Below are 69,955 nucleotides of genomic sequence, written 5' to 3'. Positions count from 1 at the left end.
CCACGCACTCGGAAGGCCGCAAGTGCCAGCGACGCCGTGTTACGCTACCTAATAAGTTCTTCTATGTCTGGAATTGCGTTCTCAGCTTTTGACAAAGTCCATGTGCAGCATGTATGTGTACATTTTGTCTGAACTTTTTGACAAATGGGGTCTATTCTATTCCAGAAGAAAGTGTCCCTGTACTGCTAAATCCAACAATAATGTTTATTTTACAGATATATACAGATATATTTAATACACACATAATTATATTATATGCCTTCAAAATCATACTTTCTGTTCTACAAAACAATCTTTGATCTCAGTGCACTTTTTTGATCCGGTGTAGAAAGCGGCTAAATGCACGACAATGTCCACTTTGACCAGAGTCCTTTGCACAGCTTTTGTTTGAAGCGCTATAAGCAATTTCTTCCTCATCTTTAAATCACTGCCCCTGTAGTCCTTCTTTTCTTTTTTGGGAAGAATTGATGGTCACATGGTGCTAAGTCTGGAGAATAAAGGAAATCATGTTCAAGGATTTCCCATTGCTAGTTGAGACCGGTGACTTTTCGAGCAGTGTGTCATGATAAAAGACAATACCTTGCTCAAGCAAACCCAGCCGCTTTTTTATGATTATGTGGTCTCAGCTTTGTTTTAAGAACCATCTTGTAATCTAATAGTCATTATTGACTGTTGTGCGAACGAAAACCGGCCAATTTAAAACCACACCCTTATGATCAAAAAAAAAAGAAAAAAGTATGAATATTTAATATGCATCACTTTCAAAGGATCTTGCATGCTCACTTTTGAGCTTTCTGAAGTGGTGGTGATCCTGAGTTTCTCCATTCAGCTGATTGTCTTTTCAGTTCTTGATCCCATGAATACACCCATGTTTCATCACCTGTTTTGGTTCTTTAATATATATAAAAAGTGTCCCTTTTTTTCCGTACCATGAGGGTTAAACCACGTGTGCAGCGCTCTCGATCTTCCTTTTGCTCATCAGTCAGCAGATGAGGAACTTATTTTGCAAAAATCTTTGCTTTCTTAACGATCTTCCATGAGAATTTTATGAAGTTTTTTTTTGTTTTTTTTGCACACAGCTTCTTCTGATCTCTTTCTTTCTCCTTTTTTTTTCCTCCCCCGTCTTCTTTAACAGAAACTTGAACCTGCGAAACATATCTCTCAGAAAAAGGCTGTCCAGAGTGCTTTTCAAGATTAACTCGCCCGTCTGTCATCTTTCTCACCCCGTTTGTTACTGTTTGAATACTGAACAGCAAATGTTACCCAGTGTCCTAAGAAGACCATCATGCATTTCTTTTAGTGAGTCCTCTAACATACGTGTGAGTTTGATGACAACGCAAACATTATATTTTGAAAAAGAGCCTTTCACCGTTGCAATTGCCATGACGTGAGTAAAGCGAAAAAAGTATATTAATAAACAAAGCATCTTGATGACAATTTATGGGTGGCGTAGAGATGAAAAATTGTTGCAGAGATTGTACACATGTTGAAATAATGTGACATAAAATTTCTCATTATTTGCGTAAAAAGTGAATGAAGTTATTATGTCAGGGAAAGTTTCTCCTGGGATAGACCTCGTACAGTTATTCCAAGTGGTTCAAGGGTGTTATGATTGGTCTTATGGGCTTATCAATTCTTTTCTGTTGCTCCTGTTTTGCTTTTTTTCAACACCAGAAATATTGGTCAGTACAGAGGATTTTTCGAAAATATTCATGAATTTGTGTGCTACATACATAGGTAGGACCTAGAGCCCACTTGAAAAAAACTATTTAGTGAGATTATTTTTTTTCAAAGGACGATAATCATAATGATTTGTGCATGATATGCCCGAGTTTGTTATTTTGAGAATACCGTCAATCATGTGTGCCATTCATAAAAATGCTGGAAATTCAATGGGGAATACAAACTGGTATCTTCTTAGACCCCCTGCAAAGAGAGGAAAAGGGGTGAACCAGCCTTTTTATTATTACTGTCGCTTGATAAAGATCAGGGAGTTATAACCGACTTCTCATCTTTCTCTTATGCCGTTATCGCTATCACTGCTACTGCTTCCAAGACTTGATTTTCCAGTGTCAGAGAGTGTTACTGCTTTGTTCTTCCACTACAATTTCTTTCAATGAACAAGGAGCTTCATCTAGTGATACACATGTACATTTTTTTGCTATTTTGTGAAGCCCACCAATAAGAAAGTAGCATAACTCGATGGCAGCTTGAAAAAAGCCCATTAAAGCGTCTCAAGTAAAAGAGCCGATCAATTTGTATTGCATAATTTTAAATGCTTTCAAACTTTTAAAGTAGGATTGGATAAAGATGGAAAGTGAAATGTACATTTCAGAGCAATGATGCTATTGTAAAGATTACTCGACACCTTTACCATCTGCTGGGCTAATTGATCAATTGCATTGTTCAAAAAGTTTTAAAATGTTCGTATTTTTTAGTTTTGTATCAATCACAATAGGACAGTCCTCATGGTAAATCTAAATCTGAAAACTATCTTCAGGGTTGGTTTTTTTTTCCAAATTGTTTCAGGAAACCGTGAAATTGTTGGATGGGGCCACAATGGTAATGCTTCATACTGGGACAGGAGTGAATTTCCTGCTCCTGCCATTCGTTTCAAGGAGGACACCCCAGATGTTTTGCAGCTCAGAGAAAAGGAGAAGGGAGACTGGAAGAGTTTGTCTTTAGATGAAAAGAAGCAATGTAAGTTAAATGATGGTTGTTTTTGTGTCTGACATATAGCATTAAAAGTTTGCAGCAAAGTAATCTCGGATGAAAGTCTGTGTCTTAAAGGCCATCTTTAGGTGAAAGGGGTTAATGACTGATTTTTATACTTTCTCAATTAATCTGTAGGACTAATTCTTTTTCAGGGGTGTTTTGAAAAATGGTGTTGCCACAAACTACTAGGAGTACATTTGAATTTTTTTGTTTGTGTCTTATGTTTCTTAAGTAGCATTAAAAAATATACTTTTATAATGTTCTTATTCGGATATCTGTTTGTCAGTTATTTTCTATTCATTTTCAAGTTGGTTGGGTTTTTTTTAAAGATTGTCTGAGACTGAGTGATGTAATAGAAGTGTACTTTATAACTCTTTCAAGATAAGGAGTTAAAAGTGACCTTAGTTGACTTTGTTCTGATAGGGGGATTTGTGAGTGAGATGTAGATCTTAAGCTACCTTACACCGGGTTCATAGTAGGGCCTTCAGTGGTGGTTGTTAGGGGAAGGAAAGGATGTTGCACGTGATGCAAATGATGAGTGGCTATGCAGTGTTTCAAAACTAGATGAATGGTTTAGCGCATCTGTTCAGCTGGTATTTACAAATCGGCCTACACTGTAATAGTGCTTTAAAAAAATATTTAATGTAGAGGTACATTTATGATCTTGTCTGTACAACTACTTGACATAGAACTGTCAAAGTTGAGGACACTATAAAGGAAGATACAGATCTCTTTACCCTCTTGAAGTTGGAAATATCCAGCTGCTTGTAGTTTACAATACCTGATAAGAAAAGAAAGTGTTTCCTACACCAAAAATATCAGTACATCCTGTTCTGGGCTCCTCTCCCCATTACTCTTACCTCCTTTTACTGTTCTCCTGGATCCTTGTAACTGCTGTCCCGCGCACTCATTTGACAATGTGCAAAACATAAATTCACGTGAATAAAATTTCGCTTCAGTGTACAGAGCCAGCTTCTGTCAGACATATGCTGAGATGAATGCTCCCACTGGTGAGTGGAAAGCAATGGTAGCAGCCATCTTGTTCGGTCTCACAGCTACAGGCTGGGTGATGTTCTTCATGAAGAAAGTTGGTAAGTCACAACTGCTGTTTGAGATATATTACTTGCAATAAAAAGAAAGTACCACTTTTTTTTGATTGAGCAAAAATCTAGTCTTCTGAGTCTGCGCTTTTCCTTTCACGTGAGTAATACAGTGGAACGCGGATTCAACGAAAGGAGACATCTCGTGTTTTTTTAATGAATTAGAATTAATAAAAATAAATGGCACATAAAGTGCGCACAAATGAACGAACTTGGATCCAACTAGGTTCATTTAACTGGTATGGGGTCACGCATTTTTCTCCTCCAATGAACCTTGTCTACTCTATTCCAAGAGACCATCAGTTGCACGTGCAACTGGACAATGAAATACTAACCTAGACATCTAGACCTACGTGGTGAATTGTGTGCTGGTCTGTGGAAACAAACATTGCCATATGCCATGCCCTACATTGTAAAGCATCTTATTGCTCACATTGCTATTACTCAAATTTAACAAAATTGATGGTCAGGCCCCTTGACTTGGTTAACTCACTTCAGACGGTTCACAAAACAGTTGCGTGACCCCCGCCGCGACGGTTCCCTCAAGCCCTGCGTGATCAACTTTGGAATATTTTTTTCCGCTCTACAAATCACGCACGGATTTCGTGACCTGCCTCGTGCCCTTGTTTGGCCAGGCCTGAGCTACTTAGACTTCGTTTCGTATCTCTGGGGCCGGTAGTTTTTACGTTATTGAAGGTGAAGGACAGTCACCCCAACTGGGTAGAACTGACCGGAACTCGCGCTATGTTTTTACCTATACAACTGATAGTAATCCGACAGTTGCGTCGTAGTAACAGTCGAAGAAATCGCATGAACAAGAATCACATAATTTCGCCGTTTTCAATACTTCTGTACGTCTTACTAGTTCTAGTGTCTCAAAATTATTATGGTGTGTCTTATAGTTAGGATCCTGGATATGTACCCGAACACGGCCAGAGTCGTAGTTTTAGGACTAGATCTAGCACAAGTACTGGTGTGCTACGAAATCACAATGTCGTGCCATACATCTGTCCCATGTAATTCAGTGTATGGGTCTGAATCAGCGCACAGACCAGCTTTTATATTTTCACCAAACACTCACTCATGCATACAAATCAAAACAGAACACTTTGAACTTTTATTTTTGTTGTTGTGAATTTCATTCAATCTGTCTCATCTCTGGAAATTTTTCGGAAAATCAAATTCATGCCAATTTAAAAAAAAAAAATTATACAAATTAAAGTATTAGACTAAGACAACTTTAGTTTTTTGTATTAGATTAAGCTTGAATGTTACTTTACTCTGTCAAAAAATAATTACAATAGGGTAATTCTGAGAGTTGTGGTGGTTTATTGATATACTCCCAAAAACGCCAGTCTTCAACGCTTGTGACTGGTGAAAGGGCCCAGTAGTGAGTTAAATCCGAGTTCTGCTGTAGTAAGTACTCTAAAAAGCAGGTCATGTTATAAAAACAAAATTTTGGTGCTTAGTGTTCATAGCAACAACGTTACAAAATACAAAACTGGCATTTCTTTTCCGACAATGTGATGGATTTATGTCTATTATTTGTTTGTTTTAATGAAGATTAGGTCTGTCTTTATGAAAAGCCCCAATAATATTTGATCATTGTAACCCAAGAAAGATGGTAGGAAAGAAGGAAGCTAGCTAACTTTAGATTGACTTTCATCTGAATTTGAAATTTGTGATGTAGATCTAGATTCTAGATCAATTTTTTTAGATAGATCTAGAACCAGAAAGTATCTTGCAGAGCAGATCTCATTTCTCATTAGTAGAGTATCTATAGGTTTTGATTAACTTGCAGTGACAGATAGTAAAAAGTACAAGAATGACAGCTGAGAAGAGCATTGTAGGCCTATGAAAAACATGAAAAGTGAGTCTCATTTGGTAGGTAACTGAATACAGGAAGGTGTTCGAGACTAGGACTAGTGATTTGAAACAGTGCCATCTTTATTCCCATCTAAATCTAAAAGTATCTAAGCTAAAATCTATAGACCCTGAATTCGACAGCTAAACTTGTCTACTATTACTGCTTTTAAGAAAGCAAAACAAAATTGGGCACGTGTTGCATAAGTAATTTTCCTTCCTCTTCAAAGTATTCAGACTCAGACCTTTGAAAATGACATAATGACTGCCGGGAAACAGAAGAAGTAGATTAAAGAAAATGAGGAACATGGGGTTGCCGCAGTGATTTATGTTCTGCTGTTTTTTTTTCCCCTTTGCCAGTGTACCCACCTCCTCCCAGCACGATCACTCGTGAGTGGCAGGAGGCATCTCTACAGAGGATGCTTGACCAAGGCCAGGGAGCCATCCAGGGCGTCTCAGCCAAATGGGACTACGACAAGTTGGAATGGAAAAACTAGACAGACAATAAAGCCGCTTTTTTCTTTTACAGCTCTGTTTTGCATGATGAGTCAATGGTGATATGCACACGTTCCTTAAGTGTTTGTTTTTGTTGGTCCACTTGTCTTGCCGTGTTTGGGTTTTGAATAAGATGTGTAAGTTAATGTGTACGTCCAGAGTTCCCTTGTCTGAGTCCACCGCCATGATCCATGGCAGAAGGTGCTTTGAATTTGGTATGGGTATGACAGAGTGATCAAATTTTTGTTTTTCTGTGTCAATTTTTAAATTCAGGTAACTGTTGTTTTTTTTTAACATATCATATTCTTTGGCCTCAACGTAGGGACTCCCTATTGCTAAGTAACTAGCATATATTGTCCCACATGCAGCGCAGCTCAGTGTTTTCTTATCTTGTTCTGTAGACTTTTACTTAAGTAGTGTAGGGCTGTTCAAATTGCACTTGGACTGTTCAAATTGCTCTTAGGTGACACACTTGAAGGATGAAAAGAATTGGTTGGGATTGGTTTTTCAAAGGTGTTAAGGTGCATTTCGAAGAATGATGGCCATATCTCACCAGCTCTTGTAATGTTCATCTCACCATGATTTCACCAAATACGAGGTGTTAATTTATTGAGACTGTGGTATTCAGTGACTTGAATAAATTTGTGTTACCACTTAAACGACCCAGAGCTGCTGTTGAGCCTTATTATTTCATTTTGTCGCTATTGTGACTTGTTGGGGGAGTGGAGAGGCAATTGAAAGGAATTCTTTCTGAATGTTTCTCTTTCATAATTTTTTTTGGGTCTGGAAGCCCGCTTTACTCCTCTTTTGGATGCAAGACTTTAAAAAGTTATCAAACCAATCTCACGTGCATGCTGATGCGTTCCTTTTGACTCAGGCTTTGCCCATGTGAGGAAAAGATATTTTTTAATGTGGTCTAATTATCATCATCCGGTGCCTTGCCGCCTGGCGTAGGCGATTATGGACCTCCACTTCACTCTGTCTTGCGTTTCAGCAATGGTGTTTGTTGTTGTTGCTGCTCCTAGCCATGTTGTCATCTTGTCCAGTATCTTTTCCCTCTGTCTGCCTCTGCCTCTCTTTCTATTTTTAGGTCATGGGGTCATCATAAGATGGGTGGAATGTTTTAGTGTATTGGTGTTATGAAAATTAAAGAGAAGCTCATCAATATATTTACATATATACAGTAGAACATGATTATAGTGGCACCCACTACACCAGAACCCCTGGGTTTTTTTTCCTGTGTAAACTCCGTTACCTGTGCTCAGGTTTAGTGGGACAAGGAAAGGCCAAACTGGGATGCAGCGGGAGAGATGGAGCAAGCTTTAGCTGGGGGTTAAGGGGTTTGGGGGGCTGTAGACGCGCTACGTGAGCCACTCCAAAAATGATGTGCCGTAGCTTAGACGCTCAGTATGAGTATGAGAGCGCATAGGCCGTAGCCTTAGACTAGACCAAAAAGTTAAAGAAGAGGAGAGCTTGTGTGTGATTCCTGATTAATTGAATTGCGATCGTTGGTGCTCTTTGGCATATGCACGCTTCGGCATCACCAGTTCTACAAAGACAAGGAAATTATATAAATTTTTCGATAATTTCCCCTTTGCTTTCCTGTAGCGGGAAGTGGCCTACAGCCTACAGCCTACAGCCTACAGCCTACAGCCTACAGCGGGATTTTTCTTCTGAAACCAAAAGTCCCGCTATAGCCGTGTTCTACTGTATAGTTTTTTATGGCAATGGCAATTTTGTGCTGCTGAAGAATTGACTAGCAGGAGAATAAAGAAGTAGGCTATTACTATTACTATTATTTATAGCTGAGGCACCTTTCATCTACCTATGTCAGAGGGCCAAGTACATGCTGACCAGAAGAATAGACATGATTTTGTTATGGCCCAGTTCAATTTATTAAGTTAAAAGAACAGAGGAGAAGGTTCTTTCCTTTACTCGAATTACATGAAGAATATTAGTTTCTATCACTCCAACTCCAAGCATATATATATATAAGTAAATTCAGTGGTATTGGGGAACCTTATATGTTCTCAGTTCAGTTTTTGTTATAAAATCCTGAAAACATGAAATCAGTAACTATACGTTTTCTATAAAAAAACCAATAGCTTGGCAAGACAGTCGTATTTATTGGGTGGGGGTCTGAATACCTTGAGCGATGTGGTTATTTATGCTTTGAAGGGTGAAAATAAGTAACTAGGTACATTGCGTCTTTATTATATTAACACAATTTTTATCAAAGCTGGCTGCTTTGACTGTACCCATCGTGGCCGACCTTGACTAAGAGTAAGAAGGATACAACATCCCAGCAAAAAAGACAGATACTCGATAAAATCTTTTCCTTTCGCGGATCGAATTTGCATCTTCTGTGAAGAAAAAACGCCAATGATATGCTCAAACTGGTCTGAGATCAATTCTCTTATAAATTGACTTATTGTATTGCTTCATTGATGTTGTCTGTGCTGCTGGTGGTGGCCACATTGGAGTGTGGACACATGTAAGACAGGAAACAAAAGCTGATTGGAGTACAATACTTACGACTCGTATGGAGTTTTCTATTGCTTTTCCTTATTAAGATATTGCGCAACGAAATTGGTTCATTCTTTTTTAATCACCCTGTATATTACAACTGTACTACCAACTGATATAAACTTGAAAGTCAGTATTAAGATGTCTGTGGGTACAGTCAAAGAGGTTATATTTAGAACTAGAGTTTGTGGCAGTGACGTCCCTCACGTAAACGAATTGGGGCTGCGTGTGCACTCTGGGATGCTGAACTTCAAGGGCACGACATTCGCAGTTCAACTGACGGGCGAGTACTTTTCAACCTCATGTGGAGGCGTCTCGGTAGTCTTATTAGAAATCTACAAGTTTGAACTGAAATGTGGGGGCAGGGTGGTGTTGTGATATACTACAGCTCATGGGGACTCAGATTGTTCATGAAAATGGGCACGTCGACCAAGCCGACAAGGGTAAGAAGACCCCCATGTGTGACATGTGTGACATCAGTGGTGGGACCTCTAGTGTTATAAATAACCTCTTAGGGGTACAAAGAAACAAAAACTGGTCATTGCATTGATAAATTACAAACAAGAAGTAACTCAGAAACCTTTCAAAGCTCAAGTTCCACAGAGTCAACAGTTTGTTGCTATTTACCTGACCAGCAATTACGAGAGTATGCTCTGGCTTAACAACATTAACTGTCACAGACTCTTCTTTTATTAAATGTTCATATCCTTCATATTTACAATACAACGTGAACATTCAGTCTGAGTCTGATTGTGTGCAGCAAGTCTGAAACTTTCCACATTTTCATAGACAACACAAAACTGCATGGACAAAGAAATTGCACAGATTTTGATGATTGGGAAGATATAACTATTGTGAGAATGTAATATCTTACGAGTACCACTTCAAGGTGTCATAGCTGTGTGGGACTTCAAATAAAAAACAGTAAATTACTCACACATCCACTATCTGTTAATAAACAGACAAGTCCTCTCATAATAAAATGATTTGTATACAAAAATATCTCACAAATAATGCAAGGAAAAAATCAAAATTACTACGTCATAAGTTGACCAACCATATTGCTGTTCTACACTGTCCTAATTTAGGAAGGATATATATATTGATAGCTAAAGGTTCCCTGGTGACAATGCCCTAAATTTATCAGTACCTTGGACTTGGAACAAGGTTAACAATACAAAACTTTAAGTATTATAAGATGACATAAGATTGAATCATTTTCATAAAAACATAGTCAGCAGTCAGAAAAAATACTCAAAATGAACAGAAGGAGATGCAAAATATTCTCGAGCTTTTTTGTTAATGTTGTATCTTGTCTAGCAAATAATTCAAAGCTTCACAGAGGGCTGGCAATCCTTGCAACACTGTAACAAATCAAAATTTGCCAGAAGCAAATTACTGAGTCAGTTTCAATGACTGAAATTTTGTACCCAGGCTTTAAAAAATCTGCAAGAATATTTTAATACACAGGCAAAAGTGCAGAGACATAGTTTTATAATCAGACAAGCAAATACAAAAACTAACACTCATATATATGAGCTATAGCAAAAAATTTCACGCTACCGAACACATGCCAGCTTGGTTACCTTTTCATTATGGGACATCTTTCACCTTGACCATGCAGAAAGCACATGATTCAAAAATTTTATTCCTGGTTAAAATCCTGTCATCAAAAGCAAAGAAATAATGGGAACAGTAAGAATTTGTGACAACTCACTGAACTCATTATTATTAAGTCAAAATGAACGCAGGACCGATCAGATCCCAAAACCTGAAAGCAAAAAGTAGGGATCTAGACAATTTTTAACAATCTGATGTAGATATGTAGTACACACACACACACACACCCAATCTCAATTTGTTAGACATTTTCTGTAATCTGCATGGGCATGAAATCGGCAGTGATGATAGAACAAGGAAGAGGTAAATAAAACACAGTTATGTGAGTTATTTTTTGCTGTAAGCACAACAAAAAACTGCCATTGCAATTTTCTCATTTTTCACTCCTACTTTTCTCTGAGCAAATCACCTCCATTTATTCTATAGGCCATTTTCCAACAGAGGGTTCAGTGTCTTGAACCCTACACACTGAAGATACAAGACGGTGCCATTGTCCCACTTTGCCTCAAGAGTTATCCACTTTTAAAAAGTAAATTCATACCTACTGATTGTGCTCCTAGATAAAGATAAAGGAACAACATACAACCATACTGTCATTTAGCCAAGTATCAAACTCCAGAAAGGCAGGGTCATCAGTTTTTTAGAAAAGTGCATGCATTTCAAGATAAAACAAAGAACCATCATTACAGTGCATACACTCACTAATTAGTAATTACAATCAAATCTAAGAAACAGGACACTCTTAAAAGGGAAAAAACAAAATTTTGAACAATGTTTCCTTTGTTTTGAGAAAATGAATTCTAAGGTGATGATCTTGCAAACATTGATGGACAGTTGACAACAACATTACCACAGCTCTGTGTTTTATTCCTAGTTTTGCACCATGTTTTTTTTTTCTATATATATATATACATATATATATATATATATATATATATTCCTATAAATGACTATATCATTGTAACTCCATATTCTAGCAAAGGGAAATCAGAAAAAAAAAGCATTTAAGCCTTCACTGATTTGTTCCAACAACAAAAAAATCCCTGTGTACAGAGACAGACATGTACTACATTATTGAAAACAAATTAAAATAATTTAGCTATGGTGGTAATATGTATTCAGAATAACCAGCAAATTATACATCTTAATGTTCAGTATAACTGATTTTGCCTGAAACAGCAGCTTTCTCTAATTCATTGCTATCCCTTCTCTTATGTAAGTGGCATGAAAGCACAACCTGTAGATGTACAGACTTTACAACTGTGCTATAAGAAAAAGCAACTTCCTAGAGAAAAAGATATAATTAACCACATAAAAGGAAGTGACATATACTCTCTAAATAAATCATACAAACAAGGCCTAACCACGCCTTGAAAGTGACAATGGACTTGAAGGCAGCACATCACGTTGGAATGACATGATACAACTTCTCACAGTGATCACTAAAACATTTCACAGACAAATGTAGATACAAACATAAATCTACATGACAAATGCATAAATACTGGCAAATTCAATTAAAATTTGAAAGCTCTATTAATTGTTTTCCTAAAATGTCCAATGTATAGAAAATGAAAAAAAAAATACAACGATGAAAGATCATGACATCAAGAGGATGATGAGCGAATGAACGGAAAAGGGGAGTGGGAGCATCACATATATCTCTACAATACAAGACCCTCATACTGTCCGGCTGTCTCCTGGTTGTCCAGCTTGTGTTGGAGATGTTCTAAAGTGTTCTTAAAGTGTTTGTTGATCTGCTCAGTCTCCTCGTTAGATTCCAGGTTTGGTAAAAGTTCACGGATCTTTGAGATGAGTTGGTTAAGGACTTGCACTGAAATCTGAGGAGGCAAGAAGAACAGAAACATTACTTTCTAGCACCTGACCCACAGCGCTAAACATTTGGTGTTGGCACCTTCTCATCTCGTACCGGTACTGGAGGCCTGGTGCCGATATTGAGACTGCCTACAACAGTATCAGGAGTTCCAGCACTTGGTACCTGTGCCTGCCCAGCCCTACAATACACCAAAGTAAATATCACACATGTCATACGTCCATCCAAGTATAAACATTTGTTCGTATGTTTTATTCCACCATTTGAGGGGTTGAACCTGTTACTGAAACGTGAAAGGTCTACGATGAAAACAAACAAATAGCACTTTTCTGCCTGCATATACAGAACTACACTTTCCTCAAGACCAAACCATTTGAACACTTCTCCACTCTCAAAAGTATATATATATACATATAACTTATTTACATGCTGGTATTTTGCTTGACTAGGCCCTGCTGAAGGGTAGTATAACACTTTCCTGTTGAAGGAGAAGCCATATGAGTGTTAGATTTTTCTCCACAAATATTCACTTAACATGAACATTTCGAGGGCAAAATAGCTGTCAACTCTACCTTTTATAAGACCACTAGAAATAGGCCTACCAGAATTTATCCCATAAGTGTTAATAACTGTGATCTGTTTGATAAATCCAAGTGAAACGAACAAGATTCTCAAGGGATTTGAAATACAAATGGACAACTAGCTTAAATTCTAGATCCCATTAAAAAGGTATTGTTCCTTATAGTATTAGGCACCGAAAACTGGCGCTCGATCACGGAGACCAAAACCCATATTTTTACCCTCCTAAAACAGCGTGTGATCATGCAGACACACAGACACTTGATATATCACAAAAAAGAGGAGTTTTCCTCTTTTTAGTTGGATTATCTATTTGAATCAACGATTCTTTTGAAAGCAAAATCTTGAGGGATAAAAGACAACACTATCGAGGTTTTCACTGCAGCGACCGCGCGTTTCGTGCATCCATTTTTGGGGTGACCTCGGTTGAACTGAAATGGGGAGCGTACGGTATTAAATACTGCAATCTGATTCGTCAATATTTTAAGATGAGAAAACACTCTTTGCGGTAATATATTTCTAAAGAGTGTCCTTAAAGAATTAATAGAAGAGATTTGTGTGTGAAAACTTTTGATGCTGTTTTCTTATGGAACCAGTGATCCGACCGACTATGGAAATATATCGGCAGAAAGCCCATTCATTCCTCTTCATGAATAACACAGCCATTATACAAAAATAAATACTGGACGCTCCCCATCAGCTCGCAAGCAGGGCCACCATCAGGCCAGTTTCGTATAAATTCTTTCTCCTTCGCGTCGGCGCGGCCCGGCTCGCAGACGAGAAGCCGGTGGTCGTGAGTGATGATTTCCAACCTCCCCTTGTATTTCTTGCCATTTTGGTCAAAAAGCCATGTTTGCGTCAATAAATTTCAACCTTCTGGTTATATGACATCCCTGAAAAAAATTGGGCTTGTTTTCTATGTGCATGGGTGTGTGTTTACAAGTTTTTGTGAATATCCATTCAAATTTAAGAATGTTATGACATCTCAAAGTGCAGACATTTCGCAATTTAAAAAATACAGCGTTTTTCTGCAACTTCAGATCAGATGTTCATAACTTTATTAAGAATGAAGCAATATGTATAAATTTGTTATCAAAATCCTCAGAATAATAAATTCTATATGGTGGTGCAGTTAACTATGACATCAGAGGACTTTGAAATTTCAGTCTGTGATATCTAATAGTATTCAAAGGCTGGGTGTTTCATGGTAGATTACACACAGTTCCTTCCTTCTATTGTTGCATATTCTCAAAAGAACTGTCCATCAAGCAGCAACTTCCTCCAATGAGAACAACTTACCTGTTCACAGCCTTTTTCATAGAAATAGATGTAATGGTTCAGGACTTCTACAAAGAGCTGCACTTGTGCTGAGCTGTCCATGCATTGGTTGGCAATCTTCACTCCTTTCTTCAGGCAGTCTGACACACGCTTGGCATCATTGAGCTACAGGAACAGAAAGAAAGAAATAAAACAGAAGATTTGTTTTTGGTCTTCTCCAACGGGGTATGAAAGTATTTCACTTTTTTTTTAAGTTATCGTTTCCGTAGTAAAAGTCTACTTAGCCTAGTGATTACAACATCACACTCGCAACTGAAAGGTTGTGGGTCCGTTCTTCAGCTCCACCGGGAAGGCTGTTCCTCCTTGGGTAAACTTTTTTAATAAGCAAAGTTTGGGTGAATACTGATTGGAAAGCCACACACTCCAACAAACAGACAACATTTACTTTTATCTATTTGGTTTATAGAGTTTAAAAAGGGAACTTGAACAATCTGTAGTGACAAAAATATAGGACTGATAATGCTTGAGCACCTCGCAGATAGTAGGAACAAATAAGTGAACCAATCGAGTCACAGAGAGTTAAACTGAACCTTTCGCTTGAGGGACAGAGGACTACATTCTGCCTCGGTAATTTATCAACTTTTTCACATCTTCCTGGAGAGATAAATGGTGAGGCACAGCATTTATGTAGAACTTAATTAAATATATAACTGTAAGGAAACATTCACAAAAACACATACCTCTCCTCCCTTCGCCTGTGATTTTCCTGACCAAAAGAGATGGGCACTGACTGAGACACCACGACACTGATCTGGTTTTTTTAGTAACTTTGAGGCAGCGAGAGCGCACTGCGTAAGTAGAGGCTCCTGGTTCTCTTCACCAAAGCAGCTCATCTGTTCCAAGGTGCCAATGACCAGTGTGATGGCAGAGAGCTGAGCTTTGCTGTCGCTGATCTCCTCCTCATAAATGGAAAATGCCTGCAGAAAGAGTTTGTGTGGTCAAGTCAAAGAGAGGTACATAAACAAAATGACAGTCTTTTGATGGTGGGGGAAAAAACAATACAAACAAACACAGACACCTTAAAGATGGCAAATGGGTAGCAACAACCAATGATGCCCTGTAATCATCACCACACTGAAGATACATACTGAACAATTTACAACTAACAAACCAACTTGACAATTGTATGATGAGCATGAGAAAAATAGCACATTATTTACTCAAAATAAAAACAAATACGATTTACTGTTTACAAGTAGTTTTGATAAAACACTACCATCCCCTTTATATTACGCAGAATGCTAGGAAGCAACACTGACAGCTAAGACTTGATTCATACCCTTCCTAGATTACGGTTTTTATCCGAACTGAGAATATTCCTACTCTAACATACTAATACATTAAGTCAAAAAAGCAAACACAAACGATTCAACAAACAGTAACAACCATAAAGTCCTCAGCAAGAACAATAGTTGCACTTCTACACAGAATTTGAAACAAAACAGGAATGAGCTGCAATGAGCGAGGATAATAACTGCCAATTCTTTGAGTGGGAGAAGTTTTAACAATAATAACAAGTAAAAAGAAGTAGAAAGAGCTGACCATACACTTATCCACACTGACCATTAACTCATGTAGACCAAAGAAAGTAAAGTAGACTGAAATATAAAGAGCGAAACAGAATAATAAATGTCTACGTTTAAAAACATAAATGTTCATACGACATAACATAAACATCTTTCAACAAAATTGAACTGTTTCAGGCCTACAGTAAGTATTACCTGGGTCAAGAACTCATATGCTACTGTTTCAGAGTTCTCAAAGCCAATCTGACCAGCTACAAGCGCCCCCTGCAGGAAGAGGCGAAGCGGAATCTCTGCTTGTTCAGCCTTGATGAGGGCCCCAATCGTCTGATGGCAGAACTGGAAGATCTTTTGACACTTCTTCTCCCAATGTTCATCCTGGAGACATACAGTAAAATAGTAATCCAAGAGAAGTGAGTTACATCACAATTTCTCAAATACACTCAAACATTAGTTATAGCTTGTTCACTTTTGTCCGTCTGGGTGAAAAAAATGCTTGCTCATTTATTAATTTACCTATGCCCTTGACTTTGCATGGAACTTCTGCAGGGCAGCAACCAAACAAAAATATTTTTTCAAAAAATCTTGTTCCAGTAATAAAAAAGTTTTTCTCTTTTAGCCCAATAACAAAAACTGTTCTTTGGATGCATACACGGAATCACTAAAATCAGTGATTTACAGTAACCATGCCAACAAATTGCTCATTTTGAAACAGCTACACCACCATGCCCCCATATTTCCGTGCAAACTTGTTGATTTCATCCCCGGGCTGTCTAGACGTCTCCGCGTGCTCCACGTTAGTCTCAATTATTACTCACCCCGTCTCTTGAATCATGATTCTTAGGTGAACATTAAAGTGTGATGTTGAGGAAAAAGTGTCAACTTCTAGAGATGTAGGTGTATGCTGTAAATCCCCTATTATTTTTTTACCAGCTTTAGGTTCACGTGAAGGAAAATATGTCGGAGCCTTAGTTGGCAGTGACCTTTATGAATTGGAGTTTAGAATCTGTTGGTCATCCACTTTTTGACCCGTATACAGAGACCTAAGAGAATTAATTAGAGCAATTTCATTTTATCTTGATTTAACAGCGGTCAGATGAAAGTGACACGCTTTTACATCATTATTTAAATGGAAGTATGACTATAATCTAGACTACATGATGCAGAAAAGTGACAAAGCTTGCAAAATTAGGCATATCCCTGCACAGTGTAAAGATTGATGTCATCTCCTATTGTTTACATCTGTGCTATTGCTACTGCATGTAAAATGTTATTTTCTCTGTTAATAATGATAGTGGAGACATGAAACTTCATAAGATCCAAGAAAAAACGATTTTGTAAATACTCCAGGGAATAAATATGACTATGATAATGTCGTTCAATTTGAAAATGCCCAACTTGCTTTTAGATCAAATCCAAGAATCTAGAATGTCTCATATGTACGCCAGTCTGGATGAAAAATCAGATAGAACTCAGTGCCGGGTAAAAACAGTAAAAGGAATTATTGTAGGCAAACGAAACGATTACCTACCTCTTGTTCCAGCTGCTTGTAACGGAATGCCAAACGGAATGCAGCAAACACAATAGGTGGTAGTGTATATTTGATCCTCTTGTCTCCACCTGCACCAAAATGTTTTCTTGCTGTGTTCAGGATCTGAAACAATCAAAAAGCTGCATGAAACCTTCACTTCAAAGGTTAAACCTATACTTCACATCCAAGTAGAAGTCTTATAATTTACACCAGGGACTCTTGAAATTTAGATCAGTTCATTTCATAAACATTCCAATACTGAACATTACCTCAACAAATAAGAGGGAACATAAGTGGGGATCGAGCATTCAATGGCAAATCATAATGTGCGTACATTTCCAAAGTGTATGGAGATAAAAAAAAGGTACTTTTTAATACATATTTATTTGTGGAATAATAGAGGGCTATATAACAAGTTTGAAGCTCATAAGCTGCTTTTAAATAAATGCAGAAATAATAAACCCAACAATCTTATTGTCGTCTTTAAAAAATGAAATTGTCCTTGCAACCATTTCAAACGGAAAATAAAAATGTCAAGCGAAAGACAGATTACAAGTATCTGGGTGTTTCCATAGACAACAAACTGAACTGGCATGTTCACACTAGATCATTGCTGTCCATTTTCAGTCATTCAAGCAAAGAAAGTATGACCAATTTTTGTATGATAACATGGACCAGAAACATGGCACATCAAGTTAAAGTAAAACTGAATCCATTAATAAGGGAAGCATGCAAAATTTCACCATCAACATTCTCTTATTCCAATGAATTATACAATATCGCTAGCACTTGAAAAATGAATTCCATCTTTTCAGACAACAACATCTCCTGTCCCCTCAAAGGAAAATATCAACAAGAAGTAATGACCTACGCTTCAGATTTTAAACAAAGAAAGCTACAGAAGGTCATTTTTTTACCAATATCCATTTAACTCCTACCATCTTAATCATCTTGTACTGTCTTTCTAAGACCTATACCATCAGGTTACTGATACAATGTATTCAGCTTAAACTTCATTACTGTATGTCAGAGAGTGCGTGTGTGGTGAAACACCAAACCAATGTGCCAGGATCTGGACAAGGAAAGTTCATCTTATCTTATCATCATATCTTATCCTATCTTAATGTTCCCCAAAAGTGAGACTATGAAAAGAAAGCACTCCACGAACAGTGAGACAATTGTTTTTGAAAGCCTCAAACCCCCCCCATATATGGGTTTTTGGGTTCTTGTATGAGGAAACAGCCCAATCTAGAACCACCAAAAATGTATTTTTTTTAGTTTTAGAAGAGGTTTTACAGCGCTCGCAACTGCATAAGGTAAAAAAATGTATAAGGAAACAACCCTATCCAGAACAGAAAAACAAAGTACCAAAAATTGCTGGTTGGGATCATCGGAGAAGAGAAGATGGATAAAGCGTCCCATGAGACCTTGCTCCTCGGCAAAGTCCTCTGGGTCTTCAGGCTCATCAGGCTGGTCATTCTGATCTTGTACCAGGCAGTTCACGATGTTCAGGATCGATTCCACCTGTGAAGCAGAGAACATTTTCAACCTCAGAATGTGAAATTCGTAAATGCAAATTCTGACCCCCATCCCCACCCCATTCTTAAGACAAGTTATCAGCACCTTTCCTTTTCCCACATGACATCACGGCTATCCAAATGTCGCTCCACAGAGAGTGGAGACCCCGATTGTGCATTGAAAGTCGGGTAAGATCCAACTGGGGAGCTCAAACTGACCTTTATCATGAAATCTTCTTCAGAGAGAGTGCACACATGTTACCTGGAAAAATAGGTAGGTTTGACATGCAAGCTATGAAGTCACTTGAATTTTGAAAAATGGTGGTTTTCGACGAAATTTCTTTCAATAGCATCACCACACCATACTTTGTTCCGTCTTTACCGTCACATCGGGTGCATCCTTTATTTGATCATGAAAATGGAGAAGGGATTTCATTACATTTGACAAACACTTGTTCAAGTATTTTAAATGGAAAAACTGAAATTTAAAAATTTGATATTTTTTAAAGATATGACTTATTAATTCATGAAAGGGTTACCACTCTGAGGTTACCATGACGTGTCCAAACTTCCCTCTTCTCATGGACTTCATCACCTTGTTTTAAACCCTTTTCCGTCAATATTGCCAGTGTTACTGCCTCCCAGATCAACAAACTATACAACTGTGTCTCAGCCAAAGTACACCCATTACAAAGCACTCCCCCCCCCCCCAATTTTTTTTTTTAATAATAATTTTTTCCCCAATCTGTCAGTTCTTTTTCTGTAACACCACCTGCCTGGGTTGCTATCCATACAAGTGCATTCAGTGTTTGTGTGTGTGCCTAAAGGAAGATACCAAAAGTCGCCACAGACCAATTTGAGCTACAGGCTGAAAAAGACAAAAAATAACTTTTTGGACCAAAATGTGTTTCCATTTAAAAAAATGATAGTTCCACCATTTCTTAACAATGTGTTAAAAGAGTTTTCATTGATTTGACTTCTAAATATTTTATTTTGAATTATTTTGAGGGTAGGGTATATTTTAAAAAGATAATGAAAACTGCTTTTAAAAGGTGGTAAAATCTATTCTTGAAGCACTTTTTCTCTTCCCCTTTAAGTTTTAAAATTGATTTCTAAAATTATGATATTGATGTCATCTGAATGCTGTATTGGAAATGAATTTTCTATGAATAAATACATTAGAAATAACTGAATCATCGTTTTTTTCAAGTTTGTATGTGTTCTAAACTTAAAAGCTAATTTTCTCAAATTAGATCTTTATACCCTACCTCGTAAAATGTGTACTATCTAAAAAAACTACTTGAGATATCTCAAAAATTAGAAAACCACTATGTTCAGAATTGAATGTTCTATAAGGTACAACCCTTACCTCAAAATGGTTAAAATCAGACTTTTGGTACCTTTCTTTAGGCGCACACACATTTGAGGCCTAGTTATATCTCTCATAAACTCAAGGATAATACTAATACTAGAAAACGCTTTCTCTCCTTCTCAGCCCCTAACCTACTGCAGTCCATTTATATTTTTAAACTGGGATTAGGGTCTCCCTTTCCAGAGTTTGAGACCTTGTACATCTCTCAGATTCTATCCTAATATAACTGAGCACCTTTTCCATAAATCCTTCTCAACTCTTAACCACAGCAATTCACTTACATTTTCTTGAGCTGGGATCGGAGTCTCACTCTCCAATGCATTGTTTATGATGTGGCAACTCATGAGCTGCCGGCCTTTGTAGTCAAAATACTCAAACAAAGGGCCATAATGCTGCAACTGCAGCACAGTGAGGATGTTGTTGTACGTGTCCACAGGAATCTTCATCAGACGCATCAGCTCCTTTGACACAGGGCTGCCGTGCTCCACACTTGACACACACACACACACATCACAGAGCACGGGTGAGAGGAGGAAGGAAAAAAAGAAACAAAATACCGCTCAGTGAAAGAGTCATGAGATAAGTCTAGTTTTAGTAAGTTTTACAGCACTTGCAACACAAATAGGTCACATAAAAGCCGAAGATTAGTATAGTGTTACTAGAGAGTAACACAGAAAGAAAAAGAGTATAGATATGGGCGATGGATGTTTCAAAGGAAGGGAGGAGCAAACCACACCAGGGCACCTGCCAACCACCCACTGAGATTATAAGTCAAAGTCATGACCCACCTGATTCTCAGATTGACATGTCAGGAAAAGCTCAAAGGTGAATATAAAAAGTAAAATGTCAAGAGCATTGAACTTGGAAATCTAGTCTATTGGACAAACATAAGAATAATAGTATGGTAGAAAAGAAGTGTGGCAAGGCGTCTGAAAAAAAATTCCACTAAACTATTTGTTCTCTGTTATCCAGGTTGAGTAGGTTGAAAAGGTTGCCTAAATAAAAGCATGATTTTTAGAAGGAAAAAAAGCCTATATCCTACTAGCACAAAGGTGCTATAAAAAAAACGTGTAAATGTTTTTTTTAAAGAAAACTATTCTTTCAATATGATGAACGAACTGAAAGCAGAAAAAGTAACAACTTCAGGACATTAAAATATGTGAATCAAGTTTGCATTTCCAAATCGGATCAAGCGATATCAAAGAAAAAATATATTTAAATAAAAAATGTTCTCACTGGTCCAGATTGAGTCGGTTAAAGATGTCCTCTGTGGTCTCCAGAACTTTGTCCACATAATCCACTTTGTCCGGGTAGCACTTGAGAGCCAGGTTGATGAGCGCTACTTGCAGTGACACGATGTCTTCAGGGGGCATGTCAGGCCGGTTCTGAGAGGGAAGATGAAGAGTGCAATCCGTGTGCAAATTTAGTCTTAAAAACATGCTTAACAGGTCTAAGCTCAAAGCCACTTGTTGACGCTGAAAGACATGCTATGAGCTCATTCAATACATTGTGGCCTACAGATACTACAATCTCTCAGTTGGAAATTATGCTAAAGGATGTCAAGACAGGCAATTTTCAGAATGTGGCAGTCACATCATCAATAAACTCACAGTAGTAAAGAACCTCACAAGTTTTGTTAAAATCAAAAGCACTCACAAACATTAAAACACAATATTGTACAGAAAAAAGAAGAAGACGATAGATAAGAAAACCTAAAGTGTTGTAAAAGTATTGCACCTACTCAGGCTACCAGATAATCCCCTTTGTAGATAAGGTGGGAATAAAAATGACGGAAAAGTAAGGTTCAGAAAATACATGCCCAAGCGTGTACAAGTACCCATAAAAGTTTCCATAATATATATATCCATCCCAAAAATCTTCAGTAAACTACCATCGCAAGTGAAGATAACATTTTCATCAACCGGATGAGGTCAAACAAACCTGTAATTTCAAACTCAGGAAGGGACACAGTAAATAAATTTGAAATTGAAATCTGTTATTACAACTTTTTAACACTGCTCCTTGAAGGGGATTTCAAAAGCCCAGCAGGTGGGATCAAGGGTCATTTGTCCTGTCGGCAAGCAGTGATCAAAACTTCACACCTCTCAACAGCTAGATTTATCCTCTCTGATAATGACATGGGTCAGACACACTTATCCAATTAGCACCAGTGCTTGCGTTTCATAGGACCACTGGTTGATCTATTACATGTAACTATTACAAACAGAAACGTTCGAACATCTCCTTTGCTTCCACCCTTAGCCCCATCCATCGGTGTAACAAACACAGTCAACCAATGCCACCCCTCACTGCCATGTAACTACGATTCGATGAACTCTTTTCTTGGCTGGCCGTAGGATCAGGGCGGCTGGCGCTGGTCAAATTAATTTCACACCTCTGGCTACCCAGGAAAGTTTCGATAGTGGCGCGCTACCCGAGCACTTCCACTAGCACTTGTAAGATTTCACACCCACACCACCCTGAACCCTGAAAATCATCATCGCTTAGGGCTCACATACATAGAGATGGGGTAACATCTACCACCAAATCGCACCCCTACTTCCCTTCCTCTCCCGATGGCATGGCGTTAAGTTTAGAGCTGGCGGAACCGAACTTGCAAGTTTTGTTTCAAATCAGGGCTGAGTGGGCAAAGCATTTTCCGTCTTAGTCGAGTAAAACCCTCAGAAGGGAGCGGATTTTTCTTTCGGTTTCCCCGTTGGACAGGTTTCAATTTTATACAGGTAATTAAAGAGGAATATATCAAGGTAGGAGCGGGGAGATTCCGTTAAGACAGGTTTGCGTGAAAGCAGGTTCGACTGTAAGCACTTAATCTCTTATTATCACAAAACTAATATTTAGCAGCATTATTTTTTAAAATAAATACCAAGACAATTATGACAGGAGCAATGAAGAGATAGTTGTTACTGCTTTGTAATGAACTGTGCAAACTATTTCACCCAAAGACATTAGATAACATGTTCAACTACAAAGTTCCAGAGCAACTGTCATAATATACTAGATATATATGGTGAGTCTTTACTTGCAGGTGCTTAAACGTTCTGATTACTTTGAAAGCATACTGACTGCAATATAAAAAAAAGTTCATACTAATTGCAGCAATATGCAGATCACTACTGGATACATTTGTAAGTCACATCAAGACAATTTTATACCAAGGATGACACTCTGACATCTATGGAGTGTACTAGTGATGGGACAAGTTTACACTTAGACAGCCCACTACAAACACTATTTTCACAAACAGCTTTTTACAAATCTGAAATATTTCACAACCACTCATTTTATCTTACCTCAAAAAGGCCTACTACTTTCCCAAACATCATATGGCATCATGTAAAAATATATCATTAAAACATTCTAATTTGAAATTTCAGAATCTACACACGCTTGTTTTGATCAAGACCAGTCAATATGGCCCATCTGTACTGTAAAGTACTTTCAGCAATGTTTTTTCCTTACGTAACCCAATCCGTACGAGGCGTTTTACTATCGTATCCATACGACGCGGGGAACTCTATGCCCCCATTTCCATAGAGGAAATTTACTCGTCAATCCAATCCGTACGCTTTGCAAAGCAGTTTGTCAAAATGATTTTTTCAAATACTGAAAGTTTCATAGAGACCTTTGTATACTAGATGTATTCTAAAATGTGAAGAATACAACCCTGGGGGTACAAAATGACCCCAGGGTGTACGGATAGGGTTAACAAAATAAACAATTTTCAATATCTTTACTTCACTTGTGGAAAAATAACATATTCTCTCAAAAAGTGCCTCTGTACACGATCTTCCTCCTGTCTGATCTAATGAAGATACCCCCTTTTTTTATCAGCTTCTCCCCTCTTCCTTTCACCCTTCAACCCTGCCCGATACAATAAAATAAAAGATACTGAAAGGGGAAGGTACATACCAGAACAACTGGTCACATATCAAAATCTAAACAAAACTACATAGCAAACAACTATAGACTCGAGCAGATCACAGGATCATTAAACCAAGACTACAGGGGAAATTGAAATGACATCTAAATTGAAAGTGGAAAAAAACTAACACTAATCTGCTGACCCCATCTTTCTGCATTTCTTTTCAGAAAGCTTTGGTGGTACAAAGAAAGAAGGCTTAAGAGTGGGAGATAGAAGTGCACAAAGTGTTTGAGAAGAAATACTTAAGACTAGTTTAGCATTGTATCACAAAATGTATTAGCTTGTAAAGCACCCTGTCACTGCAGACTGCAGTTAGAACCAATGAATATACTCCCCTCTAGCCCATTCTTTTTAAGCCTTTCATTTCGTGAGACACCACAACATTGAACTATTATGCCCTTTTAAAAAAACTTTTGCACTTTGATTTCTCTTTCCTTCCCTTCCTCCACTTACCTGACTGATACCAATGAAAAATATATTCTTGACATTTCAATGTGTATTAAATTTCTATAACCCCTTCCCATCCACTCCCCCTCCTCCCCCGAATAAAACCAAAAACAAAAAGCCCTCATCATATGCATTATCTACTACACAAAATTTTAAGGAAGTATTTCTTTCTTCACCTCTTTCATGAAGCACCTGTGTACATAAAACCACACAAGTATAAATTATGCTGCAACATTACTGATCCAAGCAAACAGCTAGGCGTGTAGTTCTGTAAATCTCAGTTGTCCCAGAGAAACCTAGGTGCATAGATCCAGTATGCTTAATGAGCAACGACTCAGAGGGTCAACAGTTCACAATACCTAACTGTGTTTGGCAGTTCTATTAAAACATAACAGTTCATTGAATGCAAACAAGAAAGGATGAATTCAGTTACAGCAAACATAGTGTCGATACAGTGTCGCTTTAGTATCTCAACGTTTTGTTGCGTATCAATAAACAATAGTGCATAATTCTATTTGGTCTATTTAAATCAAAGTGGCTATTCGGACTCAAGTCTGAATAGCCTTTCGTGGCTATTCGGACTCAAACTTGCTGCTTTACTCACACTATCAGAACACATATTGTTTTGTCCTGATTTTATTTGAACATCATGTAAAATATGCTACTGGAAAAGCTTTTCCTTTAGACCCCTATTACTTTGAATGACTGAAATTTGTTCCATTTGGAAGGGTTCAAACTTTTCTTTTCTTAATTTCTAACTGGACTTTCAGTTGATCAGTGATTTTGAGTTTCTCGTCAAATAAAGCGGGTTTAGACTACCTATTGACAGTTATAATCCTCTGCTGTTCTGAACTTTGATTTTCAATTTTTTTTACGGCTTTGAGCTCAGATTGCCTTTTCCCTGTTTGCCTTTGTCGTGTAGTATTTCAGATTTTGCAACTGTTGTTCTCACCAATACTTTTCTTACTTTGTCAAAAATTTTGGCCAGATCATAGAAACCGAGGAAGGCCAAGATCGAATTGCCTGTCCGCTTCACATCCAGTACACTCAGTGATTGCGTTTAAATAGTCGCGGCCCCATTAAATACACACCTATGGTTGTGATTTGTGTCAACGTGTGAGAGTGTATGTGTATGGTGGGGGAGGGTGTGTAATAAATGTAACTGTAGAGCTTTTACACCCCCATCAACACTATTTAGATGATTTAGGAGGTGGGCTGCTTCAACCCTGCTTGTCAGGGCCAGCCTGGGCTGAGAAGGATACAACATCCCTGCAGAAAGATATACTTGATAAAAATTATCCCAATACAGGAAGCAAGCTCAGGTCTGCTGCATGTGAGAGTGAAGCACTTTATCACTAAACTAAAGACACCAGCGGAGAGCGGTGTGTGTGTGAGTATGTGTGCCTGTTTGTGTGTGAACATGGATAAGCGAGTGTGAGTGCTTGCACCAGTGCTAAAAAAAAACAACAGAATTTCGCGTAACGTTCGTTGTAGGATCAAAATATATACTGGGAGGTTTTAGACACCTTCCTCTCAAATATATCAGTTTGCTAATTCCAGTAGTAACTGTTTCCAGCATGTCTATTATGGGAACCATAATTTTAACCAGGGTTGTTGTGGGGTTTTTTTCAACTCTTTTTTTGCTAACTGCTAATTTTTCAAAGTGCTTAGTTTGGTAAGCAGAACTCCAAGGCACACAATACGTTGCTATTTAGCATAAAGATGCCTAGCAACAGAGTGAACAGACATAGTTTTTGGTAGTGTACACACTGAAATTCTGTGAATAAAAAGTTGCAGAAAAAAGGGCATTCAATAGAAGAAAAAAAAGCCTTTATAAAATGGTTTACACTGTCCCAGGTTTTTCAAATGAGCAAAATATGTATGATAATTACTTTTGAACTGATAATTTTTAGCAGTTCCGTTGTTTCAATTTTAAAGCTTTTCTAAACACCCCCCCCCCCCCCCCCTACACACACACACAAAAAATAGTGATCATCACTTCTAAGCTACGGGAGTTATGAACTGTTCAGTTAAGTTTACTTTTAAGGCTGAAATCCAAATGGGTGAAGTTACCTTGGAAATCAATTAGCAAAACCACCATAAAATAAAACAAGGTGAAATGTCCTTCTTCCTCGCCAAGTTCAGCATCTGACACTGGGGGGACCGAAGATATAAATAGTACTCTTTGCCATCAAAACTAGACCACGACTTCTCCAAATACTGTCATGAGCTTCTCCCTTCCATAAAAAGCTACTCATCAGTAAAATATCTTTAATCTTTCCCTCAAGGGGCTAACCTAAAAGACCTCTTGCTTGGAGTGCATCTTTTACTTATAACATGTCTACATTCCTTTCCTTATCTTCATACATGAGAAAAACCTAATGAGAGTGCATGGCACATACATTTTCTGAGAATTTTTTCTAAATAAAAATGCCTAGAAACTAGTACTCTACATAAAGATAAACACACGAAAAAGAAAACCATTACTCTATACATAGTAACTTAGATAACATCAAAAGATAAATAACTAGTCCAAACCTAAGGGGAATAGTAATGCCTCATTTCCATGACAAAATTACAAAGTAAGAAACGCAATCAGAATCTGATTACACATTTTTATTTCTATAATGATATCTTTTATAAGTGAGAGCCATTTACCTCACACACTGCCACTCTGTATGGCTGTGAATTCCAATTTCTTTCTTCATAATTACTCAACTGTGTTAGATTTTTTTAGTTTCCTTCTTGACTCTTGGATTTCTATTAATAATTCTGATCAAAATGGCAACAAGATTCTACATTAAATGGAAATGCTGCTTTAAAAATTAATATTTGTCACCTCCCTGAATTTGTTTAGTTTCTAAATTATTCACTCTTTAAACAATTTTTGATTCACCAACTTTTGATTATGAGTGAAATATGCCATGAAAGTGACCAAAACAAAATGTAGTGCAAATGTTATAAAATAATAATAATAATACTATGATGGTTGCAGAGACAGGTACAACGAAAACAACAACAACAAAGACTGATGGGTAATATAAAAAAAAGCCACAATTCATTGTGAGCCCACAGCTCTTGTTTCTTCTCTGGCATGTGCTGATCCTTGCTTCAGTGCACTTCAGCTTATGTTAAACATGGGCAGAGAATTACTGCACTTCTTAAATGGTTTTAAAAAATTAAACCCTGAAGGCCCAATTCAGACCACAGTACTGCAAGTGGTTGCACTTTATAATATAATCCCAACCATTTTTTAGAGCTATCTTTTACCATTCACACAATTTTTCCCCATCTCTTTAAAACCAATAGCGAAACGAAATGTATAAAGGTCTGAATGTACTGTTCTTAAAAACGAATCTCTCTCCCTAGCATAGTGCATATTGTATACACTACAGTTGAAAGAGCCTGACAGCTGTATACATATAAATATAAAATTTTGTAAATGAAAATGGGGAGCAGGAAACTGGTAACAGTGGTATCGTATTTTAGGCAAGTCTCTTATCAATTAGCAAACTTAAACATTCTTCTTCAATACCGCTTATTGAGCAATCTGAAACTGCAAGCTCACACTAAGCCGCTTGAATTTTAAGAAATAAACCAAGGGGTAACAAAAAAGTTAACACAAAGGTGGAGAAAACAATACATTCTCCTGTGCATGCTCTCACCCCATGTACACTCAGACGTGCAGGGGAAGCTGTGCTGGGGGTGGGGGTCACTTTGCTTCTCTTGGGGGTGGCCTTGCTCCCTGTTCTAGCCTACCATCAAATAGTGTGGTCAAGGTATTAATTTAACAGTAGAATTCACCTTAAGGTCAATAATGAGTCATTCGAGGTGAAATTTTTCAGTATGAACACTTGCAGCACACATTTTTTATTTCAGATTTTTTTCCTTCAAATTTTCACTGATTTATCACTGACATTTTACCGGCCTTCCCCCTCTGAAACTGAAAGAGTTTAGCTGTGATAATAATTGACCAGTCGCAGTCCTAGCTTGAGACTGACCACAAAAAAACCCCGTAGAAGTAACATCATCTTTGTTCAGTGTACTTTCAAGCTTTTGTTCAACACAACAGAGTTATGTGAAAGACAGATGTAAAAGAATAGATGAAAAGAAATTGAAACGCCTATCCAAGGAGACACTTCTTGGAAAATTTATTCATATGATGTTGAAACAAACAACACAATTTGATGAGATTTTCACTAAGATTGAACATCTTCTACAAATTAATTCCAATGACTCCAAGTACTTGCTACAATAAAGACAAACAGTGAAAGCTTCAACAGTAGCTCCAGCATTATCCAGTAGTATACAAGCGAATGTTTTATGTATGTATGCATGAGTTTTTATGCCCCTGTCAACACGATTTAGATCTTTTAAGAGGCAGACTTCCACTCTGCCGGTCAGGAACAACTCAAGCTGAGCAGAAAGACTGAGATACTCAAGAAAATTACCTGAGTGGTCTGGCAGCCAGTAGTAATTTTTTTTGCACCCCTGCCCCCTCTAAACCCTTCCTCGAACACAGTTCTATTAAATATCATGTTACGCTGTGAGTTTCCATAATTGCAAATTTGCAAATACACTCCTCAAAAAAGAACCCAAACTGTGCTCTCATTCCAAGTTTAAACAGAAATGGAAAGCTGTTTCCCACTAAAACATTCCTTAAATGTTCTCACAGTGTAAAATTAAAGAAGTGACTAGCTGTCAGTGTAATACTTATTTAAACAGCTACAGGCAAGAAATATCAGCGATCGAGTTCCAATTTGAAGCACACGAGCTTCAACTTTGTCAGGTGCATCTTGAGGACAGGTTTTACTTTAGCTTTCAACACTTCCAGCAATCAGGTATGGAGAATGCAATCACATATCAGGGCTAGTACAAAACAGTAGAGTTTGGGGCTTTAAGGAACAATTAGTCGTGTGGGTTTTTTTCAAATATAAGCCAAGATATAAATCTGCATCTAGTGTTTTTAAGGAAAACATGTTTATTTCAGATAGATTTTTATGAATGAGTTCGAGATAAAAACCAAACTCAAAGGAAAGGGAAAGAGCATAAGGGCCCATCTCAGACAGAGGAAGAGAGCAAGTGAAAAAAGAAAACGTTGAAAATTTTCCGCATGATTTCCCCTGATTCACCAAAGATTATCATCACAGAGGCAGACTGAGACATTACCAACAGTGAAAAGAAGGAGGAAGAGCAGATGATAAACAACCCATCACCCAATGTGTTGAATGGACACAGCCTCTCACTCAAAAAACAAAATGGGAGTGTCGTGATATCTTACTGTCTATTAATTGTCTTGGAGACACAGAAGAGGACGTCTGATGCCATCCCTTTCTGATACATAATAGATACTGTAAGGTTTGGTTTCTTTGTTGTTCATTTTTTTAAAAAAAATTTTTGGGGTGGGGGGGGGGAGTATTGAAAATGCAGTTTATTTGATTTACCTACCTGGATGACCTGAGAAATCTGCTGTGAAAAAATATCAAACAGCTGAATTTCTGGAGGAATTCCACTGCCCTCCTCACTCTGAGCAAAAGAAGCCAGCCTGAGGACACCATTCAAAAGTGAAATGAGAATGTATTCAGCCATTACTTCAAACAAAAGAAAGAAAAAAAAATTCCCTTCAGATTATTAAACCCCACCTTCCTCTCATAAACACCAATAACACTGCTTAGATATCACGAAGCTGTGAGTTATCATTTCTTGCTCACATGTTTATTTATGTTAACTTCTCCACCTCCTTCACTCCCAACTAAGTGACCCTTACAAAACAGGGAAACACACCTACACCTAAACATCAAGATACTAAAACAATGTTGCACAGAAACGTACGCACTAAAACATGTAAAAAAATCCCAACAAACTTAAGTCCACACACACACATGAAACCATGTCAATCAACAAGTGTCTTAGACTCCCCACCTGTCTATCAGGGCAATGATAATGTTCTTCACATTCACATTGGGGTGGAGCTCAGCACAGGCACGTAGAAAGGAGTTTAGTGACTGCAAATGAAACTCGTCCGGGAAAACCTGAAGAAGGAGCAAGACTATACTGAAAAAACCCACTCTACTTTGGGCAATATTATCACATAATTTGTTCAAGATACTGGGAAATTCTGCAATCTCTTCATAGTTGTTTAGTTATTACAGAGGAACAGACAAATCAACATCAATTTTCAAGAAGATGACATTCAAGAGACCTGTTATTCAGTTTAATCTTCACAAATATTGTCCTGAGATGAATTAAATTAAGTATGCATGCATGCTCTGGTGTATGAGTGAGTTGGGAGGAAAGTGGGGGGGGGGGGGGTGTTGAGGTGGCAGAAATAGAAGAAATTAAACAGGGGGTGGGGGCTCATAGCTGCCACTCAGGAATTTTAAAAAAGGAGGAAATTCCTGCGAAGGCATACGCGCACTCTCTGAAGGCCGGAGTAACACCAGTGAGATCCAGAGGCAATGTATTGGAACATCGAGCCTATGTTTTGGGAAGGGAAAACTCATATTTGTTAACCATAGGCTACTGAATTAAAATGTATTTGAAAAAAACCATCCAAGACATTAAGTTGACTAACAAGCATTTGACAAAGTTTGGTGACTAGAAATCCAGTGTTTGTTGCTAGCTGGTGTCTCATAAAAAAATTTCTTTCACTTTAAACTTGTACATCCATGTAGATTGTAGAGCAGTATTGGATCAAGGAGGCAACACCTTTGCCACTGTACTGAGCAATTTCTTTATCGTGCCTACCGCAAAGAGCAGCAGGTGGCTTGTTCAATTTTCTAATAAACTTTTCAAGTCGCACACCATCTGCTTCTTTCTCATTCCAGCTCCTTTTATTTTAGCATTCTGCATCAATTTCTCTTGAATTTCCGCCATTTTCAAGTACAACTCGGCGCGCCATCGTCCCGATGCTCGATCGACACTGTAGCTCCACAATAAACAATGTGAAACTAGTGCCAGGCAAGCACAGAAGAATGGAAGTAGAAAGCTACGGGCAGACCTGCGCAAGCTACTTTTTCATCTCTCTCCCGGTTCGGTGTTTTTCGCGTGTAAAGAAAAAAGTATCGAGCGGAGAAAGGAGGAAAGTAGCGCGAAAAGCTAGATGAAGCGAAGTTTCACAAATTTAGCAGAATAGTGGCAGCTATGGGGCTTGAGATGACAGAAACAGAAGAGCCTGAACAATCAATAAGTTTATGGGCACAAAATTCATCTTAATAAAGAAGTAATCCTGCTGGATAACAGAGAGCAGTTTTCAACATATACAGCAAAAGGAAAATCTGCAGAGTCAAAAAAAATTTTCTACAATTTCGTACATGAAGAGTTACAAGCAGTTCAAATCAAAATGCTGGTCTTCTAATTTAAAACATATATGCACTGGCTGACCTGAATAATACATTCCATGAGGTACTCCTGGGCGATGGCATCCTTACAGTTCACCACCTGCTCCAACACGCCTGGCAACACGTTCTGGGAAGAAGAAAGTAGATTCCAATTTTATTTTTTATGGATAGAAGATAGAATATTTCACAGCAGAAATTACAGACAAACTAGACAGAACTGTATAAAAAAAGTAAGCAAAGAAAACTGTCTCTATAACAAGGATACTGCTGTTGAAAGAAAGCTAACCACTGTAGTAAAGCAGGTAACAAGATGTTAAATCACTATCTAACAAACTCACACCAGATTTTTTAACAATCTATTATCAGACTTCAGTAGAAGCAAGACTGTCACCTAACTCACACTGAGCTCACTCAGCATTACCACACTAAGAGCTGCTGGAGCCACAGTCTATATACGGCAGTGGCCCACGACATATGTGTCCCTGCCGGTCAATATCAGTCATACGAAGGAAATTTCAAAACTGAGTTGACATTATTTTCAAAAACTATCACCTTTTCCCTTCAATTTAAAACAAAAATTATGTAAATATGACCATATTTGACGAAAATACAGAATGTTTAATTGTGCGAGGTGAGGAAACACGAAAAGGAGAAAATGGTCTCCAAAGTTAAGCAACATGGTTCCATAGCAATGGGGGTCTTAGAATTGAGATAGAGGTTTGACATTTATAGTCAATTATAGTCGTTTATTTTTATCTTAAATGAAGTAGAAGACATCAAACTTTCAATCGATCCAAAAAACAAAAATTTCCAGGAAAGTCACGTTTTTGCCTTTTGAGCCTCGTAGCTGATAATAGCACACTGCATCTTACGACTGATATTGAGTGGGCGAGACAGATATACAGTTTGGGGGTTGAGAGCTGCATCCTGTTGTTTAAAAATTCTTAATTGCAAACACCATGTACCAGCTCACGATTGGTTTCTTCCTCATATTTTCTCTGTGAAAGCTCACCAGTGGCAAATTGGCTTTTAAATCCAGTTCAAAGTCAGAGTTACTAGAAGCACATAATTTACACCATGATGCTCATTCAACACTTGTCTGGCTGAGCACTCAATGCATTGTGTATTATGGTCTATATCTAGACCTGGATGTAAGACACAGCATAATTGCCTGAAAACAATGAAAATATTGGGTCCAGGCCGCAAGGTAAGTCCCCCTGAAGCTGAATCATTTCAACTAGTCCCCTATTTTGCTCAAAACAGAAACTATCCCACCTGTTTAAATCTCTCCACATCAATGCACTCCAGCTGACTGAGGCGCACCAAATTTGTTCCCACCAGAATACGCAGCTCTCTACGCTCATTCTCCCGTCGTTCCTTATCGCGGGAGTGGCCCTGGTGCTGCATGCGCACCCACAATTTATTCATCTCCGCAAAGTTCAGCTGTATGAAATCCACAGAGTCCATCACGGTGCCAGACTCACCCATACCCTCCACACTGAAAACAAAAGAGAAATAAATTGTCAAGTCGAATCAGTGTCAGCTAGGTTTTTTCTGTGACAATACAATGTAACATCATACCATTACATTGATCAAATATTTCAAGTATAAATATTATAACGGTGCATAAATTGTATCAGAACTTCAAAATTTCTTTTAATTTTGATCAATTTTGAGTCTTCATCACAAAACTTGATAAACCGAAAGCTAGATATTTCTTATGCTTTGGGAAATTCACCCTTCTAGCTTCATTTTTCAGGAGAGCTTGAAAGTAATTCACTGTTTAAAAAAAAATAATTTATAGTAGAGGGTTTTACGGCGCTCGCAATTGCATAAGGTCAAATGAGCGCCAATTCACTATTTTACGATTATTGAGTGGGTGATCTGCAATGAGTGAAGTGGGAAATTTCAATGTGCTACTGACACTAGTACATCACGTGGGAAGTACACAAAAAGGAAAGCTATACTGAAAAAGAAATGAGAAATAAGCATTATTAAAGTATCCACAAACAACCTAATGAGAGACCTCAGCGGATTTAAGCACAAACTTAAATCTCAGAACATATCCAGTTTTCCAGATAATTCTCAAGTGAAAAGTTGAGCTTTTGTTTCATTATCCAAATACAGCCTCTGTCCAAGCAAAATCTCTTCGCCTCTCCTGTGATATATCACATCCCATTCCCTACCTTTATTCAAACTCTGCACTGTCAAGTGGTGGAAATATGATCAAAGCAGCCCAATTTCATCTCATAATTATGCCATAATTCCATTTTTGACATAACAGCAAATGCCTATTACATTATGTTTGTTTCCCTCATTATAGCTGTTATCCTGATTAATATACAGAAACAAATCGTGAAAAAAAGAGCTTAGAGTAACTGTTATTTCATTAAAAATTAGTGAGAAAAATAAAATGTTACAGTTACAATCCACAAATATCATTTATCTCAACCCCAAAAAAGAAAGGGGGCGAAATACCGGTAATTATGTTATTTAACAATGTTTTATACTAGTAAAATGTTTATACAAAACTTCAAAAATGCATAACGAGAAGTTGTTCATACCAGTAGATCCTCCACTTCCACCGGCTAAAAGCATGAGTTATAAATATTTTGTACATTGAAACATGTTGCAAGTTCTTTGAATACAGTTCATACTTCATTGCCAACACTGCCCCTAATTTGTTTCTGAATAACTTATTCACTAAATTATATAGTTCAATAATAAAAGATGATACTTAATTTCTTTCAAAGATGTCCAGTACATATTGCCAGCAGTTTGAACGGAACCTTATTCTATAAATAATTCTTCCAGTTTTATTCTTTCTGATCATAAAATGCACGTACAAATATCTTTTTGCTGCAATGCCTTACAGTCGAGCAATAATAATAATAATCCTAATAGTTCGTCCATCATGAAATGAGCATGGTAAAGAGAGTAAAATAAAGGAAAGAATCACAAGCAATTTGTAATGACCACAGACGCCACAATTCACCACAGATAGCAACGTATTTCTTATTCTTAAAGTAGTGTGCTTATCTTCTTAAACAGGCTGTTAGTCGGTTAATGCCTTCTTATGGCTTCACTTAAAGGGCTATTCTGTTTGAGAATAATCTTAAACAGAGCACTTGTGGTTTGTTGGGCCAATGTCAAGATTTGACTGTTTTTATTTTCTTGCTTCTCTCGCTGCCTCTGCTTTAAAGTCAAGTAGGAGTTGAATAACAATTGCTGATTTGATGTTAGACAGTCTAAAGCAAAACGCATTAATATCAACATGAAAGGATATCAAGTTAAAACAAAAAGTAACTATAAAATAAAAAATTTAGAATATCCTGTTCCTTTGAACACAAGCAAAATTTGTAGATATATATCTATATATAATATTTTTCTAATTTTGCACTTGCACTGTCAATCATTGGTTTAAAAAAAAAAAAACTTAATAGGGTGACATTGAACATTCTAGGATGATGATCTTCTAAACTTTTGGTTTCTTTCAAGAATAAGAACAAAATAAGACAACGAGTAATTTCAAAGCCCGCTGCGAGAAGGTTTATCTACAGAAAAACCCTCATTTCTGACTTTGCAACATACCTTTGATCTTCATGGGAGTCGGGCAGAACATTCTTAGTACACTGCAGGAGATAGTTGCGCAAAAAGAGCCCACGCAACGGATGCTGCACACCTCTGCACATTTCGACCAAGTCCTTCAGAATGTCTTTCCGTGACAATTCATTGGATTTTATGTATACTGTGCCAACTGTAATCAGTAGATACCTGTTTTAAAATGAACAAAATGACGAGCTATTGTAGACATCTACACACAATCTAGTCTTAGATGTATCACATTTCAGGGGAAGCACCTCCTTGGCATGCCCAGCATTTTTTTTTTTTCATTTTCATCTGTAAAAGTTGCAGACTTCTGTAATGCAAATTGCATAGATTTCAGTCCCACAAATTGAATGTTTGTAATCCTCCGCAACATCTGTATTTTTCCAAAATGCTCTCTAACTTAACTCTACAAACTATGTTGTGACCACATGTCCATCACAACAACTGACACTAAAGTATATTAACAGTGTCAGAAAAAGATTCTCAAAGTGGTCAATTCAGTGCAGATTTGAGATTTCATTGGCCATGCTCCATCGTTCACATTAAGGAATATGCCACGGGTTCACAGAGCCATTTCAAAAACTTAACATACCATATTATGTTAAACAATGCTGGTACCAGGGCTTGTTGTAACTCCGGTACTGGTACTTACGTTACAATTTTCGGTACTTTTACTGTACTCTGGTACATTTTTGAGAACCAGTACTTTACTCTACTTCGATACTTTCTATAAAAGTACTTTTGAGTATTTTTTAAGGACATTTTGAGTACTTTTGAGGCTTAATGAAAGGGTAAGTGCCGGCAAACAGAAAGAATTTCGCATTGATTTTCGACTTCGTTATTTTTTGCAGAGTTCAGCTTATTTAGAGAAACAGCCCTTGTTTTTGTGGCCCTGAAGCAAATTAAACGCACGCCCCTTTGGTCTTTAGTAATACGTTGCCATTGGCTTGTTACACCAAAGACTCTCTACTGGTAGAAGAGAATCTTTGGTTACACTACACTCACTAGACTCCATGAAACTATTCTGGTTTGCTGTGGGCGCAGCGGGCCACATAGTGTGACCAAAATCTGGCCTAGTGTTGTCGTGTTTTCTTTCTTTTCCCCAGTCCCTAGGCCTAGCCTTACCAAAAGGGTGCATTCCCTACAGTGCGGTCAAAAAATTCGTGAAGCAACTTATTCTCAAATATCTCTTTAACAGGTTCATCAATGTCATCCATACTTTGGACAGCAGTTTTTATCAATTTGTCTTAACTTGATCAAATTTTTCCAGAACAATTGAGGCTCGATTTAAAAACTTTTCTTCATAAATTTATATAAAATACTTCAAATATCTGTCACACGTAAAATGGGATTGTTCCCAGCACTTACCGCTTCTCACACATTTTGATTACGCATATGGCCTATGTCACAGCTCATCAATGACAATTTTTTGTGGAAAAACGTGTTACAAGAAATTAATTTTATAGAGAACACATTTTTTGCACTAATGGTTCTCAAAACATGTGTTCAATAAGCATAATGTCCCGATTAGAAAAACATGACAGACTTGTTATTAAAAGTAATATTGCCTCAGATGTAAACATTTAAAAATCTGTAGCAACCACCCACTTGGATTTTTTATTACTACATGTATTTATTAAGGAATTTTCTAGAATACAGCTAGCAGGTGTTTACAAAAATGTAGATCTGTTAAGACAAATTAATACAAGTCATTGGGCAAAAATAGGAGAAGCTATGTTCGATAGTTGAGGAGATATTTGACAATAAGTTGAGCCACGAATTTTTGACTGCACTATAGTACAAGTACAATGATGTTTTGCGAATTTGCTTGCAATTACAGCAGACCACAATGTCTTCACTTACCACTATAATCAACTGAAACTGAGTTCTCAATGTAGATCTAACAATTTTTTAGGCTACCTAAATTTCTTTTTAACTTTTTAAAAAAAGTAACTTTTGCATTGCTCCCAGCAGTTTTGCCTATTTTGGCTTTTTATTTATGTTTCAGGGGTCCTCCATACCCTCAAGCCTCATGCAATAATCTATCTACTCCAGATAGACATATTATAATATATCAATGGGAAGGGAATTGGACGGTCTTTCAGACGTAGCCAATAGATTTTATTTTTGTCAAGCTGTCTTGAAGTGAGACCTTTTTTTCTTGTTTCTAAAAATAGAAATAAAAACAGAAATCACCCTTTTCCTACAGTCACAAAGAATGGGGAAAAAAGTGAGAATTTAGAGTTTACAATTATTTCATGGAAAAGTGCATTCAGTTCTGCATATTATGTGTCAAAGATACACCATTCTGTAGGAAAATAAAGAAATGAAAGCCATTCTAGTACATCCCTCAATTCCTAGTTATTGCCCTAGAATCTGGAAATTTCATATCTTGACTTTTTGCTCTCGAGCCTCCTGCAATAATCTATCTGTTTCTGATAGACATATTACATACCAATAGAAAGGGAATTAGACGGTCTTTCAGACCTAGCCAATAGATTCTATATTTCTTAAGCTTTCCTGAAGTGTGACATATTTTTCGTGTTTTTAAAAATAGATGCAGAGGGTGTTGGGGTTTTTTCAATGTTATGTACCATTTACACATATGTTCAGTGTATATATTCAAATGCTTTGTAAACTGTATACATTTTTAGTAATAAATGGTCTAATTTGTCAAATATACTGGATCTGTTATTCAATATGATGTTTTGCATATTTGCACTGAAGTGATTTAGCATATTAGCAGAAAGTACTCAAAATGTAATCATAAGTACTCTTTTAAAAAGTACTTGTACTCAAGTACATTTTACAGGAAAGTACTTAAAATGTACTTAAGTAAACTTTTTTACATTGTACTTAAATTTGTACTAAAGTACCTTTTTAAAAGTACTTTAACAGCTTTGGTTGGTACATATCTTTGAACCAGACATATGGTAGGGGAATGATGTGGTCACAATATATCTTTAGCAGACATATGCATTCAACAGACAAACTTGTGGCACAGGGATACTTTTTGTTTGGATACGATACCTTAGTAAGTATCCACATGTTTGTAATCAAAGGTAGACACATGTAAGAGCCTTCCTGCTGATCAAGCAACTCTTGAGTGGTAACCACAACCATCTTAAGTATGGAAAATTAGAACATTTCTGTTCATTTATATGCAAAGAATCAACACTCCCCATACACAACAGATAACATACATCTTAAAAGCCTCACAGAAGCCCTTGGCCCGCAAAGCTGCTTGACATTAATGCCCTGACCAAAAAACATTAACTGCCCATTTACTACTTCTGTATCAATTTTAAGCTGCAAAAAAATATAACACACTCACAGGCGAGGCACAATATTGCCAGCATACTGCACAAGCTCATAAAGATCAGCGACCTTGCGTCCTTTCTGAAACTCATCAACAAGGTACATCTCCAGGTGACGCAGCTCATCTGAGATGGCCATGTCTGGTGTTGGTTAAAAAAATACAGCACACAGCACACAGCACACTACATGATGTTAACATCCGTTTGCAAATCAAGAGGAACAAAATCCAAAACAAAATTAAAGTCATAGACAAAGTAATAAAAGAAACAAGAGTCACAGGGTCCAAAGAACAAGATGTAGGATGCTTATTTAAGCAACCTCTAGAATCCTAAGTTTACTCAGGCAACAACAGCATAATATTATGCTTTCTACGTTATTCACAGTCAGTTCATTTTTATAGTTCTTGCCCAATGACAGACATGATTTATGTCCAAAGTGGAAGTCAGTTTTGATGTAGCAAAATCAAAAACCAATGCACATGTTTTGACAGGACTATCATTTTTCAACACATTTGCAGTATTCAACAAATCAATAAAGACTACAAATTGTGTGTGTGTGTGTGTATACGAGTGTTTGTGTGTGTGTGCGTGTGCATGTGTGTGTGGGTGTGTGTGTTTGTGTGTGTGTGTGTTTGTGTATGTACGTGTCAACGAAATTTCTCCATGGAGATAAACAAAAAATGGAATATAAATGTTATCCATTCTATTTCAAATAAAGGATACAGCATTCATAGTAGCTCTTAGGAGACAGCAGAGATGTTCTTAGCTCTCCCAACATTGTGGAAGCATGCTTTAGACCATCCATCAACCGACCTTTGTCCTGAAAATAATAAATGTCAACAGAAATTAAGTACCCTCACTGAACCACACATTAAAATATCAGATCATCATTATCTTTGTAAGTCTATTATAGATAGGCTAAGTTTCCCATGAAAAGATTTTAAGGAAAAATATGCGGACTAAATCGAGCCCAATTCTTCCACAGGATTTTCCTCGTGCAACAAATAGAAGAAACCAGTCCACAATATATCTAATAAATGCAAAGTATAGACCGGGCTCCAAATTCCAAGCCACGATCTGTCTGAAGTAAATTCACTCACCAGACATCTTTTCATCTGAAATGCCTGTGTCTTCACTACACCAAGAGCCTCCTCCAGCAACTTCTCCTGCTCCTCCTGCGGTGACAACTGAGGTGTGCTCGGCTGGTGTACGGGAGGAAAAACAGTAAAAATTAATGAAAAACAAAGGAGTACTATGATACCAACTTTAGTCTTGTGGGTCAGAATTGCAATAAAATGTTAGCACAAATAGTGAGAGACAAACACAGTTTCTAAACCGTGTAGATTTCTGCATGCATCTATGATTCAAATGAACATCATCACTAAAAACACTTAAACTGCTACGAAAATAACATGGCCAACTTTGAGAAATTTTTACTACTTACCCTACTGTCAATCACATGGCTACCTCTCATTATGTTAAATAACTCTCCACCATTTTTACATGTGATCCAGGTCCTCAACTTACATTGACAGTCAGCTCATTCAAAAATAAAAACACCAGGTAAAGGTGTTGGACTCTCATTCAAAGGTCCCGGGTTCGAATCCGGGTAGCGACTGAAAAAAAAAAATTTCTTCTCCAAAAATGTCTCCTTTCACCTCCTTTCCCGCTCTCTAGCAATGTTCTGTTATCTGCTTTTGTCTCCTCTTCCTGCCCCCACCCCCTCTACGACCTCCTCTGGGCTCCTGACTCTTTCTAGCCTTTCTACTGCTACTCCTTGACTCCTTCTTACTCTTGTCTTTCAGCCACACCCCTGATTTCTTCTGGTAGGAAAGATCTACACCTAGCGTTCTCTGGCGAAAAATCTTGGAGGTCTTGTGTGCAAGTTGCGCACGTTAAAGATAGTCACTTCAGGAGGTCTAAAATCTATAAGAGTAGGTTTCGGCTGCCACCTATGCAAAATTCAAAATTCCCTACCAACTGAAAAAGTTAAATGTGTCCCGCGCGCTCATATGACCTCATGCAGTTGCGAGCGCCGTAAACACTTACCAAAAATAAAATTTAAAAACTGTCTCCACAAGCCTGATCAAATTTGAGGCAATCTCCAGTTTTGGCCCCAATAGTAATAATCGAGTAGGAAAAATAAAAAGCAACTTTATATTTATGGGTTAGGGCTGGGGGTAGAGGCAGGATTGGCCACCTTTATTCTCAGCCGGGGGTGAGAATAGCGCAGTTGTAGTTGTAGGCCTCTCACCCGGGATGAGACCTTCTGACTATTCTCACCCAGTGTGCGTTCACTATGATACCAGTTTAAACAAACATACCAGCGCTCGTTTTGAAATCATGCAATTTTGTCTGCGGACAGTGAGAAAGATGCATGGGGGGGGGGGGGGAGAAAGAGAAAGGGAAAGAGAGAGAGAAAGGAAGAGAAGGAGTAGCGAGAACTTCCGGGCATACAAAATGGCGACCGGCGTAGTTCGGCTCCATTCAATAAAAGTGAAATAGCCGTAGCATCTAACTTTTGTGCTCTATAGCATCATTTTTTTTCACTGTTTTTGTCAATTTGATCATTCACTCACACCGATAGACAGCATTCAGAAATTAAGAAAAACAGGTCTTGTTTCGCACCGGGTGAGAATAGCCAACACTGGCAAGTCTCATCTGGGATGAGAGGTCGATCGTATTTTTATCTCACCTGGGGTTAAAATAGCAACTTCCTTGTCAGATAGTGGGGTAGTATATTAATCTTTGGGGCCAAAACTGGATTAGTCCCAATATAACTTTACGATTAACTGTCTCGAAATCAAATCAGAAATCATCTTTCGCACACAGTGGAAAACTAAACATGCCCATCATTATCTAGAGTTGAGAATTGAGAGCATCAGGCTATAAAACTACTATATGTATATGAATGAGCTACCCATACAGCCTCACACCTGCACAGCTTATTAACCTTTATTTTTGCAAGGCAAGGGGTGTTGAACCTACTATTAAAAGTCTACAACTAAAGGAAGGATCTAGTGTATACTGCTCAACACACATATATATGCAGCTAAACGTAGAACGACCCACCTGCCTGATTGGCGGCTAATTTTAGTAATGTGATGTCATCTATGGGATACCCACAGACTATTTTTTGAAGGCCATGGAGATACCAAAGATGGTATAGAGGAGAGAATCTTTGGAAATACTGCATGGACGACATGTTGGGTCAGTGGCTTGACGTATCCGTATCGATGTGTTTCGCTTGATAAAATTTCACACTTGCTGATCTACTGATTGGTTACAAGGTTTCCAGGGTGTTTATAACATTTTGGAATTGGAAGTGGTTATTCACATCCGGGTGAGAATACGAAGAGGCTATTCGGACTCGATTCCGAACAGCCGCTGGAGGCTATTCTGACTCAATTCCGAACAGCCGCTGGAGGCTATTCTGACTCAATTTCCAGTGCGCGTGCGCCGGTTGTACCGTAAGAAGGTCTATACTCGAGTCCAAATAGTCTCCCGTTGCTATTCGGACTTTAAACTATTTGTAGGCTATTACACTGTGTTTCACGACTACAAAGGGATCAAAACATAAAATTCATAATCAGTCCTTATTATAAGACGCCCCCCCCCCCCCCTCCCCTCTTACTTTTCCTCTCTCTTTCTCTTACTAAAAACTTTTTCTTTCTCCATCATACTTCCCTAGGCCAGCCCCACCACCTTCACACACGGATCGGAAGTCGGAACGGACGTCATGCTGGACTCAATTCAGAGTCCGAATGCCGAATATAATTTTTCTCTATTCGGACTTGAGTCCGAATGAATAGTCACTTCGACTTACTACATGATCTAGATCTAGATCTAGATCTACACTCCATCACTACACTTCTTAGTACTACAACTACAGTACACTTCAACATCTTCTAGGTTACTATACTACAACAGTGTATAGCCTAGTCTGTGTGTAAATCAAGCCCACAGGCCCCAGGGCCAGGACAGGGGTGGGGGAGAAACACCGACAACACCACAACATGATTCACTTGGTAAAATTGCTGTACTCTGATCTGAAACGTTCCAAATCAAACAACTAGACTCTATATAACACTGATTTCGGTCCATAACAGCAAAACATTTTAAATTTGTGCAAAATAATTTTAACTGCCAGTCTATTTTCAATCACATTAATCCAAGGATCACAAGACCAGGGGAAACACCCACCATTTTGTCGGGTTCCGTGTGATGAATACATGAACTGCCAAAGCATCAATGCATTCAGAATCCATTCACAATCATCGTTCCAATAGTAATTTCCCAATGGCACGAATTTGGCGATGAAATGCTGCAACAATGCAGGCTAATGTTTACGAATATTTTTTCCCTTTTTCTAATGGTTGTTTACCACAGGGTGGGGGATAAAATTGTTTAAAGGGTGCGTGGACCTGTGGCAATATCTTGCCTAAAGCATAACAAAGAAGCCAAGGGTAATATAGAGTCTATGTTTGAAACATTGACAAATTATTGACAGCATTCGAAGCAGCGCGGCAGAGGACATTTGAGAAAAAAAAAACGACACACACACACACTCTCTCTCTCTCTCTCTCTCTCACACACACACACATACACACACACACACACACAGACATACACACACACACACACACACACACACACACACACACACACACACACTCATAAGCGCGCCCGTGCACACGATCACACAGTCACACACGTAGGCTCACACAAATATTCTGTATGGGTCTTAAAAATGAGAATGGTAGAAAAAATAGAAAAAGTTTGATCTTTTTATAGACGCAGAGACCTTGCATTTTTTGAGACATGAGAAGGACGTTCAAATTATTAACTAATTTACTGATAATTTTGTCTTGGTTGGTATATATTGTTTGTTTGATTTTTTTTTTAATTTGTTCAGAGGATTTTTTATTTTGTTTCTTTGCTTCTTTTAAAGTGGGTTAATGTTTATTCTAAAGGATGACGGCGAGTCCACTACGGTCACCGCGCGTAATATAATATAATATTCGAACAGCATTAGATTCGAAAGTCAAGGGTTTTGACGTTGAATAGTTCGTTAACATAGATCTAGTTATTATAGTTCGATTCGAGTTTGTTGGACTTTTCTATAAAATTTTTCTCTACGTCCAGTTGTCCCGATTTAGATACCACTTGTTGGGTAATTATAAGTAATTTCCATTTCCGATTTCATGGAATGTGAATTAAAGTCTGCAGTATGTTCTCAAGTGTTGACAGAGAGAAAAAATGCTAGACCGCCGGTTGCTTGCTCTTGTCCATAGGTTGGGCTGCGCAATTGTCCCTCATTAATTACATCTACGAATACTCTTACTACTTAGCTCTATCGATGAGTACATCTATTTTTTTTTCAAGCGTTTCTTTATTTGCAGCCCTAAAACATAAAAACTCCGGGTGCAGAATACATAGTCTTTGTACCGTAGCCCCTATATGTACGTTACGTATCTTTTCTTGCTTTTCTCAACATTTAGGGTTTGAGTATTTGACAAAATTAATTATCACGAGCACACAACTAATACCATAGATTAAGAAATTGCGAATTTTAAAAAAAAAATCGTAGGCCTACTAATTAATTGGGCTTCTAGATTTATTAGGCCTTGTAAAAATCAGGTAACCTATAGCGGTTACAGTAAGTATATTTGAACAACTGTGCGAGTACTATTTCAACAATAATTTTGCATATCTTTTTAAACATTGATCGTAAAGAGTTCCTTTGTTACCAATAACATTGGATTTCTACAGATAAGATTCTCTCATTACTTCCGCTTTCATTTCACCATCCATTAAGGGTGGGCCGACTCCGAGAACTTCCGAACTTTCGACTCCGAACATTTTTGGGCGCGAATTCGTCGACTTCGACTCCGAATTCGAATTCAGGTCAAGATAGCAGCCAATCAAATTTGAGGAGAGGCAAGGTCAATTCGGTGGGATTCGTGTCAAGTCAAGTCGTTCTCCCTACATCCGTCGAGTCGAACACGCTGTAGAGAATCCCGACTCCACGGACCAGTGTAGACAAAGGGGGCGGGGAGGGGGGAGGGGGAAGGAGCAGGGAAGAGGTCACAGAGGTCGGGATTGAGGCAGGCAATGTTTTCATTGACATCAGGGGAGGGCACCAGTTTGTTTTGAAAGTTATTTGCCCCTCGTTGACAGTACAGCCGCATTCATGTGCGAGGATAATGGATGCAAACAGGTCATAATAAAAATCAAAGCATAAAATCCCGCAGTCTCGAACTCTAAAGTCAGACCATGCAAATCAAAGCAACAGTCAGCAAGACAGAAGTCTATAAAAAATAACAGTAATAGATCTAGATCTAGATTTATATCATAATCAACATTTATTATGACAAGATGAAACATACAAGGTTGAAAACAAACATGGAGTAATGCAAAAGAGACGAGAAATGTGACAATGTAAATGTAAGTGCCAGACAGGTCGTAAGAAAATACATGTAGATAGTACAATGAAGAGGAGAAAAGTAGTGAAATGTGTGTGATCGTAGTGAAAGCCAAAGAAAGAAGGAGGCTGGGATAATCACGGGATTTGAATTTGACGTGAAGATGGCTTGCAATTGTGATTGGTGCAATCAGAGACGCAATGCTCGTCCGTCACCGTAGTGCGTAAATTTGACCTTGGCCTCTTAGGGCATAACCACCAGCAGAAGGGATTTGTAACTGCTAGCGAATCAGCGCGTTCTAAAAGCTCATGTGACTTTCATTGAGTCGATGGAATCGTGGGACGGTCCAATTCGAACTCGCTGCTTCCTTCTGAACACAGCGAGGGGAAAATAGAAATAAGACATCGTGTTTTATGATACTTTTCAAACTTATGCATTTTTATTCATTCAAATCTAACTTTTGAGCGTTCAAAAATGTTTCTTGGGTGCAGTTTTGCGTAAAATTATTCACAGTTTTTAACAAATTAAATATGTTTTCGCTCCTCGTGATCTATTTTCCCCTTGGCTGCCCTAGTTCGGGAATTCGTGTTCGGACTCGTCCTCCTGCCCAATGTTCGATCTCCGACTCAGACCCCACGAATTCGCCGAATTCCGAATCTCGACTTGACTTCGCCCATGCTTACCATCCATCGTTCATCTTCAAGATGGCATCGAAGATTCAGCACGTTGTCGCTGATGCTGGGGCTTTCATACGTAATGCTCCTTTACGAGTACGTATTCTGAATGTTTAGTATACGTGAAGACCGGTGGTAATCTTTACTCTATCTGTCTTACTTCGACGTCAAAACTAATCTAATCTATGTCTTGACTTCTGCCTCCTGTGACTGACTGAGTGTGACTGCCTGTGCCTGTCCTGTCCTGTTGTTAGGTTGAGGCGTCAAAGTCAGAGGATTTAGATTCTACTAGAAGATCTAGATTAGATCTAGTTGTAGAAAAGGTCTAGATCTAGATCTAGAATCTAGATTAGATTCGGTAAGATTGTACTTTACCGGACCACCGGTCGGAACTACTTTCGCTGTGGCGCCCCTAGTGCCTAGTGGCCCGCTGTTCTTCGTTTCCGAGCTCCCCTACTCACTCTCCTACTCAGTTTTCTACATCCTCACTCTTCAACTGCCAGCAATCGACTGACGTCTCTTACCGGGTTTTTCAGTCATCACGACCGTGCCACTGTGCCCTTTGACCCATGACCCTGACACCTTGAGGCTAATTGGTCAATCTAATCACGTGGTCCACTATTCTTATTTGCTCGCAACTCTGCTGGCTTGGCCTAGGACTACTCCTGGTCCGGCAAAGTACAATGGAGGGCTAGAGATGCGCACGAGAGCTCATTTGCATAATTGCAATCCCATCGGCCCTGCTCGCGACTTATCATGCTATTGTTTATATATGTGTGTGTGAGTGTCTTTAAATTATTGTTGCCAGGGTAAAGATGCCGGAAGATTACCCCCCCCCCCCCCCCCAGGTGCGATTTTAAAAATGCGCAGAAGAGATTAGCAGCAGCATCATCAAAGCAGCCGCATCATCATAATGTGATATCAATATCACATTGTCGGTATTCCTGGAAAAACATCGCACCAAAGCGTCATGCCATCAAAGATTCTCTACATGATCTTTGGTGCCATGCGGCTACTTATAAATGTAGTCATGTGATTGATGGGGTATCCTGGTCTGACGTCATACAAGATGGCCGCCTTATCTAAGAAGAGTTTGCGTCGTTCTACGTTTAGTTGCATGTGGCAAGCTGTCACAAGGCAAGTGGTCAAAACTTCACACCTCTCAGCTGCTATCCTCTCTGAGGCTAATGATGTTCTTACTCTCTCCCTATACCATCTGGCACATGACAAGGCTGAGAGCAGTCGAAGCCAAGCTTGTCTATCCGCAGCCACTTTCTCCAATTTCAGACATCTTTAGAAGCCCTGGGTGATTGCCTCCTTATTGTGCTTCTATAACTTCCAGTTGGTCTTCCCCGCTTTTTCTTTTCAGTTGATTTCCATAGCCATGTCTGATACTGATAGGGCTATCTCGTCTTCGGCATTCTCATAACATGTCCCAGATATCTCCATCTTCTCTTTTTTATTTTTATTGTTGTGTTGATATCTCAGGACTTGAATTAGATGTTCTGGAGGGAGGGAAAAAATTGCCTCGATGTGGCCTAAAAATCAGAGGGCACCGAGGCAATTTGCTAGGGCACCAAGGCAAAAATTATAGGTGATCATTTTGTTGATTAGAGTTGCTAATGCTGAATCGTGCATCTCAACGTTTATAACAATACAATTTATTCTTACTGTCTACAAAAGTATAAAGTTATTGGAACTTTTGTAAAATCATGAATGAAAACTAAGTAAATCACAGTAAAATCTCATCAAAACAAAAGCACTAAAAATCACAGTTTTAACTCAGGTTTCGATCACGGTCGCATCTGACGTAAATGCCTTTATGACTACCCCTTATTGATTGGATTAAAATGAATAATGTACTACTGTTGGAAATAGGGCACAATAGAAAACAGTAAATGATTTGACCAATTGGGTAAGACGTTATCATTAATCATAAGTGAGATTCAAACAGGGTGGTTTCAGGCGGTGTAGTGATAAAATAAAAACAAATCATGTTAAATGAAAACACATTTTGACCTTGTATTAAAAAAAAGCGAGGAGTGAAAACAACTTATGAACTTGTATGGAAAAAAAAATGAACTAAAAACTGTTGTTAAACAGTATGGTTATGACTATGATACGTGAAAACAATTTTTGAAAATATGTCTTAAAGTATGTTATATAAAAAAAGACCTTAGAAACAGTCAGCATGTCATATGATTTTATGACTAGATCAGAATATTGAAAATATGTTGGCAGACACAATATGGAAAAAGACTGGCTTACTGTTTGTCCCTTATGGGAAAAAACTTGAAGTGATTTTAAAAAGTATCACTAGAGAAGATGATTTCAGAGGATAATGCTGTTTTATCAGGACATCTATTTGTGAGACACATCCCTTGCCACTTTGCTATGCAGGGTTCTGGATTTAATTCTTTGATCCCAGGACCATTGGGACATATAAGCATGATCTCTTCAAGCATATCTCTGGAAAGCGAATGCCTCCAGTCACCAAGGATGCGCCTCATCAAAGAAAACTGCCTTTCTACCTCGGCTGTGGATGATGGCAAAACAGAGATTATATGAGCCAAATGAGACGGACTAGGAAATGTCATACTTTTTTCAAGATTGAAATTGTCTTGTTCTCATTCAGAGGTAGGCCTAGTAAGCCCTGACTTTCGGAGAGAAACATGAGCCACTCTTTTTTTATTTTCAGTGTTGAGCATCCTTGGTGTTGAAGCAGTCTCATAATAAGCTATCAAGTCGTCCTTCTGTGTCTCACCATATTCTTTCAGCTCATCCATTTTGTCAGTTCCAGGCACACTTGTCCAGTCAAATATCCTTGCACTCCTCAAAACTTTATCTTCTGATGTGCCAGAAAATCTTTCTACCAAGCACAGCACCAGCTTATCCAACTGATCTTTCATGTTTGTTTGTTTTGTAATCATCACACTTGCACTTTCTCTCACGTCTGCAGTCTTCTTTTTTATCCACTGCTGAGCTTTGGTTATTATTGATGTGAGTGTGTTTGCACTAGCCATGACAAAATGGACATAATGGTCAAGCTGAGCAGTGTCTGACTCAAGTTTTGATGAGATTTCAGACAACTCTGACAGTGAACTGTAGTGTCTTGAGCTGAACTGGGATGTGTTTTTGTTTTTCCGTTGTTGTATTTTGTGACGTTTGAGATTTAGCTTATGTAAAAGACACAATCACTCACTCAGAGCAAATTATGGAGTGGAATGCACCTATCAGTAATCAATTTTACTGCACATTCATACACACGGTACAATGTAGTAGTCCAGAAAAAGGCTTCAATATGCTGAATCTAATATTCCACTGATCCAGTTTGAATCATCATAGGCCTAAACAATATTTTTTAAATTTTTAGACCCGCCTGAAGATGCACTGTTTTGGGGGCTAAGTTGCTAATAATTTGCGGTAGATATAAAGACAAAATTCATGTAAAGCAGATAAAAATGAACAAGAAAAGTGCTTTAGAAATACTGAGTATGAGAGGGGTCCAGGAGTAAAATAATGCCGGCCTAACTTGTAGCTGTCAGAAGTTTGTCCAATTTGTGGTACTATGTGACTTCATTGTCATGTTGACCTAAACTCAAGGGTAAAAGTTCCATTTTCATTTCACCATCTTATGAAGGATTATAAGGAGGGCAAATGAAGGTGGAGAGTAGGTCAGATAGTTTTCTTGAACAACGAAGCTTAAAGTATAGTCAAACTCAGATACACAACAAACTCGGACTGAATGAAAACTCAGGATTCAACCCCCAATTAGAAGCATTATTAATTACTTTACACCAACAATGTTGGAGACATGTGCAAGACGTGTCATGATGTGTCTGGCCATGTCCAGGGGTCGGGAAAAGTGGCCAGCTCGTGAGAAGGTTGGGGGGGGGGGGGGGCGCTCATGTAACCTGATCCTCTCAATAATGATGGGTGTGTATGTTTTCCATTATGTGCGCAGCTGGTTTGATATTGAGAGTTTTCAGGGTGAAAATTTGATTGGGCTCTTTGAGATAAGCTGTTTGACACATCTGTCCATTCAAACCATTCAAGTCGAGAATAATGTGCTACCAATACAAAGAGAATATTACTGTCTGGAAATGGCAAACTGTTCGAGCTGTTGTGAATTTATGTTTATATACATGCCTGGCTGTAAATTCTGTTTTCATACCATTTTGTAAAATTGTCCCCGTCAATGCATTAGTCATTTTTTGTAGAATGCTGATTGTAACAGATTTTTTTTCCTAGCAGAATTCATGAAGACAGCTTTTTCTTTATTGGCTGTAGCCTCTCTATGTAATAAGATGATAATTTGAATAGGGCAATCTTTTTCTTTTTAACGACAGGTCTATATATGCAATCATGAAATAAATCAGGTAATTCTTAGTCAAAATCTTCTGCTTTCTGTTCATCCTTCAAGTGTCCCCTCCTTATTTACATTTTAAAGCTTAAGTGTTGCATCTTGATATTTAAGTCCTAGTCCGACCCCTTTTTCATGATGTAGCTTCATTTAGCCTTTTCATTGCCAGGGTGTGTGCATTCCTACTGTCGGTACTGATTTTCAGTTTTGCTCATTTGCCAGGATAACAGTCTCATCATTCATGTCTCTGTTATTGGACTCACGGTCTAGATCTAGCCCTCTCCTTACATATTTCGGACCCTAGGTCTTCAATAGTGTCACTTTCCTCATTCCCCATATTCTCCATCTTACTTACTCTATAATCTTGAAAAACTTGCAAATCAAAGTTGTAAAGTAAAAGAACATTTCTGTCTTTTTAAAGTCATTTTGGTGTTTACCTTTTGCGAGAGCATGCGGCCGTTCGCAAGACTATACCTGTGTTTATAAATCAGTCCCTTCTAAGGTTAGCAGTAAAGTAACACAAGCAAATGTGGTATCAATGCATGCATGTTTTTAAATTCCTGAGCACAAAATCCACACTGTACTTGTGGCTAAAACTCCATACAGTAGAAATGGAACCAGATGACTAGCGTGAAGTACATGTAATGTCTTGTATGCTTCCTGGAATTGGAAATCTTGCCAACTTCCGTGACGTATTTGGTACGACACAAAGCCAAAAGTTATGCATTTGCGTGACTTTCCAGGTACATCCTAAGGTAACGAAGAGGTTAAAAACTCTGAACGAGACAAAAGAGCACCATCAAATCTCTTATTGCAACCCTTTAAAAAAAATTTTTTTGCTGCTGTAATGTTTTCCTTTCTCTTTGTGCAGGACATCGGAGAGAAAGTGTACACTGTGCCAGAAGTGATAGCTGAAAGCTGTGATAAAGCAACAAGACAGAGGCTCAAGACTTTGCCAGTTGAGCTGACCTTCAAAGAACCATCTTCAGAAGCTGTGCTTTTTGGTCTGTATTTATACTGTATTCAGCGATTGTTTGCGTTGTCGATACTGTAACCGAATTTGAGCTAATAGCAACAACAGCACCACTTTTTACAGAGTTTTATGTGTCATTTAGAGTGACTCATCAGCCAGTTGGAGATCCATGACGACAGATACTATAAAGCGGCTCTCATCAAGCTTATATTTTTATCATTTGAAAAAGTATGACATCTTCCTCATCCCATTCATTAAAGTTCCAAACTTTATTCTGTGTTTGAACTGTTATTCTGAGTTTTTTATTTTTTATTTGGGGCATGTGTTTGTAGGTTGCTCAGTGTTTGCTATTTTTAGTTTTATACATATTAGTAAAGAGTATGTATTAAACACTGGCGCTATCTGTCCTCTGAGAAATTTGCATTTGAAAATAGCATAAGTTGCAAGACGTGTATAGCTAAAAAAAAAATTCATGAAAATATTGCAATATATCGTTGATATGCCCTTGGCAATCAAAGTAGCCAACATGAGTTTTGTTAGATAAAAATTAAAAGTATGTGAATGTCTACAAAATAAATAAAACTTCCTGGAGGTTGCTTGGTGTACCATACAAAAACAGTGTGTACCCTGACATTGAGCAGGTGTCACCAGCGTGGTTTGGGGCCGTTCAAATATAATCATACTTTTTTGGGACTTAACCCCCGCTCAATCCCGTAAAATTACATTATTCGACCTGTAATAATAATAATATGACATTTATATTGCTCAAATCCGTGTTACAATCATTGTTCTATGTGCATTACATAGTATTCATGAAAAACATGCATACACACATAATAATTAAATGCGGTACAAGCGGAACTTTTCCGGAAAAACTAATGGTGTCATTTTATCACTTTAGCCACACCAGTGTAGTGTGATTAAAATTAGACTACATAGTAGGGCCTACATGTAGATATCTACCGCCATTGTTTAATAAAGTGCGAGATGGCATATAATGCGTGCATGCCGCTCAAAGGCCTAGACCTACTGTATCGCCACGGCATAGCTAATTTTCTTTTTTTGTGTTATTTATTTTTTTTATTTTGTCTTAAATTATTTTCCTTGTTATTTTTTCGGCTCACAAAAGTGTAACATTACATTGGTTCAAGACACCCCCCCCCCCCCCCCCCCTTCCAAGCCTAAGATTTGAATGTCCCCTTTAGGGGGTTTTCTTGATGAATCGATCCATGTCTAGATCTACCCTCTCAGCCTAAGATTTAAGGTCTTTCACAATTTTTTATACTAGATCTATCTACCTGGTGCTATGGAACTTCTAAGCAAGCTAAGTAATCAGACGATCGTGTTTACTATTGATTTACTCTAAACCTAGATTTAGATCTAGTTAGAAGATGATTCAGGACTATTTTGTTCTGATTTACTAGCAGTTGTCAGTAATAAGAAAGATTATCGTGGCTCTTTCTTTGAATTTGTTGTGAAGCAAAGAAACATTATAGACGGGTCAGAGGGGTCACTTTCTGGTGTTTATGTCATGAATATCCAACTGGAGTGTTGTTTTGATTAAGACAGTTGCATTGTAATGAGAATAATGGTAGACATTTAGACCTTGTGCTCATATTATTATAGTATTGGAGTGATATCTCTTTAAAACTGGTTACAAATGAATATTAAATAATACTGCCATACAGCTGCAGTTGAAAATCTTATGCTTATCATTTCTTCCTCAGTGACTTCCTTTTCCAAAAAGACAGGAGACTACGGTTCTTTGTCAGCTGTAGATTTGAAAGTTTTGGCCTTGACATATGACTTGGAAAGACAGTTCAATGGCACCAACCATATTCGAAAGGAACCTTTGAAAAAGGTTTGTTTTTGTAGAGATGATATGACATATGCTTGATGTTTACAAAACTTTACAATTTAGAAGAGTAGAAAAGGATAAGGCCACAGGTAGAGTTGGGGCAAATGGATGGACGGGTTCATAACCCGCGGACTCAGTCTGAACGAGCGGGTAACGGACAGCCATGCTAGCAGACTGCGGGCCTCCAGACAGTTCGTTTTTTCGGTGCGCTCCACAATTTGACTCTCTCAGGGAACGGACAGGGGACCTCAAGTCAGTTCGTTTCTTGGGCACTCTCCTCAATTTTATTCACTGAGCGGGCAGGCGAGTGGACGAACTCTAGCAGACAAGATACTCGACAGGAGGTTAGGCCCATCGTCTGTTTAAATTAGGCCTATTGTTTCAAGCCACTAGCGGTGCCACAAGGAGTGAAAGAGGCTGGTGACGTAGTACTATGTGTGTAACCTTTCACCTCGTGTGTGGGTCACACCGTGCACCTTCCAATTTATCGCGAAGGGGAAGTTTAAAGAACTCTCAAAGGCCTTGAGGGGGGGGGGGGTTTCCACCATGAAATGAACGTCTAGCGACAATGTGGGCAGGAGGGTGGTTTTTTCGGGGGGGGGGGGGGGGGGTAGTATGCAATGGAAGGAGTCGCTCCCAGTCCGCCCGCTTAAATGCATGGAGTCTCTCCGTCCGTTCGCTAAATGAACTGTTGTCTTAGTCCGATGTGTAACGAGCAGCGAACTACTGTTCACAAGTGGGCGGCTCGTTACACGTCCGCTCGTTTGCGGGTAGTGCCAGCGAGTAGTTCGTTACTCGCGGACGCTGATTTAGTGAACCTGACCCAACTCTAGCCACCGGCTGTAAATTGGCAAGTCTACTGCACTGCCCACCCTGGAGGTAACTCTGCGTGAATGGGTTTTTTTGTTTTATGAGTGCACCGACCTTATGGTGAGATGCTCTTGTTCATGAGCCTGGGTAACGAGATAAAGGAATTTGGACCTTGCTAGTGTGTAGGTGTGAGATTATTTTTAGAGCCATTACCTCATGGCCACCTTTGCTTCAACGTTCTTCATTCGCAACTATTTTTAGATTTTGACCCCTTTACGAGCATCAATGGTCTGAAGTGTAAACAACTCTGATTGTAAAACAGAGTAAAAACGGTAAATTCTGGCTCACTTCAAGCTTGTTTACGTAAACTGCTGACTGTGTGGGCGTGCCCTGCTTGCTGTTATCGTCTGTTGATCTTTCAGTGCTTTTAAAAGATTAATTAACCTTCCTCTAGATCTCTCAAAGCGGACTTCTTACCAAGAGGCCACGAGGCGGTCTATGTGTGTGTATGAGTGTTGGTGTGTTTGTATGGGTGTGTGTGTGCGTTTATGTGCTCTGGTGTGTCTATGATGCTATTGCAAACGTATAATTAGGTAGCCTAAACACGAAACGTAAGCCAACTCGCAGCCTTCCGAGCGCGTGGTTTCTTTGAAGTGGGGGTAATTCAGATCTCTGTTTCTTTGCTCTTTTGCTATAAAACACCAAATGCTGAATACTTTGAAAAAGTTCCGATTTTCTTCATTACAATAGTATAAGTTGTTTGTATATATCCGAGCATTTGGAGCTGGAGAATCGCCGTGAAAAGGGAAGCCCCTCGCGGTCGGAATGGGAGGTCCCCCTGTTCAAAATTGACACCATGCATTCGAATGCTTTGCAGAAAGATTGGTGACTAAATATCGTCTTTTCATTGGCGGAGAAATATGCAGCTTTGAGCGTGGTTTGTCATGGTATATTTTTGGCCTTTGGCGTTTGGATGGAAAACCTTGAAATAAGCGTCTAAGTTTTCAAAGATCATTTTTAACACGAAATGTGTAAAGTGCCGGCTTAAAAGTATCAATAGAAAGAACAGTTCTTTTTCTATTAAGAGTACAGTCATCGGCTTGGAATTATTTTTGCATGAATCCTTCTGCGAAACTACCGGGAGCACTCAGTACTCTACAGTTAGAGCTGACCCACTCGCCGCGAGGGCTGGTGCGACGCCAGCCGAGACAACGCTTGGTGTTTTTATTGAAATAACGACATATCATCGTGTTTGAGGTTATAAAATACTGATTTGTAATGATCTCACAGTCTTGAAAAAAATTAGGCTTCATTTCTATGTTATAGTGATTGTACTTTGTTAATGTAGAGATGTTTGATGCGCTTGGTACTCTTTTATCTTCTGTCAAACATTGGGTTGCAGCCAGTTAGCGACTTCAGCAATATTTGATTATTATCTTAAATTGAAACAGCTGCCTTGATCATGATATAATTTCAATACAGTGAACCACTGTGTGTGTGTGTGTGTGTGTGCGTGCGCAAGTAAAAACATGTTGTGAAATTCATTCAGTTGCATTTAAATTTTAAAATGTTCTACCCCTTTTTCAGCCTGAGTACACAGTGGGCTCTAGTACACCTGGAGTAGATCAAGTGATATCATCCAAGGTGAGCAAGAGAATATCATATTTTTTTGGACCACTTTTATCCTTTCTGTGACATTGAGTTTGACAGGGAAAAGATTACAGCATTGAATGTGTTAATATTTATGTCCATTTTGGCCAATTTCTTGAACTTTAGTAATATTAATATTCATAATGCTTATGTGATGATCAACAAATCATGAGTCACACAGATAGTGATGCTTCATTTTATTTCTTGAACGAAGCCTATATGCCTTTACAAGGATAAATCCTGGATAAAAAAGCATAATATTGTTATTGTTTATGTCTGGGGGGGGGGGGGGATCTGCATCTCGTGGCTTCAGACCCAATTAATTATTTTCCAACCTTTCATATTTTTTAATACCCGTTGAGGTGCTGTTGATGACGTTATAGCTTTTGTCACAATCAGTAGTGTTGTGAATATTGTCTGGCTTCCTGTGGATTTGGCTTGGTTGTTAAAAGGGTGAGACTAAAGAAAGGTGCTGTATAGTCTGTTGCTAGGCCTGTTTAATTGACTTATAGTAACATGTGATAAATGAACTTCCTTAAATTTTGCTTGAAAATAGTTTATGTTAAGAATGGTCTTTCCTTCATTTTCACAATCCTCTAGAGTTTGATATATTATATATATACAAATTGAATGCCTAATTGCCCAAGCCTTGTTGTTGAAAAGTATCGTTTCCATTTGGCATCAATTATTACAATTTTGTTTCTTGATTGATTTTCCATCTTTCCTAGTTGTCAGATTATGAAACTTTTGGCAATTGCTGGACTTTGTATTTGTGACAGGTATACATTGTATTGTCTTTTGTCTCTTCTGCACTTCAGTTGCTGCTTTATATTTTTCTTTGCAGAGATACGGTGAAGGGGATGCTTTGCCTTCTCATTTGATTGAGGATGACTCTGAAGAAGATGAGGATGATGATGAAGTTCAGGATGACAACGAAGATGATGATGGTGACAAAGATAATGAACATGTGGATGGTGGGGCTCTAGCAGAAGAAATGGATGCAGCGGATGATGTTGATGAAGAGGAGGAGGAGGAGGAAGAAGATGAGGATGATGAAGGTTGGATCACACCTTCTAATATAAACGATGTCAAAAGGTCTTATGGTGTTGAGACGGTGAAAGCCGGGAGTCTTGTGTCCGTAGGATGTCTCACAACAGACTTTGCTATGCAGGTGAGAGCAAGTTTTTAAAATTCTGGTGCTTTCCAGTTTTATGCTCATAACAAGTAAGATGTTGGTGTGAAATATTTAAGAAAGGAGAAATTACAGAAATAAGACTTGTGTCCCACTGTATAAGATAGTGGAAGAGTTGGGGGTTTTTTTTAATTAATGCTGAAATATTGAGGAGCAGTAACCATTTTACATTTGCAGGTCGTATATAAAAGAAATGACTTTCAGCTCCTCTGAGTCCCGAACCCTGCATGTTTCTGTGCCATTATTCAGACAGGGAGCACATAGTGGTAGAAATAGGTATGATCTAGCTTGGAAACCTGCTCAACCCGGAAATGGAAAGAGAAAATGCTTTGCCAGCTCAATTGCAATTTGATACCAAATTCCCAAGTTTGGTTCCACTGGCTCTATTCTTTCCAGGCAAGCCGCAGAGTGAGGGAGGGGTAAGGGATGTGGTTTGGGGTAGCTGTTACCACACCTGTGTGAACCCTGAGTGGTGCAGATGGTCAGGGTGGTGTGAGTGTGAACTCTCACCACTATTTGTAAAAATGCTTGAGTGGCACGCCAGCACAGTAACTTTCCTGGGTAGCCAAAGGTGTCAAATTAATTCACTCATTGCTGGTGCCTTAGCGCATACCAGGCCGCTGCCTGCCAGCTTTTTTTTTTTTTTACCTTTTTCGAAATCCTGTACATCTGTACCTTTTTATGTTAGATTTTATGAAAATTGATCAGTTTCAGTAGGAGATGTTGAGCTTTACAGAACTGAAAGAATTTTGACTCTATGTTATTTTTTTCATGTTTTATAACTTTAAAAAAAACAACCAGTTTTGAGGACTAACACTTGGGGGGGGGGACAAACTAGCCAGTACAATATTTTTGCTGTTTTTGTGAGTGTTGCTGTTTCTGTTCTAAATTAAAAATACGCCCCCAAAATATAGAACAAAACAAAGAAAACTAAATTGATAAGTTTATGATGACCTGAGCTACACTATTTCAAGCGTCACCGCTTGAATCATTAGTCGTCGCACTAGACTGTAGTACTAGATCTTGTATTAGTACTAGCCTACTGCTTCAACAGGTGATCTAGCTCTTTCTCTCATCTCAAACTGCCATCACTGCCTTTATTTTGTACTTCATCATCTGAATTTGAGTTCATTTAATGAAATGGATTTATAATCTCTGAAATTACTTGCCATTTTCAATTCACATCGGCATGAGCATTACGTTAGCATTTTGGTTGACTTCAGCTGCCAGACGTTCATAACAACCCAGAAAAAGGACAAAGGGAATTCCCGTTCCAAAAACAGGCAGAACTTCAAGGGAAATAATTCTAATGAAGTGAAATTGCTCTGAGTGGTCAAAGGGATGCTACTCTAGTAATTGGGTATGCCGCTGCCGTATATATGTGTCGGCAATTAGTAGAAATAAAGAGGAAAATACGCGACTGGCGGGGAGCGGTTGTTGCCTATTGACCGACACAGGTGCGACAATGGCGGTGAATGCGCTAATTTTACCACAACCTGCTGCTCTGAGACCATCCTGGAAAACCTCAAATCATTCTTACCTGCAGGTGCAGGGAGGTTTTGGGTTAAGAGTAGAAACGAAGGAGACATTTAACTCACTGGAGACTGGGCCTTTTTCGGGTCTACAATCACTGGAGACTGGTATTTTTGGGGTTTTTTTTCAATATTTCGAAACAACACCCTTCCCAAAGACATATAGCCACCATTTTTACACTCATAACAGATGTAAACATGCCCAATATGACACAAAAAACAGAAAGGCAATATATTTTAGAGTTTTTAGAAATGATTTTTGAAAATGTGCTAAAATTTGTTGCTCGGCAAACATTTTTAACGTAATGTCTTGTGTAAACCAACCACCCCCCCTCCCCCCCCCAACAAAAATTTAACCTTGTGTGTGTCTTTTATGGTGTTTTGTGTTTCAAAATGAATTTAAAAAGTCCAAACTCATGAATAAGCAGGTAATCAATATGGTAATCCTTATGTATTAGCTGTCTAATCCACTTCAGTGTGAAAAAAACCGGGCTCCAGACTAAGCAGAATTTTGCATTTGAAAGCCTATTTTAAATCTAGAACACTCTCTATCTGAATCAGTGCTTTGATTCTCATTTACATTGAAGTCAGGATCCCCGTGGTCTAAAATATAATCAGAATTTTCTGAACTGTCAAAGTCGTCAAACACTTGAAAAAGGTTTGCTTTTTCATGCTGCCAAGTGAGTGGTTGGCGGGTGCTCTGGTGTAGTTTGCTCCTTCTTTCCTAACAAACAACTGTCGTCGCAATCTCTCCTCCTTCTTTTTTTGTGTTTGTTACTCTCTTGCAACATCTAATCTTCGGCACTTATGATCTTATTGTGTTGCAAATGCCGTAAAACTCTTACTAAACCTAAACGTGCTGCCATCGTACTGACGAAGTGTTGTGAGAACAGACATGTCAGAGAAACGAAATTAGGGCCTCAGTGTGATTTATTTTCCTTCCGGGTCGATAACTCAAAAAATTTAACGCCAATTCCGGTGAAATTTCGCTCGAAAAGAAACAAAGGTCGGCTGCTCAGTAATAGACGGTTCACACAGCTTTTGCGCGCATACTTTGCCGAGGAGAAAATGCAAAACTTGTGCTCGCTGGGGGTGTGTGAACCGCCTCTCAGGAAAATATTGGTGCTCACAAATGCTGCGTGAACCGTCTCCAGTGAGTTAATCATTCTGTTTTTAACTGGTTAAACAGTAGTCCTTTGAGATACAAGCACTGATGGCAAAGCATAAGAAAAACAAACTGAGCATGCCATTATCAGCAGAGAGGCTAGAGAGCATTTGGGAGCTGTGAAGTTTTGACCATTGCTTGTGGTCAGGCTGGTGACCCTTGATTCCACCACATACGGGCTGGCCCTGTGGGAAATCCCTCCCCCCACTGCCGTTCCAATTCCCAATTCCTGTTTTCAAGACGTAAAATGTCTACTACAACATAACTTTTTTCTCGCTCCCTTGGAATATATCTTGGCCAGGTTCAACTGTATTGTCCTATTTTATTCTCAGTAAAATGTGGCCATTATCTTGCTGACTCACAGTAAACTTCCACTCACCAAAGGCTAATGTATGACTTTTGTTTCAATAACAGAATGTGTTGATCCAGATGGGTCTCCATGTATTGTCAGTGGATGGCATGTTGATCAAACAAGTCAAGAGCTATGTGCTTCGTTGCCATGGCTGCATGAGGTAAGAGTCAATCTACTTTTCAGTCCGTTCTTGCTTCTCTTTCCCGAATGTTTTGTGGTGGCACCTAGTCGATAAGAGGGCTGTTATTAATACACTACATTGAAAGGCTGACTTTCTAGTGCTGTCTGCATGGTGTTTTTTTCCTGTTATTAAGTATGTGATGGTAGTTCATGAAAATTTTTGCTCTGGTCTGTGGCATTGCACAATTATGCACTCAAAGGAAGGATTCTTTATGAGGAAATGAGCCTTTGCCAATAGGTGAGTACACCCAAAATGTAGCACAGGGGGTTGATGGTAATGTTATTAATATTTCTTTTTTACTTGAATTTTTCGATATATGTATCTCCTCCTACAAAACATGTATTTTACTGACCTACAGATGGCATGCTAAGCTGTGTAGCTGGCATTATATAACATCAAGCCAAATTCTTTCGGACATAATTATGATGACTCATTTTTTAGAATTTGAACATGACAAAATTATTTTAACAGTTTTCTTATTGCTTTAATTTTCAAACATAAGCACGAAGGGCATATAAAATGGTGAGGATCACAGAAACAATAAATTCTGAATGCCACTGTGTCTTCATTTGTGTCATCCTAGTTATGTTGGAAAGAAATGAAAAATTTTCGTTTTCATTTCTAAATTTCTTTTATGAAAATTTGGGCAAGCAAAGATTTAGAAGGTTCAATTAGATTTACAATGTATGTTAATGATGGAAAAATACCACGTTATTCATATTTTGCTATGAGTCTCTGCAAAATATCAAATATCTTTCGAACATAACAATGATGACATAAAATGAAACATGCCCTGGAAAGAAATTTATGGAACATAAAATTATTTTGATAGTTTTCTGATTGCTTTAATTTTCAAACATAAGCATGAAGAACATATAAAATCACAGAAAACAGAAATTCAGAATGTCTTCGTGTTCGCATTTGTGTCATCATAGTTATGTCCGAAAGAAATGAAAAACTTTCCATTTTCATATTTTAATTCGTTTTGTGAAAATTTTGGCGAACAAAGATTCAGGTGACTCATAATGCATGCTAATGGTGATAAAATGCCACTTAATTCACATTTTACTTCGGCTCTATGCAAAATACCAAATGTCCTCTTTCGAACATAACCACGATGACACATAATGGATAAATGTTGGTCGTCATTGTGGAACATTATAACATCAATTTACATCAAATTTTCCCCTCTCGTTGACATCTAGCCAGGCACGCATGGTCGCATGTAAATCTAGCACTCCTTGACCATTGGAACGCAGTACAATGTTAATCATTACTTGGTTTAATTTTAATTAAATGGGGAGAAACCTTTTTCGAACATAACATGTTAAGATTTGATCACGATATAAGAAAACTTAAATGAGTTCGTCTCATCCATCGTTATTCTTCTTGCCGTCTTGCATCGCACAGCAATAGGCTTTGAATGGATCCACAGGAACAATGTACGTTTCTCCACCCCTGCTATTTTTCATTTTTTGATTAGTTCTTTCGAACTTATAACAAATGATGACAGAGCACAAGGCGTTGTGGGATTTCTGTTTACTGAAAAATTACGCACAGTCACAGCCTCAGAATCTGTCAGGGCAGAGAGTAAACATTGAACGATATTATGTTCGTTCAAGTGCCCCAAAATGGCCGATAGACGAAGTCACATGGAATCAAAGTTGCCTTGTGAAATGACAACATGGGTTATGCTCGAAAATGAAAATCTTGAAGGCTCACCAAAAAAAAAAAAAAAACAGCTACAGATATCATTATTCCTGATGTAGCACATCAAATAATGTAGTTATAATAGTTAAAGTGTAGAAGGACGAGTTTCTCAATAATTATTTCATTGTTGAACTTGATGACAGAAAAAGTACAAACTCGACGTGTCCCGTTTTGCATTCTAAAAGTACATCGATTTCAGAACTAAAAATATTTGTAAGATTTCTTTTGATGGCCCGATCCTATAGTATAGCTGGAACCAGTGGCGTCGCGTGGGTTGCAGACAAGGTGGTGCATAATTGGAAAGTGCACAAATGGGCAATAGGCTTACTTGCTACTATTAAAATTGTAATGAGCGGTTGGCGGGCGCTCTGGTGTCGTCTGTTCTTTCTTACTATTGCTTTCTGCAAGTCTGTCTGTGCGTGTTTGTGTGTATGTGTGTGCGAGTGTGTGTGTGTGTGTTTGGGAGAGAGAGAGAGAAAGAAAGGCAAAGAGGGTGTGAGTGTAATTGATGACCAAACCTTGTCAGTGTCTGATCGATCAGTCAAAAGCAGACTTGTAATTAAAACAGTATAATTTCTTTTTCTTATCATACTACGTACAGGAAAAAAAGCGAACATTTCTTGAGCTCAAAATCCCGCGACAGATGAGGACTAAGTTCTTTTATTCGCACTTTCTCTTCTAACTGTAGCCTGCTGAATGGCACAAGAAGGCACAAGAAGCAAAGCGTTAACGTGATTCATCAGTTAGAATCTGCAGGATATCCCGTAATCTAGATCTATCGATATTTACTACTGATTCTAGATGAAACCACATAAAAGCTGCCATAAAGTGAAACAATACTAACACCTCACTATGCTCACAATCTGAGAAGATTTAAAGATTTCTAATTACTTACTTCGTGCAGCACCAACAACCAGACTCAATTTGAAAATTACCTTAACAGGACTTGCTACACAATAGAGGACGACAACAGTTTTGATACCCATTCTTCATTGAGTCACCTTAGACTCTACTAGTGTAGTAGATAGGCCTTGGCAAGCAGTAATTTGGATCAAATTTTTAGCTTGCACCAAATTGGCGCTGCGAACTGGAGTTTCACGCACCTTTCTTCTTGTGCGGGAAGGACGATGCATAGATTTCTCTACAGTGACAAAAATAACTTTGGTGCAAAGATTTTGCTTGCTCCCAGCAGACCCTACAGCAAGCGATGTGACGAGCATAAACCATCCTCGCTGTCTGTCTCTTCGCTGGCGCGCGCACAGCCAGCGGGGACAGGAAAACAGGTTGCAAGGATGTAGGCTAGTACTACTAGTACTATTCCGTCTTGGGTACTAGTGTAAATCTGACTGGTTTAGAACAATTAGAAAATGGGGGAGGTGAAGGCCAGGGTTATGTGGAGCGCTTGCACCAATGGCGCCCCGCCACTGGCTGAAACATCATATTAAGCACAATATACAAATTTCAAAGCTGTAGCATCATTTTTATTGGAATAAGAAAGGATTTTGTAAGGTATATATGATGAAACCCCCTCCTATTGGCAAAGGCTCAAATATCTTTTGTCTGGTTCAATAACATAGCGAAATAATTTCGTACATGTTATAATATGCACTTTTTAAGGCAGTATTTAGAGGGAGTTCAGTAGTTCCATGTGTGTGGTATTTGCCTGGCCTGTCAACATGTGGATCCAGAGTTCAATTCCAGACAGCGTTATTTTTTTTTCTCCTTGTTTTCTGTACCCCCTCTGTCATTGGGTAGGTAGGACCGAGCACCTATTCTTTTCAGATGAGGACAAAAAAATATTTGGAGGTCCAGTGTGCCAATTACACACATTTAAGGCCCCCATGGTTGTTCTAAAATTGATAACAGTACAGGCCGCTGGCAGAGCAAAAATTTAAAATTAATTCCTACCAGAAAACGGAAGCTACTTTAGTCAGTATAAATATTAAGAGTATCTTGGAAAACAGCACATAGCGGCCTTGTGGGCAAGGGATGGTGTATCGTTCTATGTAGATATAAAATGGCCATATACATAAAATCAACTGTACTGGAAGATGACGATCTTACAGGCAGTTACTTTCTGAGCTCTAGCAAGGGTATGGGAAGAAGAAGAGCAGTATGTCATTGCTTAAGCTTTTATCTTGGAACAAACAATGTTATTCTATTCATACATTACTAAGCAGATGGACAGCCAGCTTCAGATGACTGAATCAAGTGCTAAATCATTCCAACTTCAATTTGCAAGGGTGGTTATAAAGAAATTTGTCTTAAGTTGTTCTAAGAGCATTGCAGTTTAACTCGGATAGCTGGAATTTTTCGGGAACGGCCTCGGTAGTTCGAGGGATATATCTTACAAAATTAAAGAAGAAAGAAAAAAATGGGACTGCAGGCACAATTCAATGGATGCATGATTTCGAGTCTTCTGTGTTCGACCTATCAATGTTGTACCACATATTTATAAAAAGTGGCAAACCATTTTGCCCTTTTGTATACCAAATGCAGTAAATGTTTATCTTTATGTCTTTTTGTCCAGGATCACAAAGGATACCAGTAAACAGTTCTGCCCTCATTGTGGCAACAAGACTCTGAAACGTCTCACCACCAGCATAGATGAAAACGGTGTGGTGAAGTACCACCTGGCGAGAAACTACATGGTCCGAACTCGGGGCAAGAAAGTGAGTGTTCACGGTTTGCTTACTCATGGCCTTAGAAGTTGCTCATATGTGTGTGTGTGTGTGCGCCTAAAGAAAGGTGCAAAAAGTCGCCTCAGAGAATTTTGAGCTACAGGCTGATGGTGACAAAAAATCACTTTTTTGACCAAAATGTGTTTTCATTTTTAAAAATGATAGTTCCACCATTTTTTAACAATGTGTTAAATGGCTTTTCATTGATCTGACTTCTAAATATTTTATTTTGAAAAATTTTGAGACTATGGTATTTTAAAAAAATATAACGAAAACTGCTTTTAGAAGGTGTTAAAATCTACTCTTGAAGCACGTTTTCTCTTCCCCACTATGTTTTACCATTGAATTCTAATCATAATATTGATGTCAACTGAATGCCAAATTGGAAATGAATTTTCCGTTTTTTTTAAAATACATTAGAAATAAGCTCGAAAAGCAAACATTTTTCAAGGGTTTGATGACTCTGACAGTTCAGAAAATTCTGATTATGATATTTTAGACCATGGGGATCCTGATTTCAATGTAAATGGGCATCAAAGCACTGATTCTGACAGAGTATGTTCTAGATCTAGACTAGGCTTTCAAATACAAAATTCCGCCTTATCTGGAGCCCAGGGTTGTTTTTTTTTGTACACTGAAGTGAATTACACAGCTGACTAATACATAGGATTACCATACCGATTACCTGCCTATTCATGAGTTTGAACTTTTTATTCATTTTGAAACACAAAACACAACGAAAAGCATACACAGTGTTGATTTGTTTTGGTGTTTTGTTGGAGTTTTTTTTTTACATAAAAAAATGCTGGTAAGCAGCAAATTTTAGCACATTTTCAAAAAATCATTTCTAAGAAAGTGTAAAGGATATTGCCTTTCTGCTTTTTGTGTCCTATTGGGCATGTTTAGATTTGTTGTGTGTGTAAAAATGGTGGTTGTATGTCTTTCGGAGGGGTGTTGTTTGATATTTTGAAATACCCCTGAAAATGCCAGTCTCCGGTGCACGTCGTAGACCCGAAAAAGGCCCAGTCTCCAGCGAGTTAAATCAAATTTGTCTTGATCTAGATCTAGAGAAATTGTCAATGTGATCATTCTACGGCTGCGGGAGCACGATTAAGGCCACAATGAAAGAAATTTATACTACAACTACTAAAATCAAGAATGATTCAAAGTGGTGTTCCCAGGTTGTGACACTCGACATTCAAACGTGAAAATGGAGGAATGTTAAGGTATACGCTGGGTAGCTCTATACTTTATCGTCATGGTACATGCCTGTTTATTATTCATTATTCCCAGATTTGCCTTCTGTCAATGGTGCGATGACAAATTAATTGAATTATAAATTATAGTAGCTAAGCGATGGCAAGGGAAATCTGATTTTTTTTAACATTGGCTGCAATAGAAGGATTTTTTTCTTTTTTTTTTATAGTAGAAGGTTTTACGGCGCTCGCAACTACATAAGGTCATATGAGCGCCAAGGGGTGGGTGTCAACAGAGAAGTCTTTACAGGGAATCAGACTTATTCTGCTCACCTCTCTAGCTTCAACTGCACAAGGTCTGCTTCGACTATCAAGTCAAGGCACCCCAGAAATAGCGGGTCACAAGAGAGTGACAAACATACGAAAGAAGTAGAGGAAAATGTCATGACAGTAGTAAGGATTAAGAAAGAAAAAGGCAGCAGTTCCCTGTTGTAGATCAGGCACAGTTATGAGTGTGACATGAATCAGCCCATTTACAATTCTACTGTGCTTGAACAAGAAATGTCCCCCCTTTGGAAATGGCCTAAAGACACTACAGTCAGTGGCACTGCCCCGGGGGGTATAGAAAGATTTGTAGGTGGAGAAATCAAACAAAGCTGTAATGGATTGCTGGCAATCTCTTCAAACAAGCTTTCAACTGCCATTTTCAACCCTCTAAAAGCACTAAATTTCAATTTCTTCGGGGACTTCGCTCCCTGAGTCCCCACCGGGACGCTGTCCCTGGACCCACCTGCTGGGTGTGCAGCCCCCAAATCCCCGGCAGATTTTTCCTTACTTTTCAGCTTCTGCTGTTGGAAGCACTGAGAAACATCAGTCCACAGTTCATCATTTTTGTTTATTTCCAGGAAATGATCTTTAGTATTCTTAAATGTCTGTTGGGATATTGAAAGATGTGTTCTAATCATGCGAGGGTTTGGGGGTTGTTTTTTTTCTGAGCAAGGTGTTGCCATGTCTGGACAGAATTAATTTTCTTTTTCATTACTTTACAAAACCTTTATAACTTAATGCCGTGCTGGTTGCCTTGTTTTCAAATTGCGTAAACTTTGTGTTACTTTTTTTCTTCTTCTCTTTTCTTCAGGTTAAAATTGTTTTTCTTGCTTTTATCTTCTCCAGTACTCGCTGCCCAAGCCTCAGGGTGGTAAGCACGCCTTTAATCCCCTGCTCACAGCTGACCAGCCACTGCCTCATCAGAGACCAGCCAAGAAAGCTTTGCAAAAGGTGGACATCCTATCTGCTGACTACGTTGCTGACAGCAGCCCATTTCGTCTTAATGACGTGACAAGCCGCGCCTCACAGCTTGGTAGAAACAAACAGCAGGCTCCTCAGTGGACTCGTCGGAATCCAAATGAGAATAGACGAAAACCTAATAAAAGGAAATGAATTTTACCATGTGACAGGAGTTCAGTGAAATTTTTATTTTACTTAAAGTTATTTTCCTTACTTATTGATCATCAAGGGATGTCCTCGATGGTGTGGATATATTCCTTCGCCCTCTTTGGACTTTGACACATAGTCAGGGGCTCTCATGGTCTTGAGGTTACGGCGTTTGCTTCTCATTGTATAGGTTCCATGTTCGAATCCAGACAATGATGGAAAATTTATTTTCTCCTTTCACCTCCTTTCCTGCTCTAACAATGTTCTATCATCTGCATTCGTCTCTATTTTCTGCCCCCACCCCCTCACCTCCTTTTCCCCCTCCTGTGGGCCCCTGACTCTTTTTGCAGCCTTTATACTGCTACTCATTGCTCCTACTTTCTGCTATCTTTCAGCCACACCCCTGGTCTTATGGTAGGTAAGATCTGACACCTAGCCTTCTCGATATGGGCGAAAAATCTCGGAGGTCCGTGTGCAAGTTGCGCATGTTAAAGATCCCTTCGTGATCCAAAATCAATAAAAGTAGACTTTGGCTGCCACCTGGGCTAAATTCAAAATTAATTCCTACCTAACTGAAAATGTTTAATGTGTCCAGCACGCTCATATGATCTTATACAGTTAGGAGTGCTGTAAAACACATCAAAACATAGTCATTGGATGACACACCCATTGCTTCCGATTAGATTGTTGTCCGTAATATTTATTTTCCTAGTCCTTATAAAACCATAAAATTTTGAAAATGTATGTGTGTAGAGGCAATCCTCTCAACACATAGCAGACTCTGTGACTACAGTTGCAGTACATGTAAGACTTGCATGCAGGGAACTCAAACTTAACAAAACTATCAAAAGGTGTAAAATTCTGTTTTTTATTCGTTAAAATCCGATGCCTCAAATTCTTCATACTGAAACTGGCAAACTGGGACTCATTTTTTCCCCCAAGGAACTTTGTTGAGCCCTATTCAAAGGGGTCATCACTTACCACGCACCATGGCTCATTACATGCTTATCGCATAGCATGCACTGTATACTATGATTGACACAACAGAGATACACAGCTTATCACATCACATACACTTCTCTGCATTCAATAAATTAAAGTTACTCAAAGCAAACCTGCAACAATAATGTGAGAAATGTTTATAGAAGTGACAATCTCTCCAACAGATGAAAGGCAATTTGTTCTCATTATTATTTACTAATCCTGTCTTGTTGTTGTTGTTAGCGATCCAGTAGCATCTGAGCGTTAACTCTTCTGCATGATGCCATTCGGTAATAGTAATCCTGTCTTGAAAGTTCATAATTTTTCATTTGCATTAGCATCGGCAAGTCAGTGAGGAGCAAAATGAGAAAATGGAGAATATGCATTTTCTAACACTAAATGTAAAAGGGACTTCTGTACTCAGACCCTCGAAAGTGTATTATTAGTGTTACATGCTTTTTTTAAACATACTTAAAATACTTATTGGCAGCTACGAAAATCGAAGTCGATGCTCAGCACTAACAGCATGTACTTGGGGGGAGGGGGGGATGTCTGTGTGAGGGGTGTGGATCATCTGCATAGATGCAGTCTCAAACTTTTTGCCCAGCCGTAAGCCTTAGTGTGCTACATGACTTGTGGCAAACATAGACGTGCATTTGAATGAAATGTGCTTTCACCCAGCATTTTTGGCAATCCACTGTATACTGTACAGTGGCACTGCAGTTGTTCAGTTTTCATCGTTAGTCTAGTCCTATGATAGGAACGTGTCGTATGACAGTAGACAAAACTACATAACCAAATTTTTAGTTATACTAGAGGTTTTACAGCGCTTGCAACTGCATACGGTCATATGAGCGCCAGAAGATTAGAGGTGTTACAAGAGAGTAACAAACATAAAAAAGAAGAAGGGGAGATAAGGACTATGGATGTGTGATAGGAAAGAAGAAGCAAACCACACCAGAGCACCCGCCAACCACCCACAAATAACCAATTTAGAATCAAACTGCTTTGCATTCAAGATGTCGAAAAAGGGAAAAAATAAATGGATTTTGTTGTTAACACAGCATTATACCAAGCTCTTAGTTAACTTTTTAAAACGACAAAGATAATTTTAATAAGAGCTGCAGTGGACAAGAAAAACAGAAGTTGATATGGCGATACACATCCAGCTAGGTTTAATTAAAGATCATGTTCACAAAACACTTTTATATGTGGGCTTGTTTAATTCATTCGAAAAAAAAAACAAATGTGAATCTTGCGTGTGTAAATTAAGTCCAACCTTATTGTTCAGGAGATGACTTTTACTATAGTATAAGAGAACTAACCCATCCTTCATATTCATATGCCAGCTTTTTGGGACACCATTGGTTCTTTGATTGTGATTGTTTCGTAGCAGTAATTATCCGCCATCGGCTTGCTAGGCCGGTCATGGTTTCACCAGAGCCCCTTTAGCCGGCAGAGTTTCTTTTTACATAACTACTGAAAGAGCTGCAGAGCTGGCCTACCATAGAAAACTGCATCTTTCCTCAGCGCTTAACAGCAACAGAGGTTGAAAAAGTAAAAGTAACAATTGGTTCTTTTCCTTGGGACTCGCATGATGGCACATTCAGTATTTAAAACAGATGTCCCTATTGTAATAGATTTTAAAAACGCTCACATTAGTCGCACCTTTCTTTCTATGAACACTGGCTCATTTTTTTAAAACTTGAAGGTCGGGTCGTTGACTTCATAGGATGCAAGTCTCACTGTATGTCCCTGTGGTGGAGAAAAAAGTTTGTCCATCCTCACTTTCGCCTGTACTCACGAGTTGAATGTCTGCTGAGAGCAGTGGGCTGGGATACTAATAATAAGGAACAAACTGTTAGGTCTGGTAAATATCCTTCATGAATTCAGACAATTGCTGGTTTGAGCTGGCGGGATGCAGCCAGTACACGCGATCGTGTATAGAATTAAACTCTTATGAAGATAGACCAATCTCAGTGATTTATAGCCCAGAGGATTAAGTCTTCTTGTCTACCGCCCAACCTTTGTCTTTCAGAAAGTCAGTAGTTGAAATGGAGCACTACCTTAATAATCCATGAAAACGTTTGTCTATCAAAACGACACGGC

General features: G+C 38.5%; 3 protein-coding genes across 5 annotated transcripts in view; 2 read left to right on the top strand and 1 right to left on the bottom strand.

Annotated features, from left to right (window-relative positions):
- The window catches only part of LOC101849440, a 10,067-nt gene extending 3,226 nt beyond the window's left edge, over nucleotides 1–6,841 (top strand). For 2 of the 3 annotated variants that reach the window (XM_005093220.3, XM_005093221.2), the window contains exons 3-5: nucleotides 2,530–2,700; nucleotides 3,675–3,806; nucleotides 6,039–6,206. In XM_005093220.3, coding sequence (XP_005093277.1) covers nucleotides 2,530–2,700; nucleotides 3,675–3,806; nucleotides 6,039–6,175 — 440 coding nt within the window. In that variant the 3' untranslated portion in view covers nucleotides 6,176–6,206. Of the gene's footprint in view, nucleotides 1–2,529; nucleotides 2,701–3,674; nucleotides 3,807–6,038 lie in introns of all 3 variants that reach the window. The other variant, XM_005093219.2, reaches the window with a different exon arrangement.
- A 2,443-nt stretch (nucleotides 6,842–9,284) lies between these two features.
- LOC101849188 (vacuolar protein sorting-associated protein 35) lies at nucleotides 9,285–42,935 on the bottom strand. The gene is made up of 17 exons (XM_013079692.2): nucleotides 42,873–42,935; nucleotides 39,770–39,871; nucleotides 39,393–39,489; nucleotides 38,687–38,810; nucleotides 35,335–35,517; nucleotides 33,019–33,241; nucleotides 31,787–31,870; nucleotides 30,326–30,435; nucleotides 29,852–29,948; nucleotides 21,250–21,398; nucleotides 20,295–20,502; nucleotides 18,493–18,648; nucleotides 17,125–17,247; nucleotides 15,792–15,971; nucleotides 14,751–14,987; nucleotides 14,032–14,175; nucleotides 9,285–12,160 (listed from the first exon to the last, which is right to left on the bottom strand). The coding sequence occupies exons 1-17, from the start codon at nucleotides 42,873–42,875 to the stop codon at nucleotides 11,984–11,986; spliced, it is 2,397 nt and encodes a 798-aa protein (XP_012935146.1). The 5' UTR covers nucleotides 42,876–42,935; the 3' UTR covers nucleotides 9,285–11,983.
- A 1,543-nt stretch (nucleotides 42,936–44,478) lies between these two features.
- Nucleotides 44,479–66,882, top strand: LOC101848950 (RNA-binding protein NOB1). Its single transcript, XM_005093217.3, has 8 exons — nucleotides 44,479–45,864; nucleotides 51,003–51,135; nucleotides 52,832–52,965; nucleotides 55,360–55,416; nucleotides 56,267–56,593; nucleotides 59,726–59,823; nucleotides 64,085–64,226; nucleotides 66,605–66,882. Exons 1-8 carry the CDS (start codon nucleotides 45,625–45,627, stop codon nucleotides 66,869–66,871), a joined length of 1,398 nt encoding a protein of 465 aa, XP_005093274.2. The 5' UTR covers nucleotides 44,479–45,624; the 3' UTR covers nucleotides 66,872–66,882.
- The last annotated feature ends 3,073 nt before the right edge of the window (nucleotides 66,883–69,955 follow it).

This window comes from Aplysia californica, unplaced genomic scaffold (assembly GCF_000002075.1).
Source record: "Aplysia californica isolate F4 #8 unplaced genomic scaffold, AplCal3.0 scaffold00060, whole genome shotgun sequence".
Lineage (NCBI taxonomy): Eukaryota > Metazoa > Mollusca > Gastropoda > Aplysiida > Aplysiidae > Aplysia > Aplysia californica.
The sequence above is the reverse complement of the archived record's forward strand: the minus strand, read 5'-3'. Positions and strand labels throughout refer to the sequence as shown.

Coding starts and splice junctions, on each gene's coding strand:
- LOC101848950 (XM_005093217.3), top strand. CDS start 45,625: ATGTTTTCGCTCCTCGTGATCTATTTTCCCCTTGGCTGCCCTAGTTCG. Junction 52,966..55,359: donor GAAAGGAACCTTTGAAAAAG/GTTTGTTTTTGT, acceptor CCCCTTTTTCAG/CCTGAGTACACAGTGGGCTC. Junction 59,824..64,084: donor CGTTGCCATGGCTGCATGAG/GTAAGAGTCAAT, acceptor CTTTTTGTCCAG/GATCACAAAGGATACCAGTA.
- LOC101849188 (XM_013079692.2), bottom strand. Junction 21,399..29,851: donor AGATTTCTCAGGTCATCCAG/GTAGGTAAATCA, acceptor CTTCCCTCTCAG/AACCGGCCTGACATGCCCCC. Junction 15,972..17,124: donor ACAAGCAGCTGGAACAAGAG/GTAGGTAATCGT, acceptor GTATGTCTCCAG/GATGAACATTGGGAGAAGAA.